Raw genomic sequence first — 70,034 nt, forward strand, 5'->3', positions numbered from 1 at the left:
CCGCCCAAGGCAGCAAAGGCCCACCATTCACTTAGGAGGTAGGGTGGCCACAGAGATGGGCTGATGGTGATGTAACTCAGTCCCAAGACCCCACCACTGCCCCTCTGCCTGGAATCTCACTTAACAGATTGAAGATCCTGTTGTCCCTGAGCAAGGAATTTATATCCCCCCAAACTCATATGTTGAGGTCCTAACCCCCCTTTAGAAAGTGGCCATATTCAGAATCAGGGTCTTTGAAGAAGTAATAAGGTCATTAGGGTGGGCTCTAATCCAGTGTGACTAGTGTCCTCATAAGAAGAGAAATAGCAAACAGACACACGCAGAAGGAAGATCACGTGAAGACCCAAAGAGAAGGTGGCCATCCACACACTAAAGAGAGAGGCCTCAAAACTCTGCCAATACCTTGATCTTGGACTTCCAGCCTCCAGGACCATGAGAAAACAAATTTTTGTTGTTTAACCCACCCGGTACTCTGGTACTTTGTTATGGCTGCCTGAGGCACCAAAACCAGCACCTGCTCCAGGCCTGGTCTCCTTGTTGGCTCTCCATGGCTGCCTCCGCATTCTCTTCCACACCCCCAGCCCCAGGATTCACCCAGGGCTTGGGATCAGGAAGCTGGTCCTGTGAATCCACAGCCAAATCTCCCCATTTCAGGGTCTTTGGAGGCCGCTAGCTTTAGCTTCGAAGTGGACTCAGGAGGGCAAACTGTCCTTGGGGCATCTGAGGGAATGAGGACAAAACACAAAATACAGAAAAAATAATCTTTTGAGCTTCTGCCCCTCTGAAGTCAGCCAGACCATTCACAGTAAGAGTTCAATAGGGTGGTTCCTGGTCCCCAGAGACATGTCACTCTCAGTCAGTTCACACAGGGTTTCTTGGACTCAGCATGGGGTGCCAGAGACCCTGGAAGAAGCTGAGCCTGGAAGGACCCTCTGACAGAGGTTGCATGGACCCCCAGGTTCCCACCCGAGACCCACACTCCTGTTGCAGGAGAGAAGGGACTGAGGGGTGGGGAAGGAATGTCCGCTTACACACACTGTTTACTTTGGGCCTGACTAGTGACTCCAGGCCTTATCATTGGGTCCCCAGACTGGGCTGGGCAGGGCAGGTCCCAACGTCGGGGAGAATAGGTTCCCCTGCCCTGTGTGAGGGAAGAAAAGAGGGAGTGAGGCAGACTGCAGTGGAGTGAGAGAGAAGCTGCTGGTCGGACCACAATGAAAACACTCCTCCTGCTGCTGCTTGTGCTTCTCGACCTGGGACTGGCCCAAGGAGCCCTTCACAGGTGAGCCGGCGTCCCTGGCACTGAGTTCTGCTGGAGCAACCCCTGCTAGCACCCCCACCCAGCCACCCCAACTGGCTCTGGGCTGCCCTGGGAGAGGAAAGCTTGTAGGAAAATGGAGAGAAACTGAGGGCTGTGTGGATCCATGGGAAAGGTTTCCGCTGGCACCTTGTGTATGGCTTCCGCCTCGAGTCCCTGGAAAGTGAACTCCCTGCCTCTAACAGAGGCTCCTGCCCTGGCTCCAGGGAACTCCTCTGCCACCACAGAGCAGGAAACTGCCATTATGGTCTGTTGCTCAAAGCCCTCAAGAGCTCCCCCGAGAGCTGACCACCACTGCCACCCAGTTATTCTGTCCGTTTACATCAGCCTTTCATGAGGTGCATGGAAAACTGCAGAGGGTCCCGCATCTCCCAGTTCCTAGATCTCAGAGAGCCTGTGTCCGGCGGGGAGAGCCTTTTCCTCTCTAAGATTCTGAGTTACAGGGCAGAGACGAGGCTGCCTGGCTGGAGGCAGAGAGGGTGGTGGTTCTGGCCCCAGATCCCCTCTCGTGTCCATCTCTAGTTCACCTCTGAACCGAGGCAAGGGGGACAGAGGAGGGGAGGAGAGGGAGGTAGTGCTGTGTTCCCTCCTCACATGGAGTTTTGTCTCCAGGGTGGCCCTCAAGAGGCACCAGTCCCTCCGGAAGAAGCTGCGGGCCCGAGGCCAGCTCTCTGAGTTCTGGAAATCCCAGAACTTGGACATGATCCAGTTCACCGAGTCCTGCAACAAGGATCAGAGCACCAATGAGCCCCTCATCAACTACTTGGATGTGAGGCGTCTTGGGAAGGGGGCTGGGGAGAGGGGAGGAAGACTCAGCCTCAGGGCACCAGGGTGCCACGCTAGCAGTGTGGAAGGTCATTGTGGACTTTTTGGCTTGGGTAATTCATAAGGACTGGTCCCTTGGGTCTCTGTGGACTTTGTGGAAAGGCCCGAATGAGTAGAGCTGTCTGCAGGAGAGGAAAGGCATAAGATGGCAGTCATCCCAAGTGGGAGGACCCTGCTTCTGCACTCAGCGGGCCAACTTGCTAACTACGCCCTTAGGCAAAGTACTTGACTTCTCCCAGAGGTGCCCTGATCCCTAATATGAAGCTGTTTCTGCCTCTCCTGCCTCCCTATGATGTTAGGAACCAAGACAATACAAGTAAAATCAAAGTTCTTGGGGGCTGGACCCCATTTCCTCATTCATGGCCCTTCCTCTGCTTTTATTCCCCAGTCTTCCCACCTCCTAGGCTCTGTAAGCTCCAATCCATTGCACGCTATGCTCTGGCCCCATACACTCTACCCTAGTCCCGTGGTGGCCCCCACCCCACCACCCACGCCCTCCTTCTCTTTCTCTCTCCCTGCAGGTGGAATACTTCGGCACTATCTCCATCGGTTCCCCACCACAGAACTTCACAGTCATCTTTGACACTGGCTCCTCCAATCTCTGGGTCCCCTCTGTGTACTGCACCAGCCCAGCCTGCAGTAAGTGGGGATGGAGGCCCCAGTGGGAGATGCCTGGGGGCCAGCCCTGGGAGACCAGGTACTCTAGGATTGGGGGACATGGGTTCCAGAAGCTGGCCATCCTTGCCACACTGAGCTTCCCCTCCCCTTCTCTGGGTCTGCCTGGCACTGCTTATAGCCAAAACAGGGCTGGGCCAGGGACAGAACCACATGTGGTTGCTATCCAAGATAACAACTTCCATAGGGTCAGAATTAAAAGGGAGAAACATAGCCACTGAAAAGATAAAACTTCGATTTGATGACTCACTTCCTTTTGGAAGACCAAAAGAACATGGGAGAAAGTTCCATTTGACTGACTCTGGGCAGGCAAGTGGGTTGGGTTCTAGTGCAGATAGTTCACCTGCTTCAAGTAGGCTTGGTGGCCCTTCTCCCCCAGAGGTGGGGCTGTGGGGCACAATGGCATGGGTGTGTCCCTTTGCCCAGAGGTAACTCAGCAGTTTCAGTGAAGACTGGGAAAAGTAGAGGTAAAGAAAAATGACTCAGTTTATGTGGGACAAATTCTAGAGAACTTCTGTCTCTGGAAATCCTGAAGCCAGGTGTCCCCCAAGGTTGGGCAGAGTCGGGAGTACTTTCCTAGAGTGGTAACTGTTTACCCCTGAGTTTCTTTTGAAGTCCAGGCTCTGACCCACACCAGCTAGCTGAGACTGCTGCTGGCGCCTGACAAAAGGTGCTTATCTAGGTGTGCCTCATGAGGTCATCGCGGGCAGTCAGGTTTGCCCAGGGACAACTATTTGCTCCCCAATTAGGCCACATTTCCAATTAGGCTCAGTAGGCAGGGCCACAGTCAGCTTTTCTAGGGGCTCCCATTCCGTGTCGGGAGGGAAGAGACCGCGCATCCCTAGGGCAGGGACGAAGGCAGTGACCGTACCCTTGCTTTCCAGAGTCACACCCTGTGTTCCACCCTTCCCAGTCCAGCACATACAGTGAGCTGGGCACTTCTTTCTCCATCCAGTACGGGACTGGGAGCTTGAGTGGGATCATTGGCTCGGACCAAGTCACAGTGAGTACAATTCCTTCATCTTTTCTGTCTTGGCCAGAAACTTGAGAGGGAAGGTTGTTCAGAGGACTTGGGGTACAGTTTCAGATCTGCTTCAGGAAGAGGTGGAAAGAGGGAGTGAGGCTGGCTTTAGGGAAAGAGGGAAGCCTGGCAGGCAGGGGAGCAGTCCTCTTTACCAGAGATGGTGGCAGTGCGTCTGTTTGCTCAGCACACTGGGCCCTAGAAGGGCAGCTCAGACAGCTCCCAAGGGACACTGTGCCCAGGGCACAAAGTTCCTACCAGATCACCAGTCGGCAGGAGCTCTGAGGAGACAAGACCAGGCCTCCATCCTAAAAGGCAAAGGAGTCCAAGTCAAGGGATGCAGGTGGGGGTCGGAGGACTCAGTGAAATAATCGGGTAAGGTCTGAGATGGGAGTCCAGCCAGATGCCAAAATGAAGACCCCAGGTCTCAAGTTGCTCCTTAAACTTCCTCTGGCCAAAGGTTCTAGGGCTTCCAAAACTGCAGAACTCAGAATGATGTGAGAACAAAGAACCAGCAGAGTCCTGCAGGGGTACTTTATGCAGGTTTATGGGCAGCAATCTAGGCCTTGGCCTTGAAAAATAGTTACTAACTCCTGATGTTTCAGTTCTAAGTAACTGTGTAAGTTCTTACTAGAGATAGTAAGAACGATCTAAGAGCAGCAGGGGCTAACCATCATGAACATCTCTTCTAAAAGCCAGATGCATGCCTATAATCCCAGTGATCTGGGAGGCTGAGGCAGGAGGATCATGAGTTCAAAGCCAGGCTCAGCAACTTAGCAATCCACTAAGCAACTCAGTGAGACCTTGTCTCTAAATAAAATGCAAAAAAGGACTGGGGATGTGGCTCAGTGGTTAAGGACCCCTGGGTTTAATCCCTGAAACAAACAAACAACATCCCTTCTGGGCGGGTGGGGATATATTATTAAGTGAAAAACAGAAGCAGAAAAACACTTTCTATGTATAAATATATACATGTAAAACACAGATAAAATAATACACTGTGTTTTCCATCAAAACCATATATGTGCATAGGTGCATTATATGTATAAAATTATAAATAATGGTTTAGAAGGCTACATTCCAAACTGATCATTGTAATAATCTCTGCAAAATAGGGAAGGGACTGAAATTGGCAAGGAGTGGGGAATTCTAGCCCATAGCTTATCACTCCTGAGCTGGCTCACCTGGTTGGTGTGGGCAGCAGCCACGCCCACAGTAACTCCAGCTTGGGTTGCTTTCTCCTCTAGTACTTCTTGCTCCAAGTCAGGTGCACGTTCACCTCCATGAAAAAGAGTGTCAGCTTTTGTTCACCTCCATGAAAAAGAGTGTCAGCTTTTGCTGCAGGACACCCCCATTATCAAGGGGCTGGGACAGTGAGAGAGCAATGTGGGTCCCAGTCTACCCTCATCCTTGAAGGTTCCAATTGACCATTCTTCCACTTGACATCTGTCTTCCCTTTCTGCTGCCCAAACTGTAGACTTCAAGCTATAGCATTAAGACAGAAACGATATTCTAAGGTACACTGCTAACTGACATCTACAATTGAATATAGTCAAATATCTACATATACTCCATCTTATGTGTGTGTATCTCTGTATGTGTGTATATACACACCGTGCTAAAATTCATGGATATGGCAGGACTTAAAGGGACAACTACAGTCCGAAATGCATGCAGTAGGAAAGCTGAAAATCAATGATTTAAGCTTTTGTTTCAAGTAAAAAATAAACAAGAAAACTGTCAAGAAGCAACAGCAAATCAAACCCAAAGAAAGCAGAAGGGAAGACATAATGACAAAAACCAGACATTAATGAAATAGGAAAGTCAGATTACAGAGAAAATCAACAGAGCCAAGAGTTACCTACTTGCAAGGAGTAATAAAATTGTTAAAACTCTAGCACAATTAATCAAGAAATATGAAAGGGAATATGACTTAGCAATATTAGAAATGAAAAAGAGGACATTAATAAAGATCCTATGGACATTTAAAATAAGAGGCTATTGAGGACAGTTTTATATTGATAAATATTACACTTTCAAAAAATTTGCAAATACCTTGAGAAAAATGGCATATAAAAACTGATAAATCAGTATCTAGTTTTAATATTCATCCTTTTATTCAAACTCTTTCTTTGAAGAAAATTCCAGACTCAATTAGCATCAGTGGTAAACAGTTAAAAAGAAATAACTAGAAAAATCCTCTGGGCATTTAAACATTCTGAAAAACAAACATTGCCAAAGTTAATAAACATTAAGAAATAAGAAAGAAAGAATACCAATCTTACTCAAATTCTTCCAGAGAATTCACAAGGATGGAATACTTCATAACTCATTTTATGAGACCAGAATAACCTAATAGCAAAACTTAAAAAGAATATTATAAGAATTAAAATTACAAACCAATCTCTCTCCTGTGAATATAGATGGCAATGTCCTAAATAAAATACTAGCAAATAAAATCTTTTGATATATAAAGGAATAATACATCCCAAATAAAAGTCCTTTCTTTCTAAGAATTAATCAACTAAGAGAATAAAAAGAGAAAAGTTATACAATTCAATTTTTTAACTGATAAAATTCAATATCTATTCTTGACTTAAAGAAACTCTTAGAAACTAGAATATAAGGTAACTTCCTTAATCTGTTTAAGAACGTCTACAAAGAAGCCCACAGCAAACTTTGCCCTTAATGGTGAATTATTGAGAAACTTCTCCCTGAGATCATGAATGAGGCAAGAATGCTCATTCTTACTATCTCTCTTTTTTTAACTGGTCTTTTCAGTTCATTCTTACTATGTGTATTCAACATTGTGCTAAAGGTTCTAGCTAATGCAATAAGGCAAGGAAAAAAATTGAGGTCATAAAGACAAAAAAGGAAGAAAAGAACTATCATTAACATATGACAAGAGTCTACATATAGAAAATCCAAAAATATCAACAGGTATAATGTTGGAATTAATAACTGAACTTTGTGAAGTATCAATAAATGAGGTCAACATACAAAAATAATTTGAATTTCTATAAAGCAAGAAAAAAGCAATAAAGTATGGTTTGTCAATGACACTATTAATACCATTAAAAAAATCAAGTACCTTGAAGTAAATTTAACAAAGAATGTACTTTAAAACTTTAAAACATTACTGAATGAAGTTAAAAGTTCTACATAAATTGAAAGATAAACTATACCCATGGAGAGAATGACTCAGATTTATAAAAAAGTCTAAATTTTCCAATTTTATCTATTTACCAATATTATCCCAATCAAAACAGCAGCAATTTTTATTAGAGATTAATAAGCTGTTCTAACACGTATATGAATATAATGTAATACACCAAGATAATTTTGGTGAACGAAAACAATGCCAAATATTATTATAAAACCATAGTAATTTAGTGTTGGCACAGGATTAAAAAAATAGACAAATGCAACAGAATTTAAAATTCAGAAACTGCCTACCCAGTCACCTGACTTATGTTGAACATGTTACAGCAGATTGTGGAGGAAATGATGGCATATTTATTAAATAGTGATAGGTCATTTGGAGATTCATGTGTTAATAAACCTCAGGTAGATTATAGATCTAAATGTAAAACATAAAGCAATAAAGTTTTTAGAAGAAAACATAGAAAAGTGTCTTCATGACCTCAGGATGGAAAAATTCTCTGAAACAAGTTACAAAAACCACTAGTACTAATGGAAAAAATTGATAGACTTGACGACATTGAAATTCATGTCTTCTGTTACTCAAAAGATACCATTAAGAGAGTAAAAACAACTCTCCCAATCTGGGAGAAGATTTTTGTAATTATCAAGAAAGGACTTGGTTCTGGAATAGATCAAAGAGAAAATGAAAATGATTCACTTTATAAAAGGGGATATCCAAATGTTCAATTTCACTAATTATCAGAAAATATGAATTAAAACCACAATTAAACCCTCTGCACGTCAACTAGAAAACTAAAATGGAAAAGACAGGAAATAACTAGTGTTGGTGAGGATACAGAACAACTGGAATTCTCAAAATATTAGTAGTAGAAATATCAATAGATACCATGATTATTAAAAACTCTTTAGCCTATTTACTGATGCATAACATTTGTATACTCTATGATCTAGCAATTTTACTCCCAGGTGTAAAAAACAAAAACACGAATGTGTTTGCAACCACATGCATAATCAGCACCACTAATTATAGTTAAATACAGGAAACAATGCAAATATCCATCAGTGGGAGAATGGATAAATCGTGGTGATATGTTTATACCATGGAATACCAATGAGAATGAATAATTCACAACAGCATGCAATGAACACAATACTGAATGACAGAAGCTAGGCATCAGAATTACACTGGATGATTCCATTTATATAAAATTCAAAAATAGACTAAACTTATACATGCTGTTAGAAGTCAGGGGACTGGTTACTCTTGAGAAGGGACACAAAGAATGGCAGGAGTATGAAGGGGCTTCTGGGGTTCTAGAATGGCCTGTTTCTTGTCTTGGAAACTTGGTTACATGGGTGTGTAAAATGCGTGACAAATTATTGAACTATACACTTATTATTTCTGTATTGTATTTACTTCAATTAAATTGGCACAAAAGAAATTAAGTGGATGCAAAAAAAAAAAATCTTAGCCAGGCACAGTGGTGCACATACCTGTAATCCCAGTAGTTTGGGAGGCTGAGGCAGGAGGATCATGAGTTCAAAGCCAGGCTCAGCAACTTAGCAAGCCACTAAGCAACTCAGTGAGACGTTGTCTCTAAATAAAATGCAAAAAAGGGCTGGGGGTGTTGCTTAGTGGTTAAGCATCCCTGGGTTCAATCCCCAGTACAAAAAAAAAAAAAAAAAAAATCTTTGTGCCCATTTAATCAAGGAAAGTTGTGAAAGGAAGAAGTAGCTTCAGGACAGAGGGAGGATGCAGGGGTCCAAGACCTTTGCCAGCCATTCCCTGTGCAACTTCAGGCTCTCTCCCTTCAGGTGGGAGGACTGACTGTGACTGGCCAGCAATTTGGAGAAAGTGTCAAAGAGCCCGGCCAGACCTTCGTGAATGCAGAGTTTGATGGAATTCTGGGTTTGGGATACCCTTCCTTGGCTGCTGGAGGAGTGACTCCAGTATTTGACAACATGATGGCCCAGAACCTAGTGGATCTGCCAATATTTTCTGTCTACATGAGCAGGTAAGGCCCATCAAGCCCACCTGGTTAAGGCCAGTGACGACTATAGGTAGACAGAAGCAATGGTGCCCTGGACTTAGCGGCCACAAGACCCGACTTGGATCCCTTGCTTGTCCTATTGCCAACTGCGTGATCTTGGGCAAAACACTTAACCTCTTTGCATTTGGAAGAAATGAGGTTTGCTTCATAAAGTGGTTGGGTACTCTTGCCTGGGGTCTGTGGAGGGTCAGCTCATCTTCCATCTTTCCTACACGGGATGGAGATTTCTTACCTATCTGTCTCCATCCCAGGCAGGCTTGGCCTGAGTTCTCCCTGTTCCAGCATCAGCCCGTTTTCCCTATTCCTTCATCCCACATGAAGAGTTCTGGGTTCTCTCTCAAGCTGTACATCGTCTCCATCTTGGCTGCCGTCTCCAGCCTGGCTGCTGTCAGGACAGGCCTGGGCAGAACCGTAAGAGAGGCAGGCTGTCTGGCACCTCCACTTCCCGCTGCAGGGCTTCCTGCTCCCTTCTGGCCTGGGAAGCCGTGAGCTGTGAAGGGAAAGGGCCAGGGCTCTGCAGTCAGACCAGGCTGGATATAAATCCCACCACTTGCCTGGCCTCATCTCCCAGAGCACCAGATCCCTCACGTGGCCCTTCCTCAACAATGTGCCTTTCTCTCCATCTAGTGACCCAGAGGGTGGCTCAAGCAGCGAGCTGACATTTGGAGGCTATGACAGCTCTCATTTCTCCGGGAGCCTGAATTGGGTGCCAGTCACCAAGCAAGCCTATTGGCAGATTGCGCTGGATGGGTGAGTATCCTCCAGGAAGAGGCTGCTGCTTGATGGAAGAGCTCAAAGCAGACACAACTCAAATTGAGTGACACTGCCGGTCACTAGAAGCGGAAGCTGTGGTTTGGAGGTATGGAGATGCTGAGCAAAGGTACAGGAAGAGGCATTAGTGACCAGGGACAGGAGCAGCTTCATTCCTTGTGTAGGGTGCACATCTAATTCAACAGACAGCCAATACCAATATGCAGCCTGCTGCCCTGTGTTGGGTCAATGTTAATTGACCCACAAGGCAAGGCTGGAGGGACGTGGGAATGCCCAGTGCTCCAGCCTGTACAGAAGACACACACACAAAAAGCTACCATGTAACGTGGAAATGGTCAGTGCTCCAAGGGAGGAGCCACTGGAGAGGCCCAGTAAACAGCTTCTCCCTGAAGACCCTTCAAGGGTTTTGTGGAGGGGTAGAGTTGAAAGGGAACCTTGAAAACATGTACAATGTGTGGGTGTGGAGTCACAGGGGAAGTGGAACTAGATGCCTGTCGTGTACCTGGAGCTGGGGTGGACGGGAATTCCAAGAAGTATCATTCAAGTTTCAGGTTCTGCGTGGTACCAGGCATTTGGATAAAGAGGGAAAGGCCTCAGTACTCACTGTCTCTGTGGGCCTTTCAGACCATAGGAACGTACCGACTGATGGGCTGTGACATCATTGTCGGGATCCTGACCTACAGTGTTTAATGAAGTGTAATACAATAGGAAATGTCAGAGTGTCCTTCAATTGTGTGTGTGTTGCATCAGGAAGTCAGTATTTCTTACTATGGAACTCAGGGGAGGGAGAGAGAGAGAGAGAGAGAGAAACACCCAAGTGATGAGAGAGATTAAAATGGATATCGTTAAATGCGCTGGTATAGTAGAAAGCCCTACAGGACACGGGATCCAGGAGAGGCAGGGCTGATGACAATCCCTTTGCCCTCAGAATCCAGGTGGGAGACACTGTGACATTCTGCTCTGAGGGCTGCCAGGCCATTGTGGACACAGGGACCTCCCTCATCACTGGCCCTTCCCACAAGATCAAGCAACTGCAAGAGGCCATTGGAGCAGCGCCCATGGATGGGGAGGTGAGTGGGGTGGGGAGGAGAGAGGAGCAGGAGAGTCCAGCCTTCTCCTGGGAGATGGACAGTCTCTGAGTAGGTCCCTGTGCTCTGCCTTAGTACGCTGTGGAGTGTGCCAACCTCAGCGACATGCCAGATATCGCTTTCATCATCAACGGTGTCTCCTACACCCTCAGCCCAACTGCCTACACGCTGCTGGTAAGCTCCATTTCCTTTTTCTGTAAGTCGCAGGGCCTTGCCCACAAGCCTGCCACTTCCCCTTGTCAACAGTCACCTGCACTTAACTACATTTACCTCATCCCACCTCCCACATTGTCCTGCCCTGATGTGCTGCTCCACCAACGAGGACCCAGCTGTCTGTGATGGCAACTCCACTGGACTAGTTCTCATTTCCATTCTGCACTGAAACAGCAACAAACCTTGGGCAAGCCATTTAAAGGGGGTTTTCTGATATTGCCCCTTAGGATTTATCCACTGACAGTTTGAATCCCCTTGACCACTAAATCTGATTAGAGATATTATTATCCCATCATATAAATGAGAATATTGAGACTCTCAGGGTTAGGTAAATGGTTCAGCATATGAGTTGCTTGGGGAAGGGGTACATAATGAGGTTCTTCTAATATTCAAATTCACATTGCTCAGCAAGCAAGAAAATGTCTTTTATTGCAGTAGATTCTCAAGTTTGAAGGGCAAGGTAGAAAGGAAATTCCTGGGTATTTTGAAAACCTGTGGTCACTTCCACCACCATTGGCCTAGATTTTCAACATTGCAATTCCTTGGCAACTGTTTTAGTCAGCTTTTTCACTGCTGTGACGAAAAGACCCAACCAGAACAACTGTAGAGGAGAAAAAGTTTATTTGAGGGCTCACGGTCTCAGAGGTCTCAGTCTACAGCCTGCTCCATTCCTCTGAACTTGAGGTGAGGCCAAACAACATGGCGGAAGAGTGTGGCAGAGGAAAACAGCTTACACGATAATCAGGAAGTGGACATGGATCTCCAAATATCCCCCAAAGTCACACATCCAATGCCCACCTCCTCCAGCCACACCCTAGCCACCCTAAGTTACCACTCAGTTAATCCCTATCAGGAGATTAATTCATGGATTAGGTTAAGACTCCCACAGCCCACTCATTTCTCCTCTGAACCTTCTTGCACTGTCTCACATGTGAGCTTTTGGGGGACACTTCACATCCAAACCATAACAGCAACACACTTGAACACTCTGATTTTCCCGAGTCATTCACAGCATCAGGGAACTGTGCCAGAATAGAGATGCCGAGGTATAGACCAAGGGCACTAGCCTTTCCCTTATCTTTGGTCTCCTTTGACTCCTTCCCAAGGCCACTAAATACACCCAGACAGTCCAAGTAGACTCACGTGTTTTCTTTAAAATAGCTTCATGGCAAATCCCCTAAGCTCCTGCAACACAGGAATTCCAGAGCCGCCTCTGCAGACATCATGCTGGGGACAAACTAGACATCTAGACTGAGCCCTTTTACCAGTCTACATGCCAACCACCACTCTGGCACCCTCATAATCTCCCACCCATATCCTATGAGAGTCCCTGGCCATGGTTATGGATGTAGCATACACCCTTTCCCACACCAGTATGGTGCTGTGGTTCAATTGAGGCCACCTCACTGGGTCAAGGATGCTATCATTAAGTTTTTATCCCCTTCCTCTCAGGAAGGATCCTTGAGCTCTCTTTAATTCCTCTTCACCCCATTCAGCAGCCAAACTTCTAATTCGATTGCTGGAAAGACTGCATCTGTCTCATAGACCTCAAGTCTTTGCCAAACTAAAAAATAAGGTTGGGGGGGTGGGCAGGGTTTGTACTCTTCTCACAGAATCATGGAAGCTTCCCTGCTCTGTATCTAAAAAGGCTCACTCAAATGATTTCTCCCTGAACCCCAATAAGAAAAGAGTAGTGGTTAGCTACTTTTAGAGTAATTGCTCTCCTTTAAAAAAAAAGTGAACTCAAGCTTTACTTGACACTAAAGAAACCAGAATTTAAATCAGGGTCTTCTAGTGCCAAACCTTTTGTTTTTCCAAACATGCAATAAGGTTTCAGTTTTTTCAATTGTAAAATGATGGTAGTGTGAAGGTGTACAGCAGACAGACAGTTCTCGAAGTTATAGAACATAGATGAATGATCTTGTGCAAACAAAGTGGGAGGATGGATCCACCAGCCAAAGTGGTGGGAGCACTGCTTCTTCTTCTCCTGTATGTCATTTACATACTTCATTGTGACCCTAGGACTATGTGGATGGAATGAAGTTGTGCAGCAGCGGCTTTCAAGGACTTGACATCCAGCCTCCTTCTGGGCCCCTCTGGATCCTGGGCGATGTCTTCATTCGGCAGTTTTACTCAGTCTTTGATCGTGGGAATAACCGCGTGGGGCTGGCCCCAGCAGTCCCTTGAGTAGGGCTCCATGTCTTAGTATACCTACCTGACGCCCCTTGAGCCTCTGAGGTCAGGACATTCTCTACATCTGTCAGCAAGTCCTTTTCCACAGAAAACAGTCATTCCCAGAGTTTGAACTTGAATTAGGACAAATGGAGCATGAGAGTGTGCATTCACACACATACAACACACGAAACCTCACACACACACACACCACCTCAACCACCTTTTTGACAGAAGAACTAAGTTGTGAGTCCATGTTCTTTATTGTTTTTCGTTGTTGTTGAATTTTTATCCTGGAAATCTCCAAACACAGAAGCAGAGGTTGTGGTACAATAAGTTCCTGCATATCCCCAGCCAACTTTACCAAAGCATCCACACGTGGCCAGGCCCCCTTCATCAATACCACCACCTACTTTTCTCTCTAGCTCCACAAACCTGGATTATTTTGAAGTAAATTCCAAGTGCCACATCATTTTATTCATAAATATTTCTACCATCCTTACACATACAGTCAGGATTCAGATGTCTCTCATTGCCTCCTAAATGTGTGACCAATATCACAGTTAGCTTGTTTGTATCAGAATTCAAACAAGATCCAAAAATTGCATGCATTTGAAATGTCTCTTAAGTCTTTTATTCTCTAGAATTGGCCATGTTCAGAGTTCTGCTGGTGGAACTCCAGGGGTGTCTTTTAATATGGGTCTCTGAGCCCATATTTTCTACAAAATGCTGCTTAGATATGGAGGTCTGAGTTCATGGCAAAACACTTCATGGTTGGTGCTGGGCACTTCCTATTGTCTCCAGCAGGAGGCAGATACAGTTACAGAACTCTCGATTGGTGGTGGATTGACACGTGGGCTTGGAGTTGTCAGCCTTCACCATCCATCGAAGTTTCCTTTAGCATCTCTCCTAGAGGTTTCAGAGGCACCGATGGTCATCACTGAGACCCACACTATCATTAGGAACTTCTTTACTTCCATGACTCCTTCTGCATTTGTTAGCTGGAATTCTTCTATAATTGCAACCTTCCCTCACTAACCACTAGCTCACCATGAGGTACAGGAAAGAAGATAACTACCTGGGGGGTTTTCCCCCTCTATTTACCAACTGTCAAAATAATGAGCTGGTACTAAAGCAAATGCCAATGGATTTTAAACTCATTTGATGTGTTTCAATTTACTGCAGATATTTTTAGGGTTCAAATCACCCCATATTTAGCCAGCAGGAGACCCTCCAAGTTAAAACCTGTGAACTTTTCTGGTCTATCACACGCGCTTCCAGCTCCACATGTGAATCAGTCCTGGTTCCTTGAAATGTGTCCATATTTTTTGTAAATGAAAATATTTCATAGTATGTAGGGGGTAGAGAGAGGAGTGAGAAAGCAAGTCCTTTTCATATTTGGGACCTCAGGGCTCATCCTGAGGGATCTACCACAGAGATTTCTGATCTGAGGCACATCCTCCTTCTGGTAATTTCTCTTGCCATGAGACACAAGTTATTCTTCTCTTTTTGCTACTTTCAAAATGAAAGTGTCTTCAGTTTTGTTCTTATTATAAAATATGTGCAAGTGCCCCAGGCTCCTACCCCTCAAGCCCCAGTATAAACTTGAAGATTTTTGTTGTTGTTGTTTTGTTTTTGAAGACTAAGTTGCCCAGGCTGACCTTGAACTTGCAATCCTCCTGAACTTACAGGCAACTTGTATCACTGTATCCAGTTTGAAGTTGTTTTGTAAGACTTTTTTTTTTTTTTTTTTTCTTTTGGTACATGTAAACAGAAATGGCTATTGGTAACAAAATTTTCTCTTTCTACAAAAAAAGGAAGCATACTCCACATACCTATTTCTAAACTGCTTTTCATTTAAAAGTAGATTCACTGTCAGTGCAAATTCTCATTTTTCTAACATCTACACTGTGTCCATTTACTTATCCATCCAATCCTTTCTTAATGCCCCTCAGGTCCATTTGGAGTTTAGTTCAATCCAGTACAATAAATATTAATTTTACACCAGGTTCAAAGGTAGGTAACCTGAAACCTGTAATATAACTAGGCAGGCCTGAGCTGTCACTCATGGGCAGTGGGGGTCATGGAAAATACCCCAGGCTGAAGGACTGATAGCCAGTCTGGATGCACATCTGTGCTACATACCCATTGTTTAGGTGATCTCGAGTGAGGACTTCATGACTCTGAGACATTCACCTTGCAGAGCCTTTGGAAAGAGCCACTGAGCCCACCTGGGTGGAAGTACTTGGCTCAGAATATTCACAACAGAGTAGATCCCAGCTACATGTATGTACTTTTTTGTTCTGTTTTACTTTTTTCCTGCTGTATAGATTTTTTCAAACTAATTATTACCTTTAAAGTTAACTAAAATCAGCCTGATCCAAACAAGCTACCAAAGCATTATGGTAGAGCTGCTGACAACACAGGTTCTGCAGTCAGACGGGCCTGGACTTGACTCCTAGCACTAGTTGAGAGAACTCCACACCTCGGTTTGCTCAGCTGTCAGATGGGCATGATAATAGGAAGCACTTTGTGGGGCCATGGAGAAGAGTCATTGCCTCCATCGAACTAGCTTCCGTGCTCATCAGGGACCAGTATTTCACTCTCAGGGCAAATCCTAGAAAAGGCAGAAGGCCCTAGATAAACAGACTTTTTGAGCCTCTTTAAATCCCGAGCCACCAGGAGCCAGTTGTTAGGTAGCATTCCGAAGGCTTTTTCCTCTGGTGTCACTTCTGCACAGGGAGCCTGGAGGACAAAAGCAATGTGTAAGTCACATCATCACATTACTGAGTGTCCAAACCAGGTGGTAACTTCTGTCTTCACAATGACCCCACTGGTTCTGTTCACACACACACACACACACACACACACACACACACAAATGCTTCTATGACCTATTCTTTGTCTCTATCCCCCTAGGCATTGCCTTTCACCAAAAATATTTCAAGAACATTCTAAGGAGTGCTCTGATTCCAGCCTCACTTCCATCTCTACACACAGGGCCTGATTGATCAATATTCCTGAAGCCATCCTTCCCTGCTCCATACTTCCCAGTGGTTCCTTGCTGGCCATCAAATGACATCCAAGCTGACATGACTTGCAGGGCTCTCTAGAGCCTTGCCTCAGTTTGACCTCACTCCCCCACTCACGTCTGGGCCACCTGAGCCGAGCTGAGCCTTGCCCCTCTCTCGCTTGCACTTTGCTCCCAGGAGTCTTCTCTGTTCGCTAGAGAGGCAGTCCATTCCCCAAAGTGGCCCCTTCTCCATGAGCGTTAAGATGACCCTAAGGAGGTGTTAGGCTCAGAGCAGTGAAGAACCAGGATGCACTGTGGAGGGGTCAGCTGGGACTCACAGGTAACCTGTGTACTCTCTTCTGCCAACCACAGGCTCAGCATCCCGCCCACCCTAGATCACTTCCCTTTCTGTTGAACCTGCTGCCTCTCCTGCACATCTCACAGCTGCACGTGGTTAGTGCCTCTGCCTCCTACAGCTGCAGTTCCAATTCCTTCCTCCCATAAAGCCTTCTTTGGCTCCCCTCACTCGGATGAGCTTCTTCCTCCTCAAAATCCCCACGCCCCTCTAGTTGTATTTCTTATCATTGTTTGCTCCATGTCTTATTTCCACTGATAAATAGGCAAGAATTCTTGCTGGGTGTGGTGGTGCATGTCTGTAATCCCAGCAGGCTCAGAAGGCTGAGGCAGGAGGGTCTCAAGTTCAAAGCCAGCCTCAGCAACTTAGCAAGGCCCTAAGCAACTTATGAGACCCTGTCTCTAAATAAAATGTATTTAAAAGAGGGGGACTGGGGATGTGGCTCAGTGGCTAGGTGACCCTAGGCTCCATCCCCAGTACCAAAAAATAAATTAATTAATTAATTTTTAAAAAAGAGCAAGAATTCACTCTCATGTCCCCCAAGAGTCTGAGCTACTCAGATCCCTGAGTGGATGCATGCAGGGGGAGGGAGGACAAGGGTTCTGTGGTGCAACCTCAGGCCTCCAGAGGAAGCAAAGGGAAGCTGTTGACTTTTGATCCACATGGTTGGAGGAAGCAGGAGCTAGAGGCTGTCGTGGCTGGTGACTTGGTTTGCAAAGGTGCTGGGGATAGTTCTGCCAATAGGCCCTGAAAGAGTGAGTTTCGGTCCCATGTTCAGAAACTGTAAAGACCAGGTGAGGACAGTTCACTCCCATACCAAGCACCCTCAGCAGGACCCCACAGCAACTTTGTGTGCTCTCTCTCTCTCTCTCTCCCTCTCCCTCTCTCTATGTATCTCTCGTCCTCTCTCTCTTATCTAAAACTTCTAAAGGGCAACAATGTAAGATCAAATCGGCAATTATAAACCAGTGGTTGTCCCGGTGGGTCCATGCAACCTTTCCTGAGTAACCAAAGTAGAACATTCAGGGTAAACCAGCACTGGAATTCTTTCCAACTCCACAGCGTCCTGCCCAGAAGTACACTTCAGGGAGAATACTGCATCCTCCCTCCAGGCATGTTTGCTAATTGATACAAAGAAATGAGTTTTGACTTTTGTTCCATCCCAGACTCCTTAGCGGGGCCGGCACCCGCACAGTGAATGGCCAAGCAGGGATCCGAGGATACTCGCCCTTGAGGAATGTATAAGCCACAGCCAGATTGGATACAGGGAATCATAATTAAACAGCATCCAGACTTCTGTGGGGCATAAAGAAGAATTTTTTTGACAGTGAGGATATTTTAAAAAGGCACTGATCGACAGGAACATGAAACCCCTTCTCAGAAGGAATTCGGGGAGGGAGGGGGCGTCAAATGTATTAGACATGTCAAGGGGACTCTTGAGATCTGCTGATCCACTTAAACCGGGCATGTCTAAACTCACTTCATGCCCCTTTCATCTGCCAGCCAGTTACCCAAGGCAGTTCCAGGCAGCTCAAAGAGATGCCCAAATTAGCCTCATGCTGGCAGCATTCGAGATGGCTCTATTCTCCTAAGTACTTCAGGTCAGCTCATGCATGCTCACCCCAGAGGCCTGGGGAGCTGCCAGGGCTCGCCTCACTCCTCACAAGCCTGGAGGGGTGTGGTATGTGCATGCGCATGGTGTGGGCTGGGGCATGTGTGCTGTGTGTATATATTGTGTGGGGCAGGTGTGGAGTGTCAGTGTGATATAGGGTGGGTGTGCGTGTGGTGAGGGAGGGGGTGGGAGTGTATGTAGTGTGTGTGAGTGTGAGGGGCATATGGTTTGTGGGTCTAGGGTGGAGGATATATGTGGGGTGTGTGTGTTGAGGGTCCGGTGTACACACGTGCACTGCATTGGGTGAGGACCAATTGGTAGAAGGACTGAATCTATTACACGTGTGTATTAAAAATAAGCCAAGCATGGTGGCGCACATCTGTAATTCCAGCAGCTCGGGAGGCTGAGGCAGGAGGATTGTGAGTCAAAGCCAGTCTCAGCAAAAGTGAGGTGCTAAGCAACTCAGTGAGACCTTGTCTCTAAATAAAATACAAAATAGGACTGGGGGATGTGACTCAGTGGTTAAGTGCCCCTGGATTCAATCCCTGGTACCAAAAAAAAAAAAAAAAAAAACACTTGACAAACGAAAAGTCCCCTTTACTGGGTGGCTTCCAGCAGCAGAGGCAGAAGTTCCTAAAACCAACCTCCACAAACAAGGCATGTTACCCTGCAGACCCTCTGGCCCATGAGCTCCCACCCTCAAGCCTTCCATTCCTCACCCCCCTGGGACAGAGTCCTATAAACTATACACTCCAGGGGCCCCTAATCAGTCAGCCGGGAAGCCTAGCTTTCCCATTCCACCCAACCCCTCCTCCCACGCAGCTGAGGTCACCAGCCCAGCCTCTTTTGCAACTTTCCCAAGTCTGTGCACAGAGGGAGAGGAGGAAAACTCGGAGGGAAGTGGCTGGTCCCACCAAACTCTTTTAGGTTCCCAAAGCCTTTTTCCTCAGGCTCAGCTGAGACTTTTGCTCCAAGAAGATACTTCCAGATTCAGAGAGAACACCCACCTGCCCTCAGAGGCCCAGCGCTACAGCCTCAGCTGTAAGTGCCCTGCAAGCTTGACTCTGACCTTCTATCTGTTCAGCAGCCCCCAGAGTTATTTGGGTTCTTATGGGAGGAGTAGAGGCAGGGGAGGCAAGGAAGAGGCCTGGAATCTGGCAGCCGCAGGTTTAGATTCAGCCCAAAGACCCCAACCTGGGGAAATGACTGGGCGTGGTAGCAAAAAAGGACTTCCCCAACCTCCCGGGGAACTGGGGCCCTGCTCGGGAGATACACAAGGGCCGGCAGTGCCTGACAGCTGCCACAGCCAGCTGAGTCAGTAGAGGGTGGTGCTGCAGCTTCAAGCCTGCGGGGCCTGCGGGGAACTGGAGCCCTTCAGGAGGACTGGGTCCTATCACACCTAGAGTCCCCTTGCCACCTAGACAGGGTTCCTTCTGGCATGGAGCTGAGTGGATCAGAGGATCTCACCAGGGAAAGGTGAGCCCCCAGGAGTAGGAAATTATCTCTTGTGCTGAATCAGATATATGTCTTCTGGCAAAGGACTGAATTGCTAGGCGAGACAGAGACAGATCTTAGTTCTAGGTTCAGCTTGCCACTAACCAGTCCTTGACCCAGGAATCTGCTGGGCTATCACTGTGTTTTGTAGACTGCAAGTGCTCCTTAATTGCTAGGCATTATGTATTTATAGAAATGATTTCTTTGGGCCTACTGATCAATCCCCACCACAAGGTCCTTTTCTGTATACTCAGACCTACATTGTGCTGGTGCATAGTAGGGGACATGTGTTGGCTGGCTAGGTGGATGACTAGGTGGCTGGGTGGCTGAGGGGATGGGTGGGTGGATGGAGGACAGATGAATGGATGGGAGCTTATGGAAGCCTCTATATCCCCAACATCGGCCAATCTCTGTGGGGATACAGAGATCTGGGAGGTCTTCAGCACACCGTCTGTTTGGAGAGAGAGAACCAACGACACATACAGAGAACTTAAAGGACAGAAATGCTGAGCCTCCTGAAACCAGGGCTGTGGGTATACCTCCCAGAGGGAGCAGGTCTGGACCTGCTAGGATCTGGGTGGTTAGGGCTACGTTGTGTTCCTGGGAGGCAGCGAAGCCTTGTGCTCCCTAGATAACCTCTTCACAGATGGACTTGATTCCACGATTGAAGATTCTCTTCCTTTTTAGGTGAATATTTGCCATTTTCCAATGTAAATAGGCTGGAGAGGAGAGGTGCTAAAGAGCAGGCAAAAAGCTGAGAAAGAGCGGGAGCCAGGAGCGGGGATGTCCCCAGCTCCCTGGTGCCTGCCAGCAGCTGTGGCGCCTCACCCAACACATGAGGCAGGAGACCAGGCCTGGGTTCTGGCTGAGACCAGTGGACGAGGGAGAAAAGGGCAGTGGGAAGGTGAGAATGCAGAAGGTCCAAGAGTTCTTGAAGGACCCAAGGGTTCAGCAATGACTCTTTCTTGCTTTGCAGGGACATAGCCACATTGTAGCTTGGGCAAGTGGGCAAGGTCTGGGTTCTGGCTTGGAAGTGCTGCTAGGCAAGAGGGGGAAAGAGTCGGTCACATTCAGTGGGGAGTGAGTTGTGTCCTGTGCGGACCTGGGCTGGTCACAGGCGAGCCCCTCACCCCAAGCCTGCTCCTCGATGTTACTTAACAATGGAGGATGACTCAGCCTGGCCTCCAGGATGATGCCCTGTTTTGGAGCATCTGAGTCAGCCTGTGGGCTGGAAGAAGCTTAAAAGGACAACCACGGCAACAGCCTAGCCAATGACAGGGCAGAGAGGACATGGAAAGGGAGCTCAGCCCTGTCTGAAGCCTGCGCCTCTAGGACAGCCCTGGTGTCTACTCTCCAGCCTCACCCTGAGTCAGCCACAGTCACTCTCTTACACTGAGTAAGTCCCGGTCACTCTCTTGTTGCCGCTGCTGATCCTGGACCACAGAACCAGGCTATTTTTAACTAGCAGCCTCAGCAAACGTCTGCCCTCGTGCAAGTGGGGTGTGAGAACCAGCAGCAGCAGTACCTTTTGAGGGAACGTGGGGGAGGGGCAGGGGCGGAGTGGGAGGGGAGCTCATAAGGCAAAGGATCAGTAGAAGAAAAGATGCAGATAAAACCCAAAGGGAAGACTTCAGCTCTCAGAAGAGCTGGCACGTGGAAGAGAAATTGAGCCTTTTTTGTGTGACCCCCCCAGGAGAAATCCAACCCTAGTGGATTTCTAGAGAAACCATGGGGCGGGGCTGGCTCTGTGTTTCCATGCATGTGGTAGCAATGGCTCAAGCACCAGAGGGAGATTGGGTTAAATGACCTTGGAGGTCCTTCCAGTCGTGCACAGGCTCCACACTGGTAGCTTGAAATCAGCCTTGCTGGACAAATTTACACCATGGCAAGTGGCAAGACTGCAAATCAGGCCTCTGCGAATCCCTCCCCTTCTCCCAGTTGTTAAATGTTTATTTGGATCTTTCCCAACTTGGGGAACCTGTTGTGTTATAAGAATGTATGTGACACATGCCACCCCAGAGGAAACCAGAGCCATGGAATGTCCACTTACCCATGAGGGAACACACTCCCCAAACCTTGGACAACTCAGTCAAGGTCACAGATGTGCAGAGATGGGATGAGAGCTCTGACCTAAACTCATGATCACTCCATGGCACCAGGCAGCCTCCCTCCTGCGCCGGCCGTCAGAGTGATTCATCCTTTTAGAAACTCACACTCAAGACTTTGGGCAGCCATCGGCTCTTTTTTTAAAGAGAGGTTAAGTCTTTACCTGATAGTTTTCATTACAGAAATAATTTAGGCTTGTGGGACAAATTTTAAAACTAGACATATGTAAAATATAAAATAAAATGATGGCTCTCAGCAGCCAATCTACCTTTCCCCAGCCCTCTTATTAATCCTGTGGTGTGTCTTTCCATAATGTTCTGTGTTTACAGGATAAACATATGTGTAATGTTAAATATATAGTCCCACATAAGGTTGTTGTTTTTGTGCCATTGGGATCATATATTATAAAATGTTCAGTTTTTTTTTCCTATTGAAATTATCATGTGTATCTTTCTGATTTATCACTTCATCTTTTTAAAACTGCCTTGTGTTCCAAAGTATGAATGCATTTGAATTTATGTAGAAAGCAGCCTCTTGTTATGGACATTAGATTGCAACCAACATATACTCAGACAGGGGCCCAAGGGCAAGCTGTGTGATTCTCATTCTAGTTTTGCAACTGGGTAGTAGAATCTCCCAGTCAAGGGCAAAGTCTCTGGCCAGTGGCGGTGGTTGTATATCTATAATCCCAGCAACTCAGGAGGCTGAAACTAAGGAGGCTGAAACAGGAGGACCATGAGTTGGAGGCCAGCCTGGGCAACTTAGTGAGACCCCGTACAAAGGAAGGGAAGGGGAAGACAGAAGAGGGCAGGGCAGGGCAGGACAAGGTGTGATATCTGGAACTAGACTTAGATTCAAACCCTAGCTCCAGATCCAGGCTCTGCTCTGTGGGCTTCATGTCTTCAGGCATGAACTGCTGAAGTTCTGCAAACATCTGTTTCTTCGGTAAAGATGAAATAGAGATGGTAAAATAGAGATGATAATAATAATGTTCATCTCACAGACTGTTTTTGCAATCGATAAAATAGCTAACATTTCTTGAGTCCTTAATTTGTGCCAGTAAAGGTACCATAATAATGTATTATGTGTTCAATGTATTCTAATGATGAATTGGTTCATTTCACCCTCACAACAATATGCATATTTCTCATTTGCATATTCTCAAAACTCTCAGCACAGCGCCTGTCAAGTAAATGTTAACCTGTAGTATGAGACAAACTCAGGCCGCGAGCATGGCCCCCACAGCGACCCCTCTGCCTCAGCATGACGAGCCTCCGTCCCAGTTCCCTTCCTGCCCTCTGTGCTTCTTTGTCATTCTGGCTCCCTCTGTCTCTCCAGTCCTCCTGGGGCTTTGTTGAAGTCACCAAAACTGAGGCCAGTGTTCCAGATTCCTGCGCACACAGACTCCACGGACTCGAACTCAGAGGATCCGAAGGCAACAGGGCACAGAAAGTCTCTGGCTTTCGATTGGAACACCAACTCATCTGTTTACTACCTTGGGATCTTGGATAAGTGACAAGGCCTCAGTTCTCATCTCACAGGGCCCTGGTGAGGCTCTCCTGCGCTCCGTGGAACTCTTACAGAGCCCTCTGCAGGTGTCCAGTCACTGCTGCTTCTTCCTCCCTTCTTCCTTCCTCCCTTTCGTCCTGACTCCCCTTCCTAAGCCGTTGCATTGGTTTTTCAAGCTAAGTTGGCACACTCTTCCCTTCCAAAGTGGCCACCGATGCTTAGAGACCCACGCCTTTTAGGCGCTTCTGAGTCACTTTCTCCCTTGGCTGGTTTCCCTTGTGGGCACCATTGCAAAATGCCAGCCAGGGTTCATACCTCGAATTCCCTTCCTCTGCATGTTGGAAGGGTAGGAAATATTTGCTGGATGAATGAATGAGTGAGTGTGGACTATTTGCAGCCCATCTTGCTTCCTCCCTCTCCCTGAAGCAAACCAGCTGCCACCTCCATTCAGCTGTCCCAGGGTTTGGCCTACTTCATCCCTTCCCTAGGAAACGTGGCCCCCCGTCCACCTGCTTCTGGGCCTGGTTCTATTGAGTTCCCATCGTGTGTCCTGGGCACTGTCCACTTTCTCTGGTGTCCCTCAGCCCCTGTTCCTTCTTCCCTGACGTCTCCCAGCAGGGGTGTCCTGTGTGCTTCATCTTGCGCTGCTCCCAGGGTCTAGCGTGGGGCTTTGTTAAATGTTCTTGTCACAAGAAAACAGCACCTATGTGAGGTGATGCCTGTGTTGGTTAGTTGGAGTTAGCCATTTCAAAATGTGTTCAGGCTGGTTTTCAGAACAACACGGTGAGAGGCGGGGGCGTAGCTCAGGGGGAGAGCACTTGCCTAGCATTTGCAAGACCTGGGCTTCAACTCCCAGCACTGCAATAGAAAGGAAGATAAGGATGTTTTACTAATTCCACTTTAACATCAGTTTATACTTGAATATTAGGAGGGATGTTGTATGTAGAGCTTTGTATCTTCTGTTTTCCATTTAGAATCTAGGACACGAGCATTTTCCCAGGTTACTATAATATGCTCAAAAACTCCATTTCCATGACAGCTTACTAGTTCATTGTGTGCTGTGACTTAACTACTTCTTTATTATTGGGTGTGTATAAATGATACGGTGGAAAACGTTCTTGAACTAGGGTCTCTGCTCACATTACTAATTATTTCCTTAGGACAGATTCCTAGAAGTGGAGGTCAGGGATGTTTTTAAGCCTTTCAATGCTTGTTGCCAAGTAGCTTTCCAGTAACATGTACCAGCCTCAGCCCCTGCCAGCTGCAGTAGAGAAGAGCCTTTTGATTCTGCAATTGCAGCCACACCTCAGGCCTGGGAAGAGACGCTCTTCCATTCAAAGCCTCTGAGCAGCGCTGACAATGGACCCCTTGTCCTGCCCACCCCATCTCCTCTTCCCACAGTGTCCTCCATCTCTGGCTCCAGGCTTGACTGCCTGGAGGCCTCTGTTCACCCTGTCCTGCCTTCTTGGCACTCCAGGCTGCCTCTCAGAGCAGCGTTGCCTTCCTCCCTGAAGGGTGAGCAGTTTGTCTCTCCTGCGGGCTCACAGCCCCTCCAGCCTTGTGAGGAAGCCCCCAGGGGAAGTGAGGGGGAGAACGTCTAAAGGTTCCTGACTCTTTCGCCTCTTTCAGAGAACAGCCCTGCCTGAGTCCTGGGCCCAGAGCAGAGGCCTGCACATTGAAAAGGGGAGAGGAAAGCAGAAACCAGCCTCAGTGTCAGTGGTCACAGGAGATGCTGGCCAGCATGTAGATGACCTCTGACCTCTTCCCACAGATTGGAAGCCCCTTCATGAATCCTCTGAAGAAGGTGGACTTGAAACTCATCATCGTCGGAGCGCTTGGGTAAGCCAAGCTGAGCTCAGGGTCTGGGAGTCTGGAAGCAGCTGTGCCAGGGTAGTGGGGTCTCCTTGATGTGTTCCCACCCCATGGGGTCCCTTTCTGATGGGATGGGGGATGACAGAGAAGTGCACCCACCTCAAGGAGGAAGCTCAGTTGGGAGAAAAAGTTAGCAGCAAATGGATGGGTTTGGTTCCAGTGCTGCAGTAACAAGCTTCGTGAATCAGGCAAGACTTTCAGCAACCGCTCTCCTGCCACCTGCCTCACTCTGGAAAGACCTGCCTGTTGCTATGGGGATTTTCAGCTCTCTCCAAACCTCTCCGCTTCCTTTATTTGGTTTCTACTTATAGAAACCATTCCCTAGTCCATTGCTCCTCAAAGTGTGGTCCCTGGACCACAGATGTTAGAAATTCAGAATCTCAGGGAGAGACAGCAACATCAGGGGATGGTAAGTGTCTGAGAATGGTGTGGGTAGATGTGTGTGTGTGTGGGTGGGTGTGCGCTCACATGGCTTGCGCTTTTCCTCAGAGTGGGAAAGACCTCCCTCCTTCACCAATATGTACATAAGACGTTCTATGAGGAATACCAGACCACGCTGGGTGCCAGCATCCTCTCCAAGATCATCATGCTGGATGACACAACTCTGAAGCTACAGGTGAGCAATCAGTTCTCTCCTTCCCTCTTCAATGTGAAAATCGCCAACATTGCCTGGATGGCCACTTACATAGCAAAGTGAGCTCAGAGTTAGAATGACCTGGAGCGGAGATCGGCTAACTTGAACTCAGGGGCCAAATCTGGTCTCTTCACTGAGGCACAGCGGCATGCTTTTGTGTACTTACTGACCTTTCCACTACAATGACAGTGAGCAATCACGACAGAGACAGTGTGGCCTGCAGAGTCTAAAATGTTTACTGTCTGGCTCTTTGCAGAAAAAGAAAAAAAAAAGGGCTGATGCCTAATCTAGAAGGAAGAGGGCTAATTCAGGTCTTAGGAGACTTCAGGCCTATTCTCAATTTCTCTGGAAAAATCGGTGGTGGCCTTGGGCAAGTCACTCCTCAAGCCCAAGTTTCTAAATCTGTCAGATGGGGAATAGCAACGCCTGTCCTGATGACCCAGAGGGAAGACGAGGGGTCAGATGTGAAAGTCCTCTCAGGGTGTTAACTGTTTTTGTAAAAGTGTTGGAGTGTGCAGAAAGGTCAGGGCACCTGTGAATGGAAGACCAACACGCACCCGCACCTGTACGCAGGCTTTCCTCTCTTCCCAGAAAAGGAAGGTCTGTATGATGTAACCTGATGACACCTCCCTCCAGCCACTCACCATAGCCCCATGGGGCGGCTTTCTTCCCCTCCAGATCTGGGACACAGGTGGTCAGGAGCGTTTCCGCTCCATGGTGTCCACATTCTACAAAGGCTCTGATGGCTGTATCCTGGCTTTCGATGTCACCGACCTGGAGTCCTTCGAGGCCCTGGATATCTGGCGGGGTGACGTGCTGGCCAAGATTATCCCCATGGAGCAGTCCTACCCCATGGTGGTGCTGGGGAACAAAATCGACCTAGAAGACAGGAAGGTACTGTTCATACATTCATCCATTCAATGGTCTTTATGTCAGCACCCAACATGTCCCACATACGCAGAGCCGAATCAGGCACAATCCCTGCTTCAAAAATTCCATGGTTTAGTAGTGGATACAGACCTATAAAAAACAGTTATGCATGGTAAATGCAGTGATAGAGATATACCTTGGAGAAAAGGGGAGGCCAAGAAGGGGCATCTGTCCAAGTCCAGAATAGAGGACTGGCTTCCTAGAAGAGGTGGGTTCCAGGCTGAAGGAACAGCATGGTATGAACTGAGAACTGAAGGCAATCCTGTGTCAAGGGCTGACGGCCTCGGATGTAAGGGGAGTCTGGGTGGAATCTGAATTAACCTGTAGAATGAATGGTATTTCTGCCAAGGTCAGGTAGGGGATCTGTAGTTATACATTCTTGGATCTACACATTTTCTGGAAAAGTAATAACTTTTTAATTATCATAGGCATATTCAGCATCATGGGCTTAACCACCTGGCAGCTGGTCTGCTCCATGACCACAATGGCCCCGACTGTGTAGGAGTTGACCTTCATGGGACCATTCAGTGGAGAGCTCTTTTATTCTTTACCTGCTCATGAGAAAAGAATATAAGTAGCTTTAATTTGTTAAAGATGCTCTGTGCCAATCCAAGTCCAAATGACACCCAAAAGAGCTGTTTGAGCTAGGTGCGGTGGCACACACCTGTTAACTCCAGTAGCTCATGAGGCTGAGGCAGGCAGATCTCAAGTTCAAAGCCAGCCTCAGCAATTTAGCAAGGCCCTAACCAACTTAGTGAGACCCTGTCTCTAAATAAAATATAAAAAGGGCTGGGGATATGGCCAGGGGTTAAGTGCCCCTGGGTTCAATCCCCAGTACCCGCCCCCTCTTAAAAAAAAAAGTGAGCTGTTTGAAATAAGTTTCCTTAGTGTTTCAAATAGAGAAAAGTAGTGAGGAAGTGAATCATCGCACTTGAACTGTTTTCACAATGCTTCAGAGAGACGGGTGATAGGAGAACAGAGGCATCACTTGGACGATGAAGTATGTTGATGAAGGGAAGGAGCAGGTGCTTCCAGTGGAGCCGCCCCCTGCACAGGAGAATCTCCTGTTGCTAGAGGAAGGCATGTTTGATTGGATGTGCTGAGTTTGAGGAGCTTGGAGAACAGCTCCAGGCAGCTGGAGAGGACCAGCAGGCTTTGGAGGACATAAGAATGAAAGTTCCAAAGGGAAGTCCATGCTGGAAACAGGTAGCTGGAGGCTTCAGCTCTGTGTCACTTCAGGTTGGAAACCCAACGTCAGTTCTCTCATTACAAATATCCTGTCTCTGATAATGAAGTCCAACGTTCATTCAGAGGCAAGATGGCTCCCTGTGTTTTCCCCACTGGGACAACTGCAGGTGAGCATCTCATTGCCAACCTTATACCCCCACACCCACACCCCCTCAGCTGAGATAATAGGTGTCCCACCCAGTAGGGAGTGAAGTTAGAAGGGGTCGGGAGAGCAGGACAATTCTTATTTGACTGGGGTTGCCATAAGATAGTTTGGTGCTCTTTGGGTCTTGCGGTCACGTCAAGCTTTCTTCTGTGGGTCACTCCTTTGGGTCCTTAAGAAACCTCCTCCAGGAACATTTCACTGTCCCTCCCATGACAAGGTCTTGCTTTCCCTTCCTCAGCTCCTAACTTTTCAGCCATCTCCCAGCCCACTGGGATCCTCCCTGAAGCAGTCCTCTTGGCAGCCCCAGCCTGGCTGTCTCTGTAGAGCCACCCCTCAAGGCACACGGTGACTCTGGTTCCATTGCAGGGAGTCTGTTTTCCCCCTACCCCATCGCCTTCTACCTGGGATCCCTCAAGGGCACATCAGGCACCAGTCCACCGTGTCCACCAAACTCCAGGGTCTTGTGTTGGTGATACTCCGCAACAGCATCTTTTGACTAGAGGTGAAACCTTATCTGTTCCCCCTTTTTAGTCACATGCACAACATAATTTTCTCCAAAAGAAACCTTTCCAATCCTTCCCTTCAGTGTCTTTTCCATGAGTGTTAGTGTCACTTAAGAGACTCTTGGTCACGAGCTTTTGGAAATGTGCGTGGTCCCAGGGTTGTCTGCCTCCCAGCTCACTTTTTGTCTGACGTCTATCAAGCTGTCATGACTCCCTACAAACATCCATTTTAACATTTTGTTTCATATGTCTGTGGGTCATAAGGTTCAAAGTCAATGGAGTTCAATACTGAGAATCTGATATTTTCTCAGTGAAATAAGAAGTACCACTTTTTGGTGAGAGTCAGGGAACCAAGTAAGAGGCTCAGGAATCTTGGAGCTTGGATAGTTGCCCCCAAAATAAATGGGAGGAGGAGTCCATCAAGGACAAGGACAAGAATAGATATGGGTGCACGCCAAGAGCAGCCAAAGGAGGAGATGGTGAACTTGAGGTGGAATCTAGGGGTGTTCTTTCTCAACAGCCTGCATGGGATAAATGCTAGGAATGAGGGACCTGAGACTGAGGCGTTTCCAAGCAAGAGCAGCCAGAGGGTAGAGATGAAAGCGTTCTGAGAAGCCATGAATCAAAGGAGAGGGATGAGGGAAGGGTGAGGTACTGGGGGTTAGAGATTGGATCAGGGCAGCAGCGAGGGCACACTGAGTTGAAAGGAGAAGAGACTGTGGTCATGGAAGAATAGGAAGCCAGATTTAATATTTACAGAGGTCTAGAGTCTGGTTCTGGGAAGAAGAGGATGAAGTGGAGAGAGTACTGAGGAGAAGGAATCCGGAGGCAGCCGTGCACTGGGGCTAGAAGAAACACAGCAGATTCAAGTGTTCCGTGAACAAGGAGGTAACTGGAAGAAGAGGAGGCAAGGTGCAGATCACAGGGGAGAGGGGCCCCATCCAAGCTACGGGTGAGCTTGCAGAAAGAGGAAGAAGAAAGGATTGAAAGAAGCCATGAGGTTCCAGGCAAACCAACACCCTCTTCAGCATCCATGGTCAGGAGGGCTATGGATCTAGCCCCAGTGGAGACATCAAGAGGGGGAATGGCAGCCCCAGAAAAATCCACATCAGCCAAGACTGGGAGGCAAAGTGAGGATACTGGAGTCCAGAGGATGAGGGGAGTTTGTCCACAAAATAGGCCAGGGAAGGGTGTGAAGGGAGGTGGTGTAGCAGACACCAGAGGTGAGGAAATGCTGAGCAATAATGAAGTGAAGACAGGGAAGTAGAAAAGAGGAAGTGGGCGGGGGAGAGCAGAGGGACTTTAACCCAGAGGCCCAGGAGGGGAGGCTGGGAGCCCTGCCCAGGGGCCTGCCAGTCCCTGGCCAAGTGTGAGGAAATGGAGAGGATCAGCTGAGAGGCCGATGCTTGGGAAATACATCCTTGCTTAGAGCTCTGCTAGGCCATACTCCATGCCTATCCTGGGCCCATACTAGCTTCTTCCTCTGTGGAATGGAGGCCAGAACATGAATTTCCTTAGATTATTTGAGAATTTAAGAAAAGTCTATGATTATTATCCTCATTATCTCTAAGGGATAGGTTGGAAACACAGCAGCTTTTCCTACTTAAAAAAAAAAAGAAAATAGAAAATAAAATTTAAAAATACATTGCTATCTTTGAGAAGATGAGAAAGTTCTGGAGCTGAGTGGTGGGGATGGTTGCCCAGCAACAGGAATGTACTCAGTGTCCCCGAACTATATGCATAAAAATGGCTAAAATGTTAAATTACATATTATGTATATTTTACCACAAGAAAAACATTCTAACTATGTCTACATAAGGTAATAGTAAAATAATAGCAATAATAATAATAATAATAATAATAATAATAATTTATCACAATAACTCTTCAAGCATCTACACTACAAGGATTTTATTCTCAGGGATGTGAATCCTTTGCTCTATGCTCAGGGAGGTAATCTCTAATTTACCATCAATCCATACAATCAGGATCATGTATTCTAAAAATATTGTTTGTTACTTTTAGTAGCGGTTTGATGGTTTACTCATTAGTGATTGACCTGCTAATTTTAGCACTTATTGCTATCAGTCACTTTAAGTGCATAAGAGTTGGAAACACATCATAAATAAATTGATGAAAACTGAACTAATTTTGTCCAACATTTGTCCTCCAATGAATGAGCAAAAATATAACAGGGAAAGGAAATTGTGAAGTGTCTCTTGTCCACCATGAGGAAAATTAATGGAAGTTGCTCTTCTAAAATTCCCATGTCCCATGTCCCCAAGTACCACACCTGGAATTTATTTCTAAATTATAAATAATGTAGACTTTATAAATAAAAGATAAGACAATCTTTTAAAATATGAAACTGAGACAGAGAAATTTGAAAAGCGCTGTCTGTGTGGCTTCCTTCCCAGGCCAGCTCTCTGGGGGCAGAGTAGGCCAGGAGATATATAAAAAGAATTACTTGGCAACATAGTTTCTACTGATACATTGAAGCTTGGATACAATCACTCCTTAAAAACAGAAAGAGCAGAGGAAAATGAGATAAAAAGTCTGTCCTGGCTGGGCACTCAGGCTGACCTTGTCACCTTCTGGTGAGGCAAGGGACAGCTGAGACCAGCAGCTGCCACTGCAGGCATGTCTTCCTAGCTGTGTCACTGGGTGACCTTGGGCACCAATCCTGGGTTTCTGCTTTTCATGCCAAGAAAGATAGAGGATTCTACTACCTCCTGGAAAAACAGTCACTTTACTTTCATTTCAAGTTTATAGTACTTCCTGATCTCCAGCCATGTGCCCAGTCAAGTGCTCGGCCCCTAGAAGGAGGGGATTTGGGTAGGGGGCAGGATCCAAGGAAGGAAGGAGCTGTAAGAAGTTGGAAGTCCAGACTTTTCTTCAAATACTTTGAAAGTCCTTTGAGTGCCTAAGATGTAATCTAAGTATAGCGTGTTGATTTCTTTTTTTTAAATTTTTTTATTTTGGGGGGTACTCAGGGGCACTCCACCACCGAGCCACATCCCCAGCCCTATTTTGTACTTTATTTAGAGATCGGCTCTCTCTGGGTTGCCTAGTGCCTCACTGTTTGCTGAGGCTGGCTTTGAACTTAAGATTCTCCTGTCTCAGCCTCACAAGCCACTGGGATTATAGGCATGCGGGCAAGTGTGTTGATTATGATTATTTATATGCATGTCACTAGTGAGGATGATTCTAACCAGCAGCTCAGTAGACCTTGATTCTCCCTCCAAATAGTGCAGGGTTTCCCCTGAGCTGGGAGGGGTCTTGATCCTCACGTGGTTACTTGATCCTTGAGCATCTGTGCTCCATAGGAGACAACATTCCTCCTCCCAAAGGCTTAGAGATCAGAGGCCAAGCCCAAGGCATAAAGATTCTCCCTGCTTTGTTCAAGTTCGACAGTACCTGGGAGACTGGGCAGAGCCCAACATACTGCTTAACTGGCCTCAGTCTTCACCCTTCAGTCTTAGGTCCCAAGCCTCACAGTGCCAAAGCCATGCTGGGGGACAACATGAGGCATTGTGAAAGGAAGACATGAGCCACTAGCCCTCCTTCCACTCCTGAGGTCAGGGGAGCAAGAACCAAGGAGACAGTGGACATGATGGTCCTTTTTTTTTTTTTTTTTTTTTTTTTTTTTTTTTTTTGCGGTGCTGGGGATTGAACCCAGGGCTTTGTGCTTGCAAGGTGAGCGCTCTACCAACCGAGCTATCTCCCCAGCCCATGATGGTACTTTTTAAACCCATAAGGTAGGTGCTCTCAGAACCTGCAGGAGTGAGGGAGGTAATTGGATCTCTTCCTGCCTTCACTGAGTTTGAGGAGAATGGCCCTTTCTCCCCAAGAAAGAGATCCTGGTTCCTTTAAATAAATTGAAATAGTGATTATATGGTAGTAGGCACAGCAAATGCTCCATAAGTGTTCATCTACCTCCCCCAAATATCTCATTAGTCATCAAACTCAGTGGTACCGTTTGTCTCTGTAAGTAATCCAAAGTGCTACCAGAACATTTTCCCATCCAACACCCCCAGACTCTAATCAGCCATTGCATTTGGGAGAGATGTCTCTCCTATGTGCCAGGAAGAGCACTAAAAAGGACCGAACCCTGACTCAAGGAATCTACAGTCCAGTGGGAGCAACAGAAAAAGAGAAGCAAGGTTCTTACACAGTGTCCTGCAGGAGCCAGCTCAGGGGCCAGGAGAGTGCTTTGCTGGGACTACATCCAAGCTCTGTCTTCTCTCAGCAGTGTGATGTGGAGCATGTCTCTGAACCTCTCTGGGCCTCATTGTACTTTCCTATAAAGTAGCGTTAATAAAAACCATTCCATAGGGTAAGTGAGTGGATCAGATGAGTTAAAATATGATAAAGTACCTAACACAGTGCCTGGCTCACAGCTTATTAACTGTTCTCAAACTCTACCCTGGGGGAAAAGGGCCAGGAAGGAGCTGAGTTCCTGCCCAGCAACAGGTCTCCTGAGCAGGGGTCTGTTCAGCAGCTCAGGGGTTGGGGAGAGGAAGTCCTCCCTCCCTGCCCTTCCTGGCTAGTGTCTTTTATGGCCATCTCCCTTCGTAGGACTAAAGAAAGAGTCAATGACAGGAAGAAGCTCCTGGTTTAGGCCTTAGGAAGCAGTACATGCAGTGAGCTCCAATTCTTGCAGGCCTGGGTTTAAGTTCTGCTCAGATACATAAACTCCGAGCAAAGCTTTTAATTCCCAGGGTCTGTTTCCTCATCTATAAAATGAAACTGCAAGAACTACCTGTTGATCTATGGTTGAGAATTGAAGAGAAAATGCGTAGGTACAGACATGTGGAAGGTTCTCAACAAACAAGAGTGATCATGGTGTTGTGGTATGACAAGATGGGGGTTGTAACCATGGTGGGAATAGGGGTGATGAATGAAGATGGGGATGTGACTTTCTCAGTCCTTCTTCTGAGACTAAGTAATTTATGAAGAAGAGGTTTATATTAGCTCATGGTGGTGGTGGTGGTGGCAGCAAGGATGATAAAGGAATGGTGACCATTTCTCCCCCTCGCCAGGTGCCCCAGGAGGTGGTCCAAGGTTGGTGTAAAGAGAAGGACATTCCCTACTTTGAAGTCAGTGCCAAGAACGACATCAACGTGGTGCAAGCCTTTGAGGTGCTGGCCAGCCGGGCTCTCTCAAGGGTGAGTGGCATGGTGGTGGCACTGGCTAGAATTGCCCCTGGGAGCAGTTCTGGATCCCAGGAGCTTCCAGAAAAGAGTATATTGGCACAGGTGGGGATGTGTGTGTGACAGAGAGCTCATCGTCTTGGTGAATTATTTGCTAAATGGGCTCAACATTTCAGGAACCACAAATTATAGAGGCATAAAATGCAATAGAGTGTGTCATCGGTGGCTCCACAGCCTGGTTATCAAGATTCTTTGTGGTGAATCTGAAAATTCCAGTCCTGTGCCTCGCCCCTGAAGATTCTAATTTTAGTAAGTGTTTAAGAAGTGTTTATCCAGTCCGATCCTCACGGCGCACAAGCTCCATGGAGACAGGCATTTATCCAAGCAGCATACCCAGCCTGCAGTGCTGCTGACAATCCAAAGATGACCAGACCCAGCCCCCCTGGTGTGATTGCATTCATTGAAAGTGGCATACCTGGTAGGCGCCATGCAGGGGTCAGGGAACCCTAGGTCTCTGGAGGGAGACCGGCACCTGAGCTATAGCACAGTGGGGAAGGACTTCGGGAAGGGGAGGACACGCCTCAACCCCCGCTTGAGGGAGGGAGTGGGAGAAGGGAGGGAGTCTTGAAAGCCTGCCTAGGAGCGGTTGCAGGGTTTTAATGCTGTTCTGATGTGGCTTTTGGAAGCCCAGGGCGGGTCTTATCTTTTTTTGATGCCGCCTTTAATCAGGTGGGCTTCTAGAAGGGAGAGAGAATCCCAGCAATGATGAGGAATGGAGGATGAGGGAATGCGGGTGGGAGATTGGAGGCTTCCCCTAAGTGGAAGCATCTGCTATCACCCTGCCATTGTGGGTGACCCCACTGGCTTGCCTGCCGGAGCTACCAGCTGTCCTGGAGCGAAGCGTTCGGGGCGGGTGGCGGGGGCTGTCCGCGCGGAGGGAGGCCGCAGCGACCTCTAGCGGCTGCCCAGGGAGAGGGCGCGAGCTCGCCACCCTCACCGCACAGTGCTGATCCCAGTTTGTCCCCTGGGCTGGGCTTGCGCTTCCCCTCCCCACCCTGCCCTCTCCTGTTAGAGGGAAGCAGCGAGTGTCCATCTCTTCGCGCGCCGTCAAGCGATGTGGCTTAGGACACAGGAAAGTTGGTCCCTAACATGCAGATGTGCCTGTCCCCACCATTCCCAGGAACACTAATTGTTCCCTTCTACTGTGACCGGTGATAAATACTCCAGGAACACTGAAGTTATTGCCAAATGCTTAGTCACGGGGAAGCTTCCATCAGCACGCTGCTGTTGCCTGTGTGTGGTTAGCATCTGTCCTTTTAGAGGAGAGAGTGTCCTTTATTCTTGAAATTATGTCCTTCCTATTGAATCAGGGTTAAATTATGTCATGTCCTTCCTACTGTGCCACGGTCAAAACGTGGTGCCATTAGTAGATAGGAGCTTGTCTGCTTGTTCCTTTTAACATCCTGTCTGGGCAAAAGAATAAGTCAGCAATTCCATGTTAGTCCCCCATAATTATGCAGGAAATTGACTGAGCAGAAGTCTGGGAGTGACAAGCGTGGTGTCTGTCAGACTGGCCTGGATTTGAGTCCTTCCCGAGCACCTAGATGACTTGTCTGACCCTTAGTTTCTTCATCTATAAAATAAAATTAATTCCATTCCATAAACATTTCTTGGGCTGTCAGGTCGGGGCTGCAGATACAAACCTCAGTGCCCTTGGGGTCACTAGTAGAGCAAGACATTCACGAAGTGAATGCAGTCAGTGCTGCAGGGGATGATGATCAAGGACAGAGGTGACTCAGGCAGCTGGTGGGGAGGGTGAAGGAGGATGCCTGCTCCAGGAGGTGGCATGTGAGCAGGGTTTTGAAAGGCAGCTCACAGTTTGCAGGTGGACATGATAAGCCATAGGGGGTGAGGAGCCTGCAGAGAGAGGGTAGGATCCTTGGCCAGACCTGAACATGGGACTTGTCGTTGACCCTGATGATGAGTGGAGTTTGCAAGGGAAGGAAATATGTCATTGAGGGATGCAGGTGTAGGGCCACATGCTGAGTGACGAAGCTGGCAAGCTCAGCAGCACCAGATCACAGAGGCCTCATGAGCCCACCTGGAGCCCAGACTTCATGCCGAAGATGACGATTTCTAGACCTTGCTGCTGGACTGTTTGGGGCACTTAGGGGCCACCCAGAACCTTAAAGCCCAACAGGGCATATTTTTTTGCAATGTCTTTATTACTCAGAAATTTGCAAGAGAAACATGTTCACATTAAGACAGACAGATCAGGGCATGGAAGGTAAATTTTGCATGGATATTTAAGGTGGAATCGAAGTTTGCGAACATATATTGAGATCAGAGGGTTTTTTTTGGGGGGGCAGGGGAATACTTGGGGATTGGACCCAGAAAAGCTTAACCTCTAAGTCATTTTTATTTTTTATTTTAGGACAGGGTCTCACTAAGTTGTTTAGGGCCTCTCTAAGTCGCTGAGGCTAGCCTCAACTTGTGATCCTGCCACCGCTTTAGCGTCCAGAGGCGTGGGGATTATAGGTGTGCACAACTGAGCCCAACAAAGAGTTTTCAAGGTCATGTTCTACAAGCTCTTTGCCCTCCTTCCCAGAGAGATCGAGGGCTCCTTCACACCAGCTGGGGAAGGGATTGGAGAGGAAGAGGGAGAGGGGCTGATTCAATAAGGGGGGGCCCCCCTAGAGTAGGGTGGGAAGAACCAGGCTCTGAAGTTGGACAGCGGGCTGTCAGTCCTGCCTCTAGATCTTACTCACTGAGTGTCCTTGAGCAAGTCACACAGTTTCTCTAAACCTCCACTCCCCTATCTTTAAAGTACTAATATATCTTTCTCATGGGCTGTCGTGAGGGTTAAATAAAATAATATCGTGGCACAGAGAAGGCATTAAATGAAAAGCAGCTATTTTTAAATAGGAGCTATGTGTGCGGGTTTTCAGCAGGGGAACTTTAAGCTGTGGAGAAGGTGGGCTCTAGAGGTGACAAAGAGGCTACTGCAATAGTCCAGGCAGGAGAGGATGGAGAGGGCAAGGAGGGAGTGGACTGGAGAGACTTTGGAGGTAGAACCTTCAGGGGCTAATGATGGGCAGATACAGACGAGAAGGAAGCAGCAACAGTTTAGAATGACAACCAGGTTTCTAACTTGGCAAGTGAAGGCATAATGGACCAGTGGTACCCAGACAGGAAGCAGAGGAGAAAGCAGGGCTTCTTGAGAGCAAGAGGGAAGAGGCACATTTGGGCACATTGCTCTGGAGGGTCCTTGAGACACAAGGTGGAAACATGAGTTCTGCAGTGCACTCTAGACTAGAAAAAGCAATGTACAAGCCATCTACAGAGAGCTCAAAGTAGGTGCTCAGTTAACATTTTGCCAAGGAAAAAGGTAGGTAGGCTACTTTATTATTCCAATTTGACAATATTCCAGGATTAGGGTATTTGTTATTCCAAAATATGATTAAGAGTGTCTTTGAGCAAGTCACACAGTTTCTCTAAGGCACCACTCCCCTATCTTTAAAGTGTTTAAATATCTTTCTCATGGGTTGTTGTGAGGGTTAAATAAAATAATATCTTGGCATAGAGAAGGCATTAAATGAAAAGCAACTATTTGGGTATCTCATAATTAGAGACAGCCATCTGCTTACTGGATTTGGGATGGTGGGGTCCCGCACTTAGAAATTTAGCAATACTGTCCTACTGGGGCTGGTCAGGTCCAGTTCCAAGGGTTGGAAGATAAAGCACACAGACCCAGTTCTTTCTGAAGAAAGTAGCAGTCACCAGATCCAGAGGGGAAAGCCTGGCTACAGTTGCTCAGTGAAACCATGACATCTTTATGAGGTGCTTGGGATGCAGGACCTAAAGTCAATGCCACTGAGGTGACCAGGCTGAGGGGATGAGGACACTCCCCTCGGAAGTGACGTGCACAGCAGAATACTCCTGTATCCTAATGTAGTTCATGCTCAGATGGACAAGTTGCCAGAGACCCTGGCCCTGGAGAAAAGAATTACACAGAAACCTGCTCATGGCTGCAGGTACTTGGGAAGTTCTGCAGGAATCCAAGGAACCACTTGATGCCATTATCAAATGCAAGGCAGACCAGGGCCTTTTCTGGGTCCTTGTAGGGACAGGGGAGTCTGCGGAGCAGGCAGGGAAGCAAAGAACTGAACAGAGACACCAAGTCTGGTTGGGGGACTCCCTGGACTTGGGAAGGACAGCCAGTGGGAAGAGGGTGGGAGGTGGCCCTGGGGCCAATGGAGTCAGGATGTTGGGATGTTTGCAGGGAGAGGGCGCCAGAGGAAAGAGGAGTGGGCTGTCATCATCTCTGCTTGAGCCCAAACATCACCTCAGTTGTCCCTTCTGGAGAATGGGAGTTACAGGACTTGGTTGGGCTCCTAACCCAGCCACCGAACTACTCTGGACTTGGGAAGAGGCAGAAGAGCAGGCAGGACGGGGGTTGGTGAGAAGGCAGTGGCCTGTCCTCTCAACCTCAGGTTCCCAACAGCTACACGGAGAGGAGAGAACATGCCCAACCTCCGTGAGCCATTCTGAAGCAGGGGGCAGAGGCACTCTGGGCTCTTCAGGCCACCAATGCTAACTCCTCTCTTCTTCCCCAGTATCGAGATATCCTAGAGAATCACCTCACGGACTCCATCAAGCTCGTGCCAGGCCAGGCAAAGAGCAGATGCTGCTGAGGTCCAGAGCCCGCTCTGGACAGCCAGAGACAGAGCCTGCCTTGGGCCTGCTCATCCCAGCTGGATCCCCGCCATCTCAACCCACGCCCAGCCCAAGAGGCCGAGGCTCTGCCCTCAGAGCCCTTGACCAGGCCGGGTCCAGAATCCTCGCAGCCATTGCCTGGGCGGACTGTAGTGCGGACAGGGCTGCTCCCTCAGGGGCCTGGACGATTGTCGCAAGCCACTCCTGGCCCTGGAGAAGGCACAGTTCCCTCGATGGCTCCAGCTTTCTCTCTGCCTGCCTTTTCCACAGTCCTGCTCCAGAACACATCTCTGCAAAAAGGCCACTGTTTCTAGAATCCAGTGGACTGGTCTCCTCACTCCTTCCTGCCTCAACCCCCAAAGCCACAAGACCATGATGCATCTCAGCCTCCCTTAGCAACCAGGCCAAAGAGAGAGGGTGTGGAGCCCACGTGCAGGACCTGCCTCCATTCCTGGAAGATGCTCGGCAGCCTGAGGCTCCCCTCAGAGTAGAGGACTGAGGGAGCACAGAAAAGCTGCCAGGGACTCTCCTCATTCCCCTCTGCTGGGTGCTCACGTAGTTCACATAAATCCCCCAGCCTCAGTTTATTCATCTGTCAAATGGGGGTGATAGGTAGGCGTCAGCCCACATAAAGGTGTGAGTTTTAAGGACCAGAAGCTACATGTACATCTCAGTTGCTATTGTTGATATGCGTTTACTAACTCCTTCAATGAGTATTTTTTAGCACCTCCTATGTTAGCAGCCCTGAGGGCCAAGCAAGAGCCCCGATCCCCAGAGCTTACAGGTGGTGGAGAGGGAGGCAATGATGAAGAACTTATATAGGTGTTTCCAAAGAGCAGGGAGGTGCCAAGAACAAAGGGGAACAAGGAACAGGGCAGGGACAGGGACAGGGGCTGTGATGAGGTGCGATTTTAGACAAAGTTGTCCAGAAGGACTTCCCTGAGGAGGTGACATTTGTCCTGGGAGCTAGAGAAGGAGAGGCAGCTGCCACTGGAGAGCTGGAGGAAGTGCATTCCAGGGGGAGGGAACAGCAAGGGCAAGACCCTGAGGCGAGGACCAGCTTGCTGCATTTCAGAAACAGTGAAGGACATTCATTTACCTGAGGATTCAAAACTGTTGTCCCAAAGACCAACCTGATTGCTCATAGAGGGTGCCTTGCTTCTCTGCAGCCTGACCACCAGAGGGCAGCAGTGCCCCTTCTTTTCCAGGCTCTGCGGAAGGTGGAAGCTCCTGGAACCCTTGAGGAACTGGAGTTCTTGTCCTGTGGATGTTCGAAGTTTGCTCCGAGTTCTAGACATTATCATCCAGATTTGTGGGGCCAGAGAATTCAAACTTCTTAAGCATAGTGAGAAATGGGCAAAAACTGCAAAAACTTGATTCAGGCAGGAAAGCAGAATCAGAGACAAATACTCCAAAGAGGTGCCTGGGGTGCTCGTGGATCCTCCGTCCCAGCACAAGCTACTGTGCCTCAGACAGCACAGATAAGGCAGCCAGCCTGAAGCAGGTGGACAAGATGACCTCTCAGGGTCTCCGATGGCCAAGTTCATGCCCACCACAGACATCTCCTTGTCTCTATAGAAGTCTCCTGAGTACTAAGCAGAGCTGGGGATATTAGCCTATGGCTGCAGGTGTTATCCTCCTCTAAAGATTTGCCTACAGGGAGAGGAGTTTGGGGATGATGAAAAAGGGTTTGGGGAGCCCCTTCTCTCCCACGTAGCCCTGGAACATGACCTGGCTTATCCCAGACTGAAATATTGAGTCAACATGGGAGCAACAGGCCCACAAAACGCCTCTGTCCGTCCTTCAGCAGTCCAGGGGGGAACAACGTGCCCTCAGGGGTGGCCTTTTGCACACACTGACTCTCCTAGGAGTCAGTCACACTGTGGATTGGATGTGTCACTTGTGAGTGTGTACGCAGCCCCTTACTACCACAGTGGACGTACAGAACATTTCTAAATGTACACAACGACTAATAGGGGTGTCCTTTGTTTTTAATCCTGTGTGGGACAGTAGTCCCCCTTTGTCCATGGTTTCACTTTCCACAGTTTCAGTTACCCACGGTTAACTGCAGACCAAAAATGTTAAACAGAGAATTCTGAAAATAAACTATTTATAACTTTTAAATCCTGTGCCATTCTGAGTAGTGTGATGAAATCTCATGCTGTCTTGCCCAGATGTGGGTCATCTCTTTGTAGAGCGTATCCACGCTGTATGCACTACACACCTGCTTATCACTTGGTAGTCATCTTTATTATCAGATTGACTATCGTAGTATCAAGTGCTAGTGTTCACATAACCCTTATGTGGTCCTAACACTCATGTCAAAATGCCCAAGTCACTAACCTCACTTCATCTTGACAAGAAGAAAAGGGTGGGGTCCGCATAACGAGATATTTTGAAATAAACATTTATACAACTTTTATTATAATATGTCATTATAATTGTTTTATTTTAGTATCAGTTGTTAGAAATCCCCTACTGTGATTTATGAATTAAATTTTATCCTAGGTACATACGCACAGGAAGCACATAGTATATGGAGTTTGATGCTATCCATGGTTTCAGGCACCTACCGAAGGCTTGGACTGTCTCCCTCTACACATAAGGAGAGACACTTGTATTTACTTTTTAAATTTCAATTTTAAAAAACCACATCTACACTAGGCATGGTGGTGCATACCTGTAATCCCAGTGAATAGGGAGGCTGAAACAGGAGGATTGCAAGTTCGAGGCCAGCCTTAGCAACTTAGTGAGATCCTGTCTCAAGATAAAAACGTAAAATAAAAAGGGCTGGAGATGTGGCTCAGAGCACCCCAGTACCCTTTCTCTCTCTCTCTCTCTCTCTCTCTCTCTCTCTTTCTCTCTGTCTCTCTCTGTCTCTCTCTCTCACACACACACACACACACACAAACCCACATCTGCATATTCAAAATGCCAAGGATACCTAAAGGGCCGACAACAGAAATAAACTCAGATAGACAACACAATTTGCAGGGCCCAGTGCAAAATGAAAATGTCAGGTCCCTTATTTGAAAATTATTCAGAATTTCAAGATGGCAACAACAGAGGCTTACATCAAGGATGGGCCTCCTGAGGGCTGGTTATGTCCATGAAGTGAGTCCTGAACAAACAATGACTTCTCAGTGCCCTCCAGAATGACAGCAGACTGGCCAGGCCTCCTGGCCTGCCGCTTGGAGGGAAAGCCAACACCTTGGCGGGTGCTTGGCGGGAGCCAACACCTGAGACTGAGCCCGAGGCCACCCCACACACCTGGCCCTTCTGCAGAGTCAGAAGCCTGGACAGCATGTGGGAATTGGGGAGTCTGAGGACCCACAGCACTCATCTACCACAGCTAGGGGACATGCCGTTGGATCTCCAGGCAGGGTGAACTGAGCTGACGAGCGAGTCCACTAAGAGGCCATCCCTGGGGACCACTCAGCCCCTCATGGCACAGGGGTGGGGGGCGACAGAGAGTGGCAACATCTGGGAGGTTGTGGCTTTGGTCTGGGGTCTGGGTGGGGGTTGTGGCAACAGGTCCCAGGGACCCTTCATCACCACCCTTTCAAAAGAAGAGGACCTGGATCAGCGAGGTCCTTCTGGGCCAGGCTCCTGATGCCCACGGCAGCCCTGCCCCTGGGAGCAGCTCCAGGCTGCTGCTGAAGAAGAGAGGACAGGGCTCTGGGTGGCACATGCCCTTGGGGCTCGGGAAAGACAGCTACACCTTATCAACAAATAAACCTGCGCTTGGCACAGCTGGATGCCAAACTGCCGGCGGCGGGGCGGGTGGGGGGTGTTGGAGAAATGCCCACTCCGCATGCTGCTGTGCCCGGGCGGCCGCCACCAGCGACTCCTTGAGCTGCTCCCTTAGGAATGGGGCACGTGGCAGGCACCTACAGGGTGGCCTTATTCCCAGAGCCCACAGTCCAGGGGCGGACCCAGACTAAGCTGAGAGTAACTCCCCAAACTAACTGAAGCCGGCACAGGACAGGCCTGGCCGTGACAGAGGGCGGCGAACACTGCAGCCTCCTTGGGACATGTGCTGAGGTGGGGGACCAGGTTGGCAGAGCATTAGCTCATGTGGAGGGCAAAGGCCTGCGCCAGGATTTGTGTGTGTGAGAGTGTGTGTGTGTGTCACAGTGTGTGTGTCACAGTGTGTGTCACAGTGTGTGTGTGGTATAGTGTGTGTGAGTGCATGTGTGTGTGTGAGTGTGTGTGTATGTATCACAGTGTGTGTGTGGCACAGTGTGTGGCACAGTGTGTGTGTGTGTGATCATGTGGGGGGGCACAGTGTGTGTGTGTATGGTATAGTGTGTGTGTGTGTCTAGTGGGTGTGGGTGACAGGGACTAGCAGAGGCTTAGCAGGTCAGGAAGTAGCCTCCCCTTGTTGAAGCAAAATGATAAATAGGCCATCAGGCTGGAGGGGACACGGGAACAAAGAGATGCGGGTGTCAGGGATGGGCAGGTGGGGCAGTTACAGTCCTGAGAGCCTGGCTGGTATCAGCGAGTCCCACAGAGGGGCCATTAGGTCATTAGGATCATCTTTCAGACAAGAAGATGCGGTTTCCTCTCCCTCCACCTCATGTCCAACCAGGTTCTGTCCACACAACCCATCTGTCACCATCTGTTGGATCCAGAGCCTCCTCCCGGTCCCCTCTGCTCTACCTGGTCCAGGTGGCCAGTGCGTCTTGCCTAGGCCACACTCTGGCCTCCTGCTTGCCCATCCATCTCTTTCCTGGCTACTCCACAGCAGCTACCCCTGTGGTGTCCATGAAGACAAAATCCTTCTTGTGGTCCACAGGGTGCCCCCCATCGGCCACTGCCTGCTCCTCAGGCCTCTGTCCCTCGATGCTCCAAGCAAACTTCTCTCTGTTCCCCAGGGCCGCTGGCTGCCTCTTACCTCCCAGCCCTGGCCCGCAGGACACCTCTGTCTGAGACACGGCCTGTCTCTGGTCCTTAACCTGGCAGATTCCTCCTGGACTACTAATCATCAGGGGAAACCATTTCCTCCAGTTAGCCCTCCCTGGCCCCCAGACCAGGTCAGGGCCCTCCAGGTCCCCCATTCCTGCTGATCCTAGTGCCAGATCGTCCACACCACTAGGACAGAATACCATGGGGCAGGGATTTTCGTGGGCTTTATTTACTATCATCTCCTGATGCCTGACAAGCGGCTGGTACTCCATAAATCTTGTTTGAATAAATGGCACCTGCAATTCTTTTTTGTAATTGTCTGTTGCTTTTAGACTGTAGTCTCCTTGAAGACAGGACTGTGTTGATTCATCAGTTTAATCTCAGCACTCAGTATAGCAAGGGTGCTATACTGGTGCATGGTAAGTGATAAATATCAGTGGAGTACATTCAAATATTTTTAAAAAAAATTAAAGCTAAATTTTTTAAAGAATGATGAAGTGGTCAACAGATGAATGAATAAAGAAAATGTGGTATATATACACAGGGGAACATTATTCAGCCTTAAAGAGAAATGAAATTACAGCATTTGCTGGTAAATGAATGGAAATGGAGACTATCATACAAAGTGAAATAAGCCACTCCCAGAAAACCAAAGACCGAATGTTCTCTCTGATATGCAGTTGCTACCTCACAATAAGGTGGGGAGGAGGAATAGAAATACTTTGGATGAGACAAAGGGGAATGAAGGGAAGGAAGAGGGAATGGGGATAAGAAAGACAGTGGAATGAATCGGACTTCACTACCCTGTGTTCATATACGAATACGTGACCAACGTAATTCCACAACATGTATAACCAGAATGGGAAGTTGTACTCCATGTATGCAAAATATGTCAAAATACATTCTACTGTCACATATAACTAAAAAGAACAATTTAAAAAAAAAAAGAATGAAGTTGTCTGTGGAATAGATCGTGAAGATGCATTGCTATGTGAAAAAGCAGAGTTGGGTGTATGATATATTGTCCATTCTGTAATAAGAGACTGAAATAAGACTTCATATTCGTTTTTGCACAGACATAAAGAACACTCTAGAAGGATGTACAAAAAATCAATAAAAAGTAGTTACCTTTCATAGGAGGGATTGGGCAAGTGGGGTTAGCAGAGAGATCAAGTCCTAGTATAATTTTACATTTTGAATTTCCAATTATTTGAATCTATTACTCAACCAAAAATGAAAAAGAAGAAAAATAAATATTGAATCCAAGGTTGACAAATTCTGATTCACCTACAAGAGAAGGACACAGACATAAAAATTCTCCCAAGCCCCCGTGCCCATGTCTCCCAGTGGGGTGGGTCTGGACTGTCTGCATGACTGAGGGAACTTGGGGGTGTCACTTCACACCTCAGAGTGTCCACTGCTCAGCTGGATAGTAGGGATGACAATGCTTAGCTCAAAGAGTTCCAGTTATGTATGTAATGGACCTACCTCTCAGGAGATGCTCAATAAATGGTGGTTATGATTAGGTCAGGATCAGTCATGGGGACATTTGTTTTAAATCTATTTGTGAATTCAAGCACAAGACTCTGGGATTCCCCATTGGAAGTTAAGAGTACAGTGAATGAGAGCTGAGCTGGTAAGCTTACTAAAAACAATTTTAAAAAAAAGAGCTGAATGAATGAATGAACAAATGAAAAGATTGATCAATTCTTTTCCTATCTCCCCATATGAATGACCTCCGGGATTCAAATTCTCTGTTGACCATTGTAGTAACTTAAAACAAACAAGATTTTTTTACCTGCCTAGAGTCTTTAAAAGCAGATAGTTAGCTGGATGCCATGATACGTGCCTATAGTCCCAGCTACTCAGGAGGTTGAGGCAGGAGGATCACAAGTTCAAGGTCAGTCTCAGCAACTTAAACCCTGTTTCAAAATAAAAAAATAAAAAGAGTTGGGGATATACCTTAGTGGTAGAGCACGCCTGGGTTCAATCCCCAGTTCCAAAAGAATAAAAATAAAAGGAGGTAACTGACATACTCAGCCCCAGGAAGATTCTGCCTCCTGCTCCAAACTGGACCAAAGACCCTGCAGGAGGACCGCACCTTGTCTTCACTGCCCGACGATGACTGCCACAGCTCTGGGTCACGACAGTTCCTTGTGAATATGAATGCACATTGGGAGGAGAGGGCATTGGCGCTCCCAGGCATTTATTTACCCTTGGGTCTGTCTCTCTGGATCCATAGTTTCCCTTGACCTTAAAGCCCCAGGAACATTTGTCTTACATACAACAGCCCATGCTTAAATGAAATTAAATGGTTTCCAAACCCTGAAAGTGAAAGGGACTGATATAAATGCCTTTTCTGTTTCAGGCTAGCTCTGGTGGAGGGAATTTCCTGTGGAGTCGTGGGGCAGTGTACTTGAAATCAGGTCATTTTTTTCAAGCATTTCTGTGACCTTGAGCCAAACTCATTTCTGGCCTCAGTTTTCTCCTCTGTAAAATTGGGGGTGGGGGTAATAACTATTTTTTGCTTCCTTCACAAAGATGATATAAAGATAAAATAAAATCATGGACATTTGGGTGACTGGGAAGTTATAAAGCTCTACACATACTATGACTTAGAGAAAGAATATTAGATTGGTAGTCCAAATGTTCATTTTTTTTTAAGTTACCAAATATGGGCTGAAGTCTCTTATGCACCAGGTACCACTCTGATCTCCCTATGAACGTTAATGCAGTCCTCACAACAACCCTGTGAACTGTGTGTTATATTATCATCCCCATTAGGCAGATGGGGAGACCAGGGCACTGATGTTTCTTACCCAAGTTACACAGCTCAGGTGTGGCAACCCCAGGCAGTGGGGCCCCACAGGCTGAGCCCCTTACCTGGCTACTCTGCCTTGAGTTTGAGAGATTCCAAGCTTCCCCTGCCATCCCCTGCTCTTTTGTCCTTCATTTACTCTTCCCCATATATTTACCATCCAGTTATTATTATGTGTCAGCTGCTATTTGGGGGATGGAACAGTGAACAAAACGAACTGTCATGGACCTGCCATTCCAGTAGCCACATAAGGGTCCAGAGCGTCAGGCACCATGGAAGAGGAGGAAAGCAGAACAAGCACCCAGGCCTGACCTTGGGGAATGGCGTCATCTCTTTGGACCTCTGCTCTCCTGTTATAAAAGAAGATACTGAGGCCCATCTTTCCTACCTTAAAGGTTGAGGAAGCAATCAAATGAACTAGGTGTGCTGCTAAATAAACTGTAAAATGCAGGTCCAGCGGAGGGTTGTAGAACGCATGGTTCTTGCCTCTTTGTTCCCATGGGACTTGGTTCACACCAGGGTTTCGTCATTGGCTCTGGGTCTCTGTGGCGTTCAATAAACGGAGTCCTTAGGAGCAGGAACAGGATCCTAGTACAGTGTAAGAATGAAACAAAATTATTAATATTACTGATCACTATGTATCGAATTCCCTATTAATGCCAGACACTTGCAGACTTGTTGCTGGATTTAACTTTCAGGATAGACATTATTACCCCTGTTCTCAGCGAAGGAATGGAGGCTCAGAAAGGTGAATAACTTGCTCATGGCTTTCCATCAATGAGTGACAGACCCACCATCAGAAATTGCACCTCTCCAACTCCAAAATCCATGATCTGCCACTGACCCCGACTCATCCATACGTATTCATGCAACAAATATTTCCTGAGCACTCACTATGTTTTAGATGCCTTGCCAGATGCTGGAGACACGGAGTGACAAATTAGGTGATATCTCTGTCCATAGGGAAGACAGAACAAACTAGTCACCACATAAATAAAATAGGTGCAGGTTTGATATGCTGGGATCCCACCTAGATTGGGAGGTGAAGGAGGCCTCTCTGAGGAGGGGACCTCAGAGCTGAACCCTGAGATGAGAGGGTGCTGTCCTCAGAAGATGCTGGAGGAACAGCCAACCAAGCCAAAGACCGGAGATTGGGAACAAGCTGGGAAGAAGGGGGCTGGACCTGAAAAACCCAGAGGAAGAGGGACAGGAAAGTGGAGAGATGAGAAAAGAAGGCTGGAACCACACCATGCAGGACCTGATCCCTGTCAAAGGTTTCCAGATAGTAAGTCATGTGGCCTAAAGAATGTTCTAGAAGGATATTATTAAATGTTTAAATAGCACTGGAGTTTGCTAATAACAATGTGGGTATTTAAAACTTGCTCAGAAGATAAGAGAGAAGGATGGAGAAGATGGAGCCTCAGAGAGGTGGGGTGGGCTGGGAGCCGAGAGAGGTCCAACACCTTCCCAGGTGTTTCCCTTCAGCATGGCTTCAGCTAAACCAGGTCTCATTTATCTTCCATATGACAATCATTGGTTGTAAATGGAAATAACTAGATTGATCTCCAGGCCTCTGCTGTGAGAGGGATCAGATTTATTCCCTCTTCTCTACCCGTCCCATAACTGCCAGGGGAGAGGGGCCTTTTGCACTGTTAGTGGCAGGGGATGGTTGAGCGGTTTGGAAGGTGCTTCCTAAGGCCAAACTGGCTCTCAGTCCAGATGCAGGTCAGTTTCTGCTGAAGCCTGCCCCAGAGTCAGGCTGGGTGGATTCTTATCTATCCCCGGGCAGACACGCCCAGCCTCATCCTGCTCTACTCCATGAGTTTGTAACTGGAAATAAGATGCCACCAAGCTCTGGCAAAAGGAAGGCTTTGTGAGAGCATCATACACACCTCAGACCCCTGGGTGTCCTGGGGTTGGGATGGTACTGCCGGGACCTGGCAGAGACCGCGGACGTCTGTACCATCCCTCTTCTCCTTCTGTCTTCCTCACCAAGCTCCTGTCCAGAACTCTCTTCCCTCCTGCAGAGGAGACACACCTGCATTTTAAGAAGCTAATGAGAGTGCTCGCTTCGGCAGCACACATACTAAAATTGGAACGATACAGAGAAGATTAGCATGGCCCCTGTGCAAGGATGACATGCAAATTCGTGAAGCGTTCCATATTTAAAAAAAAAAAAGAAGCTAATGAGAAGCAAACGAAAGGCCAGGCATAGTGGCCCATGCCTGTAATTCCAGTGACTTCGGAGACTGAGGCAGGAGGATCACAAGTTCAAGGCCAGGCTCAGCAACTTAGCAAGACCCTGTCACAAAATAAAAAACAAAAAAAGGACTGCTGATGTAGCTCAGTGATTAGAGAACTTGCCTAGCATGAGGCCCTGGGTTCAAACCCTAGTACCGCAAAAAAGAAAAAAAAAAAAAAAAAAAAAAGTAAAAGTTAATTACAAGAGGAACTTTAAGAAAGCAAACTTATGGAACTTGAAAACTTCTGGGAAAGTGAATAATCCCACCCATGCAAATACATAAAAATATGTAGAATTATGCTAAATTTATGTAAACCAGTCATATTTCTTCCTCTTTATTTCTAATACAACCATTCTGTGCCCCTGGAGGGATCTGGAAGTGAGGGGATTCTGGCAGAGCCCCCTGCGTTAATGCAAAGCTTGAAGATTCAAGTTTTACAGACTTCTCTTTCCTGGAATTGTAGATTTCTTCCTTGGACTCCACTGCTGTGACCATAGCCCATCCTTGGAAGGACCTCGGGGAAACACTTTACTAACCAGCTCTGCCAGACTTTCTTTAAGTTGTAGAGAACAAAATAGCTTTATTTATTTATTTATTTATTTATGTGGTGCTGAGGATCAAACCCAGTGCCTCACACATGCTAGGCAAGCGTCTACCACTGAGCCACAACCCAGCCCGCCAGACTTTGTTTCTCTTTCCTTTTTTGTGCGGGCAGGGATACTGGGGATTGAATCCAAGGGTGCTTTATCACTGACACTTGCCTTGAACTTGTGATCCTCCTGCCTTAGGCTTCCAAGTCACTGGCATGACAGACGTGTACCCCCATGCCCCAAAACCCACCAGACTTTGTCCTAGTGACGGGACAGAACATTGACATACCATACTCAGAGATGACTAGGAGGGAGGAGCTAAAGAGACTTGCAATACCATCTTTTTATGCTAATGACATGCAAATACAGTTGGTTTTCCTTTCCTTGGCCCTATGAAGCCAAGAAATGACTTGTCTGTGTGCAGTGGACCAAAAAGAGGCTGGAGAGAGCTGAAGGGAGAGAGAGCAGAGAAAGAGAAGTCCAACAGCCCCAGCTGACCCTCATTTCCATTCCCACCCCCAGACACAGTGACCCCAGAAAAGGACAGCTGGCCAGGCAATCCAGCCAACTTGGAGAGAGCTGCTGTTCCAGGCATGGAGCTGGGCACACGGGGTACGGGGAGACTACCTGTGTTTCTGAGCGGTAAGACAGGTGCTGTCTCCTTTCACCCCACCCTGGGGAGTGCCTCTGGCCACTTCCCTCCACCTGAATAGAGATTATCTCCCTGCGGTCCATTATCTCCTACAATTGCTCCTAAATGGCAATATCCCCAGTGCCCGCCCAGCACTTGAACCCATTCTGGCCAGGAGGATTAGTTCCACAATAGCCCTCCACAGCCTTTGTGCCTGTGTTTGCAGCAAATATTGAAGCTCTCTCCTGAAACCTATTATAGGCCACCAGGACAAAGGCTTTCCTCAGGTCTTCAGGACAGAGCCAGTGCCAGGATGTTCCTTGCCGCCTCACCTGCCACTCCTTCTCCAGTTACCTCCAGCGGGAAATGATCCACATTTAGATGCGGCATCTCTGCCAAGGCAGTGGGCAGAGTGGCGCCATGGTGCCCACATCCAGGTGTTCCCACTCAAGGGGAAGCAGGGAGCTGGACATGCTGAGGTGGGCAGGTGTCACAAGAAGTTGGGACATGGAAGTATGGAGGGGGTTAGCGCAGCTGGCGCCGAAGACAAACGCAGGCGCACTGTGCTCCTCTGCCAGCAGGCGCTTCACCAGTGCCGTCTTCCTGGGACAGTCCTGCCTCCCACCTCCAGCCTAGTTTCCAGAGGCCACTTTTTACTCATCCTCCGGGTCTCAATTTAGACTTCACTTCATCACCTCCTCCAGAAAGCCATTCTTGCCCCCCAAGTTTAGTTGTCCCTTTTTGGTGCTCACATTTGCATCTGCAAGTGTGACTGACCACCTGCTCGCCCCTGCTTCCCTTGCTCCTCCAAAACCCCAGTCTCTGAGCAACCAAGGACAGTTCACTATCACGTCCACACATCTGGCACAACTCCACCGCAGGACAGACAGACGCAACGGACTGGATGAGTGAATGGCTTCAGCAAGTGCATCCTGGGGCCTCAGAATTCTGGTCCAAGTGGGGTTGGGGTCATGAAGGGCCCTGAGGGATGGACAGAGAATCTTCCATAACCTTCTATAGACATCTCAGTTGGTGAAGTGAGTGCCCAGAGAGTCTTCAACCATGGGACCCTGGATCTCTGAACCAACCCAAACCTGGCATCCTCATCTGACAAGTGAGAAGAACAACATCAGAAAGATGGATAAGAGAAATGCAAATCAAAACTACCCTAAGATTCCATCTCACCCCAAGCAGAATAGCAATTATCAAGAATACAAGCAACAATAGGTGTTGGCAAGGATGTGGGGAAAAGGGTACACTCATACATTGCTGGTGGGGCTGCAAATTGGTATAGCCACTCTGGAAAGCAGTGTGGAGATTTCATAGAAAACTTGAAATGGAACCAGCATTTGACCCAGCTATCCCAGTCCTTGGTCTATACCCAAAGGACTTAAAATCAGCATACTACAGTGAGGTAGCCACATTAATGTTTATAGCAGCTCACTTCACAATAGTCAAACTATAGAACCAACTTAGGTGCCCTTCAACAAATGAATGAATCAAGAAAATGTGGCATGTATACACAGTGGAATACTATTCAGTCTTAAAGAAGAATGAAATTATGGCATTTTCAGGTAAATGGATGGAGTTGGAGAATATCATGCTAAGTGAGATAAGCCAATGCCCCCAAACCAAAGGCCAAATGATTTCTCTGACAATTGCATGAAGATACATAATGGGGTGGGGAGGCAAGAATGAAGAAAGGATGGATTGTGTAGAGGGAAATGAAGGGTAGGGAGGGGGCAGGGGTAAGAAAAGGTAATAAAATGAGACAAACATCATCACCCTACGTACATGTATGATTACACAAACGGTGTGACTCTACTTCATGTACAACCAGAGAAATGAAAGTTGTACCCCCTTTTGTGTACAATGAATCAAAATCTAAAAACTTTTTAAAAAGAAAATTTAAAAACAGATGGGGTAGGTGATGCTCTGGAACACGAGGGAGCTGTGTGCTGATGCAGGAATGCTAAGCGGAGGGATTTACAGAGCCCTGCTCAGGGGAGGGACCACCTCCTGAGAAGAAACAGGAGTTCTTGGGGTAGTCACCCTGCTGCCATCCTGTCACAGGTTCTGTGTAGGACAGGACGTGGGGGAACCTGCTTCTGGGACAGAGAGCCGGGAACTTGAGGAGGAACCCTAGGGCCTGAGAGTCCCTGGCCACACTTCCTGGTCCCATTTCACTCCCCTGTCTACTGAAAGAAAGGCACCTGGCCAGACAGGATGGAGGCTCCTTCCAGCCACTTACTGGGCAAGTTACTCATTCCTCTTCCCTCAGTTTCCTCTTTTTTAAAGCAGAGATAGTAGCCGTGCTGCTTCATAGGATTGCTAGGAAGCTTAAATGAAATAAACTACATAAGATATCTACTATAGCTCCCAGCACATACATCCTCGTTAAACACCATCTAGTCCTCCTTCTGCCCTTCCCCCACCCGTCTTGGTTCAGGGAACCTCAGAGGTCAGCCTCCCATTTTGCAGAGGGAGAACCCAGAGAGGCTCAGAAACTTACCAGAAGTAACCGGTGACTCAGGACCTTTTGGACACAGACCCGGGGTGCGCAGGTTTCTACTCCCACTTCCTGTGGCTTGGGGTTTGAATCATCCGCTCATTGCTTCATGTGTACAAGTCCAGGCCACCTTCTGAGGTGGTGACAAGTGCTTTTCCTCTGTTCCTTTCAGCCCCTTGGCAGTGCTGGGCTTACACACCCTCTGGTGGCACAGATGGTGTCCTGAGAGAGGGATGGAGAGGCAGGCTCCCCGGGAGGAGCCTGAGCCGAGTGCTGGGCAGGGGTATCTGAGAGGCCAGATGTCCAGCTGGGGGTGGGGAACGAGGCTGAGGTGATTCTGGCAGCCAGGGGCTCAGGGAGGGCACCCTGCAGACCTGGCCAGCCAGGCTGGGGCCTCAGTTCTGAGGCAGAAGTTTCCCAGCAGTCATGTGGAAAGGGGCTCCTGTGGAAACGTGGCTTCATACTTCAAAACCGGCAGCCAGTCAGCTTTCTAGATGCATCCCTGCGTGTGCCATGGAGGCGGCTGGCAGGGGAAAGGGCACTCACAGAGGACCTATATCTCACACAGTGGAAGGTAACTCCACAGAAGGGCACTGCCACCTGCCACACAACCCCCTCACTCCCACCAAAGTCCCTGGCACATTCTCTCTCTTGGGGATCCAAGTCATGCCTGGCTGTTCAGGTAAGAACCACACCTGTGCTTGCCACTAGGTATCTGTCCCCGACTGGGAACAAGGAGATTTCCAGCCAGACAGAGCTCCCCACCTGACCTTCAGCTCACAAGGGAGGGATCGAGTGTCTCTTGTTCAAGGCTCTCTTCCCTATACTGACCAAGTGCCAGGCACACAGACACTAAAGCTTACTTGAAGAATAAAGGAATGAACTGTCCTCAAAAAATCTGAGGCTACAAGTCTCCGCAGCCTTCTTCCAGGACCCCGTCAGTAGCTCGCAAGCCTGGTCCTCTCACTGAGCCTGTCATCTAATCTGGGATTGTTTGGTCAAGAGTCTAGTAAATAAGCCTCTTCAAGTTCTGGGTGGTGAGAAGGTGCCCCCTCAGCCTTTTCTGGAATAAGTAAATCCTAAAAATATCTTTCCTCACTTCCTTGGCGCTCCTCTTGGCCCATCTCCAAGCCCTTCCTCAGATTTCCTCTTTGGACCCAAACCTGAACATTCCTGGCTGGCTCCTCTGGCGGGAGAGGGCTCTTGTGTGAGGTGGGGGGTGGGGAGTGGCCGGGAGGTGAGAAAACAATTTTCTGCCTCAAAGGCATCCAGCCAGGGGAGAGCCTTTCTGCCTGGGTTTCTGCTCATTCAACTGGTCTTATCTCACCGCCACCAACACAGACTCCTTCCTGGCATCCTGGGAGATCAGCTCCTCCCCAGCAGGGGACAGTGTGATGACCTCATGTGGTGGCTCTAGACTATTCCTGAGAACTAAGTATTCCTAAGAACTCCTGGAAACTTGGTGAGAATTCAGATTCCTGAGCCCCGTGACCCCAAATTCTTATTTCAAGGTCCTGGGGTGAAGTCCCACCAGCTCATTCTTAACAAGCCCCCCCCACTCCACACTAGGAGGAGGCTGGCTCTTCAGGAACTCTGCTCCTAGACTGCCTTTGCAGGAGACCAAAGGGTCTGATCAGAGGGGGGCTGACCAGCAAGGAAGCAGAGGGGAGGAAGAGGTGGAAGCCGTGTAAAGCCAGGATCTTGGCTCTGGCCACCTCAGGAAAGGAAAACCCTCTCCCACCAGTCCCCAACCCAGGGCCCAGAGCAGAGGCAGCCAGTGGAAGGAGGGTCAGTAATTCCTGGAGAAGAGAAGAAATAACAGAGCACTAGCTGTGGCTTCTGCAGTGACAGGGGTTTCAGTCAGTCCCAAGGCACCTAACAGACAGAGATGGATGTCTAGTGGGTGAAGGAGTCTGATTGCTGGACAACAGAGGGAGAAGACCAAGGAGTGGCTGACCCCGCCCCGAGAGAGTGGCCCCTCATTGACCAGTAAGGCTGCCCAGTGTCTGTCCAGTCTCTGCTCCCTCAGCAGGGTGGTGTGGGAAGCTATCAGCCAAAGGCATGCTTCGTCGAGTAGACACTGTTCAGCCTCTGCTGCCCTGGCCTCATCACACCACTGGACACCCAACCCTCTACCCCCACTGGAGGACCTTCCCTCTACATCCCCAAACTCTTCGAAGCTCAGCACAAGTCCTCCAGAGCCTCCCACCACCTCTCGGGCTCAGCGAGTTCTCCCAATACTCCCCAAATCAGAGTCACCCCTCAGCCTTCTCTCTACCACTGACTTCTACACTCCCCAAGAGCAAACCTAGGACTGCATGACCCACCTCCTTAAATGGTCAGGTCCCAAAGAAGTTCAAGGTAACCAAAGATGTGTGTTATGACCTGGACGAGCATCCCCAAATGTTCATCTGTGCCTGGTACCCAGGGTGGTGGTATAGGGAGGTGCTGTGATGTTTAAGAGGTGGGGTCTTACGGGAGGTCCTTAGGTCGCTGAGAGTTCGCCAAGGCAGGAGGGAGGAGGGAAACTCACTTCCTAAATTCTTACCCTCCTGGTATCCCCAGGGAAGTTTCCGCAAGGTTCTAAAGCCAGTGTAACTTAGCAGCAGCTTACAGACCCATGCAACCCGGAGCTCTTCTGCTCTTGGGTGATCGCCTCTCTCTACCCCTCCGCCTGTGCCAAAGTCCTATGGTGGGGGGACACACTGTGACCCAGAACTTTCCCACACACTCACTTGTTCATTCAATAATCACCTGTTGGTAATTGATGCTTTCCACATCACTCTTTAAATCAAATATTGTCTGAATGTGTCCTTGCGATTTCCACCTATGACTATGGGTCAGGCAGTTGCTAGACATTGAGGATGCAAAAGCGAAAAGCACAGTCTAGCAGAGCCAGAGAGGCCAAGGCTGGCTCCCTTCTCGGTCCCTTCTATTGGGAAAAAAGACACAAAAGTGAAGAATCGTTCATTGTGCTAGGTGCTATAAGGCTGTGCAGGGGCTCAGGGAGGGGACCCAGGAGCAGCAGGAAAAGGTAGTCTGAGTTAGAAGATCATGTAGAAGCAAGCCTGGCAAAGGAAAACAAAGGACATCCCAGGCAGCAGGGTAGCTAGCAAGAGCAAAGCTACAGGGAAGTAAATGGCATGGCTGGGATAAGTGGTTTGTGCATGCTTAGAGAAAGATCCAGAAGGGTTGTGCCCAACTGCTAAGACTGGTTATCTCAGGAAAATTAGATTGTGCAGACTTTTGCCTTCTTATATGTACACTACCATTTTGTTCGAATTTTTATAATGAGCAAGAATTACTTTCAGGAACAGAAAAAAATATATATATAACTAAGGGTGATGGTCAAATTGTAGTTAGATTGTGTGCATGTATGAATATGTAACAACAAAACCCATCATTATGTACAACTATAATGTACTAATAAAGAATGTGGAAAAATATATTAAAAATACATATAGCTAATCAAGAGTGTTCTGTGTATGATGGAATTTTAAGAAGCATGGTGTCTGGGAGAATAAAATTGGAAGGAGGGTACTGCTAGTAATGGAGAAGAAAGGGCAGGGAGCTGTCACCTGTCGCCCGACCTGGAGAAGCAGCAGGCTTGACACTAGCCTCCAGGCACTGGCCTGAGTGCTCATTAACTGGGCAATTATTTTCCTGGAAAGCTGCAGGGCAGTCGAGGAACAAAGTCCATCAGCTCAGGCTGATGTATTCCAGCTGAAGCTCCTGGAAGGAAGCAGATTCTTGGGGTTCTGGTACCCCCACTCCCCAGTTAAGCTCCCACCTTCCTTTGGGTGGAATCATGCTACGGTGAGGCTAAGAGGTGGTTCTCACCCACACCATTAGGGGGTTCCAGGCTCCTGACTCTGTTCTACCATCTCATTCCCAGCCCAGATCTGGGCTAGACAGGTAAAGAGTAAACTGCTCTTGGAATAAGGTCATTTCCAACACGCGCACACACATACACACACACACACACCACACCATACCACACACACACACACACACACACCACACCATACCACACACACACACACACACACACACACACCACACCATACCACACACACACACACACACACACCACACCATACCACACACACACACACACACACACCACACCATACCACACACACACACACACACACACCACACCATACCACACACACACACACACACACACACACACACACACACACACGATGGCCTATCAAATGATTTTTCTACAGACTTCAGTCACTTTTCTGTAGAAAACCCTCTATTTTTCCTTTGTCAGAGAAAGAAGTAACTAGCAAGTTTAATTCAGGGGTGTCACTCAAACACATACATTTACAGTTTCTTCTCCTTTCCATATAATCCACAGCAAGTGGCAGCTGTTTGAGAAGTTACAACAATGTCCCCAATCCAGAATTACTTCTCTTTCACCCTTCACAGGTGCTCCGAATTTTATTTTGGGGTTAGTTCCTGCCCACCCTCTTCCTATAGCTGATTTGTTTGCTCTTCTTTTTCTTTCTCTTTCCTTCCTTTCATTTTTTCTTTCCTTTTTTGTCTTTATAAAGATGCCATAGAGAGGTAAGAGGGGTTATGTCCCCAAAATTTAATGCACGTTTGTTGATGATGTATATTTCCCTCTGTGCAGGTCACAGACCAACACAGTATTATTGGTGCTACCACTTCGCATGCACTTAGTAAGCAGATGGAGGCTGGGGACAGGCTAGGGTGCTGACTGATGTAAATTATTAATGCTCCCTCCTCACCTTGGGGACTATTGAGAGTCAAAAAGAAGAAAAAAAAGGAAGGAAAGAAGGAAGAAAGGAAGGAAGGAAGGAAGGAAGGAAGGAAGGAAGGAAGGGAGGGAGGGAGGGAGGGAGGGAGGGAGGGAGGGAGGGAGGGAGAAAGGGAGGAAAGGAAAAGAAAGGAAAAGGAAGGAAGGAAGGAAGGAAGGAAGGAAGGAAGGAAGGAAGGAAGGAAGGAAAGAAAGAAAGAAAGAAAGAAAGAAAGAAAGTAAGTTGGGGATATAGCTCAGTTGGAAGAGTGCTTGCCTGATATGTACAAGAACCTGGGTTAATCCCCAGCACCATCAAAAAAAGAAAAAGAAAAAGAAAAAGAAGAAGAAGGAAGAAGGAAGGGAAGCAGGAGGAAAAATTAGATAAGGAAAAAAAGAGAAAAATTAGAGAAGTGAGTTGTTCAGAGGAAGAACTTGATTTAGGGGCTGAACTCTAGTCCAATAAGGAGCTGGTCCCCAACTTGACCATTTCCTTCGTGGCTGGAAAAATCTAGAGTCTCTCTCTCTCTCTCTCTCTCTCTCCTCTCTCTCTCTCTCTCTCTCTCTCTCTCTCTCTCTCTCTCTCTCTCTCTCTCTCCTCTCTCTCTCTCTCTCCTCTGAGAGCCACTCTGCCTAGAGCTTCAGTGGATGGCGCAGATGCAGGACACAAGGATGTGTCTTCTACAGCACCACCATTGCTAAGATGCTGGGTGTCAGTCACAGGGTGGAAACAGCAAGGAGACACTCAGAGTGTTCGATTTAAAAAGTAAGGTGAAAATCATCAATTACCAATCAAAATTATGTCATTTGTGCAAGAGGTCATAGGTGCATTTGGGAGACTAGGGGAGAAAGAAGGCAGGACAGAGCATAAGTCCAGGATTCCCTTGCCTAACTGTGTGCTAGAGTTATCCCAGGAGCTTTAACAAAACATCTGTGACAGGTCCCATTGAGACCCAGTGACTCTGGATGTCTAGGGACAAGGCCTAAGAATTTGCATACTTCTTTTTTAAATCCTCTGGGTGGCTCTAAAGTAGAACCAAGTTGGAGAAACCTAACCACAGTTAAAATGGGGGTGTGGACAGGGCAAAGAGCCACAGGGTGAGGATAGAGGGGAAGGGGATGGGGCCTGGGAAGAGAAGGACTGGAGAGGGTCCACAGCAGGCAGCTCGGTGCCCATCAGGGTGTCCTCCTGATGCTGATGGAGCTAGTCAAGAGCGAACCTGGACTGGTCCCCTCTGAGTTGTTACAGAAGCAAATCTCCAGCCCAGTCGGTCCCCCAGGAGTAGAGCCATATGGGGATGGGGACCCACCCACCTCAAAGCTCTGGTAGAATGACCAACCTGGTTTCCCTTCAGAACCAGCAGGGATTTTCTGGGTCCCAATACCCCACATACCATTTCTCATTTCCCACCAGCGCCCAAAATGCTCACGAAGAGCTACGCCCCTCGACCTGAGGCAGGCTCTGGAGGACGGGAAACCAAGCCAAGGGATCCGCCTCCTGGAGCCTCCATCGGCTCCCAGATTCGGGGAGGTTGCTTTCGTGTGACAGATAAACCAGGTAAGTGTGAAGTGGGCGCCCTTGTGCATGCTCTCCTAGTGTTACACGGTCCTTCAGTGACCCAGCCCCTGAAACCGTTCCCACCTCCCCTGTCTGCTTCCCTAATTCCTGTTATTTTGGATCTTCAGAACTTCCAATTTGTTTACTCCTGCATTTACTTATTTGGTTACTTATTTACTTTATTATGATGACGTGTAAGCTCTAGACAGTGACTATCAGCTCCCCTTGGGGAGGGACAGAGGACCTGGGATGGTCTCCATCAGCCATGGCATTACTTTTAATGCATCGTGGTTTTAAGCTTTCTGCACTTGATCTATGGTTTGCATCTAAGGTTGAATAAAAGCATTCTCTTTAAAGAAGCACTATACCCCCTGAGCGAGGTGTGCCTTCCGGCTCCTGTGGGGACATGTTCACTTTCTCTGTCCTTGGGGCCTCAGTGCGAGTCTGAGAGGCACAGGGCTGCAGCCTATCAGGCCCCATGGAAGATAAAAGCTGAACAAGTCACTACCCCATGGAGGCAACAGCACGGTAGAAGGTGAAAGGCGGTCCAGTTACAGTGTAACCGGACTATCAGTTATCTAGTGTAAATGGCTCCTTATCCGATTCTTCTGGTCTTGTCTGGGCCTGGGGGGAGGGTGTGAAGAAGTCGGAGCCCTAAGAACCTGGAGCTGGAAGAATCCATGAACGGACTGGAGAGGGGACAGAAGGGACATTAGTAACAGAAAGAGGAAGTGGAGGTCTGAAAACCTGCACACCTCACAGGCGTCTCTGCCCCAGCCCCGTTGATCTCCTCTTGAGCTGATCAAGGACAAATGCAATGGGCACACCAAGGTGTTGCCCATGCCCTCTCAACCCTGCTCCCTAGACTTAGTGAAGATTAGATTTGGGGACAATAGTTTGGTGCTTAAAACAGGTCTGACTTTATATAAAGCAGATTCCTTCCCCCAAAATGCAGAAGTTATTATGCTAAGAGGGGGAAAAAAAAAAACTTTTGGCTGATGGCCCACCTGTAATCCCAGTGATGTGGGAGGCTGAGGAGGGAGCTTAGCAAGTTAGAGGTCAGCCTCAGAAACTTAGTGAGACCCTGTCTCAAAATAAAACATGAAAAGTGCTGTGGATGTGGCTCATTGGTTATGTGCCCCTGGGTTCCATCCCAAGTACTCGCCCCAAAAAACTTCATAAGAGTAGATTTTGTATGATTCCATTTACATTTATATGCATTTATTAATCAAAACTGAATCTGTGGTAAAATATATACACATGTATGTAGGCAGGTATATGTGTGTGTGTGTGTGTATATATATATATATCAGAACAGTAGTTGCACGGACCTGGAATGGGGATTTATTGGGGCTGGGTACTAAGGAACTTTCTGGAGTCATTCCCATGTTCTATGTACCTTGACAGTGCCTCCAATTGCACAGGGGCAGCTGTTCGTCAGAACTGGTCCTTGGCACTGGTATGCAATGGATTTATGTACTTCCTTATGTGTAAAACTTACCCCCAAAGCAGTAAAAATAACTTAAAAATACTGAACTCCAGTTAAAGATATGAGGCTGAAGAATTGGACTACGCGGGTACTAATGTCTGCACCTCGCTTTGAAATGCACCGAAGAACATGAGGGATGGAGAGAGGGGTGGGCGGAGGATCAGCACGTGCTAAAGCGCACGCGATGAGATGTTTACAGCGGAAGCTGGTGGTGTGTACGTGGTGCTCACCATAGAAGTCTCTCCACTTTTTTGTTTGTTTGTTTGTTTTGGTATGTCTGACATTTTTCAGAATAATAGGTAGAAAACAACATGTATCCCATTTGTATACAATAATAAAAAAAAAAAAGAAAAGTGTTATAAAAAAAAAAAGAATAATAGGTAGAAATGAAAAGAATAAAGTGTCAGGGACTCATTCTCCCTCCTAAGTTCCCTCTCGGCCACCTCATGGGGTGAGATTCTTGAGGAATCCAGTGCAGTGAGCAGAGACCAGCAAACCCCTTCCGGTTCTCCTCGCTGACTGTCCCTCTTGCTGTCATTCCTGCTGTCCTCGTCCAAGCAGATTGGTAATCATTGAAGTTGTCACTGAGCCCTGCACACAGGGAAATCTACACCTCACAGTTCCAAGAGCCAGAGTCCTGCTTCCTGGTAACTGCTCGCCCAGCAGGCAAGCGGCTCTCTCCACCGTGTGCAGAGCCCAGGGCCCCTGTCTCTCCTCCCTCCAGGGGTCCAGTTCCTGTGGCTGTTGTGCTTTGTTCTTTTATTGCCTTTCTTTCTAACTGAGCTTCAAGGCCTTCACTTGCGGGGATTTCACACCTCATTCATCCACTTAGCAAGTCCCGTAACTCCACACCTGCCTGGAAGGAGAAGTATTTCTTTCACTTTTATGGAAACTGTCACACAGGCTTAGAAGATTCCACACTGTCCAGTCTCTGAGCTCATATCCTAATCCTGGAAAGTACTCCTTTGTGTCTAACCTAAATTCCGCATTCTGCTTTTCCGCAGAAGACAAAGGAGCCTGGGGCCTGGGTCTATTGTTCTCAAAATACAGTACATAGGACTGTGTATGTGCAATTGGTGGAGCAGCTAAATCAGGGGCACAGGGCTCAGACCGTTCTTTCTCCCCCACTGACCCTTTACACTCCACTCCACCCAGGTGGCTGGCCTCTGGTGGGGAAAGAGCAAGTCCCCACTGCCTGTCTGCCTGGGTTGAGGACTTCTCCCAGAAGATGCATCCCCACCCAGAGGCCAGTCTGTCGTGGTCACCCCGCGTGAGTCCATCTGGGAGCAGCAGACCCAGGAACCTCTTTCCCCTAGATTCCTTGGCTAGGTCTAAGCCTATAGACCACTTTACCTCTCAGTCTTGGAGTGAGGCAGGAACTGGACTGGGGATGGGAAGGGAGCCAAACACTGAGGCTCCACTTGATCTGGGCCCATCAGGGATAGTCCTCCCATGAACAGAAGAAATGGAGATCCAGGCTGTGAAGTGAGAGGCTTGCCCAAGGTCGACACCATGTCCTTGTCCACGTCCGACACTTTATGAACCTAATCAAAACACCGCATTTTCCAATCTCACAGTATACAGAAACAAGAGCACAAGATAGAAGGCAGGACCCCTGAGGTCTTCCCAAGGTCACACATTCCCTAGGTGTGGCTAACAGATTCTCAGTGACCACTGAAAACAGGGAGGAACAGTCCCAGTCTGGGTCACAGGCCACGCTCACAACGAGGTGAGATAATGCACATAAACACACTCTAGAAACTCCAAGTGCTCTGCAACTGCAAGGGATTGTTAAAGCAATTTTTCTTAGCCTTAGTAACACAACTTCAGCTATCATCTGCTTGCTCTTCCCAGGGAGACAGTAAGAGGGACCTCAAAGTCACCACACCACAGGAATTTTTCCTGATCCTAAAGACCCACAGTGCTGGCTCTCTCCTTATCCTCAGCAGGAGACAGGTGAGCCAAGCAGGAGCCCTGAGCCTCATCCACCACGCCTGTCCTACATCCGGGCAGCAATGATGACCACTCTTCTGGGAGCTACGCAGTGCTATGTCCCAGCTGACTCCAAACTGAGCTCCAGAATCTATGGAGCAGGCAAATCAGAGGCCCTGCAGACCTCTACTTACAGGACCCGTCCTACAGCAAGGGTCCCTATGGTCAAGTCCCTGGAGCAGAGGAGAACCCAGGGGATGGGACTCCATGGCCTTTCTCCCCAGCTAGGCCTTGGAGTTCCAAATAGCCCTTAGAGAAGGGGTGTAGGACTCCAGGCAGAAACGGAAGGAGCTGTTCTCACTAGGTAATGACACTCAGGTCCAAATGCGTGTTAATGACCAAGCTCCTGTTAGGAGGAGAACATCACTACAGTATAGAATGTAAGAGTTTTCTGTCCTCAAAAGAGCCAAATCCAGGCTGGCAGCACCCCAGCTTCGTGAGGTCAGCCATGGGTCCATGTATTGCTGTCTTGTTTGCCAGGCCATTGTTATTGTGCATGATGGAAGCTGGGTCACCATCATATCTAGCCTCCAGCCACCAGGAAGTGGCTCACCTCATTCTCCATTCCATGGTGAGGACCCTGTCAGTGGGGTCTGCAGGTCCTACCATAACACCACCTTTGATGGTGGTAGCTGTCAGTCTGTACCACAGCACAGGTCAGGGTTGGGTTAACACAGAGACACAGATTGGAGGGATGTCACCACCCACACCTCTGTGACACACGGCGTGGCTGCTGGTCACAGTGTGATCAGAGATAAGAGCTAAGAGACAGAGCAGGAGGGCAGAATCCTCAGAAGGGGCCCTCCCTCCATGACACTTAGCAATCATAGGAAGGAATTTGGAACAGATAAACCTACTCAGAGACACCTGGAGACTCCCACGCCCACCGTGGCAAACTGCAGCCCTGAGTTGGAGGAGGGGCACACACTGGCAAAATGTGGTGATGTCACAAGAACACAAGCCCACCCGCTAGGGAGGGCCCAGCATCTGAAGCTCCTCTCTACACCCCATTGAGTATCCCTGGAACCACAGTGCATCATGGCTCCTCTTGCCCCGGGACAGACCCCAGGTTGGGCACAGTCAGCCCATAGGGAAACACCCATGCTCATTTGCTTAGCACCTTTGGGTCCATGAAGGAGACAAGCAAACTCTCCAGCTCCAGTGCTCTAGGAATAGGGCTCTTGGGAGTGGTTAGAGTCAAATCCCTGGCAGCGCAAGGGCAAGCGTGGACTGCAGTCAGCCCTGCGGGTACTAGGAGAGGGTGAGCGAGCAGGCAGGCCTCATGGACATGTGACTTGGGCTGAAGGACTTGGAAAACCGAGAGAAGAAAGGAGAACATCCCAAGCTGAATGGCAAGAGAGCATAAAACAAAGGACAGTGTCCGTATGCAGGGTCCTCTAGGGTGGAAGAAGTGTCAGACTTCGTGCCAAGTGTTTAGTTTTTCAAATACCCCTCTGATGTAGGTACTGTTATCACCCACCTTTTGCAGACGAGGAAACTGAGAGTTCAGAGAAGTTCAGTAACCTACCCAGAATCACACAGCTTGTTCCTGGGGGAGCCAGAGCCAATCTCGGGATGCTCTGATTGTACACTCTGATCTCAGTCTCCTTGCCAGCACCAGTGTTAGAACTTCCAAGGAGGACTTGCTTGTGACCTTGGCAAACAGCCCCTAACAGTCACATCCCAGGCTGGCACGAGCTCTTGCTGCTTCTGCGCTCCCTGCTCTGCGGCTCAGTCCAGGTCTGCCCACTAGCTTGGCGTCCTGCCTGCCCCCTGAAGATGTCTTCAGCAGAATCACAGCCAACAAATGTACCAGCAGGACGAGACAGGCTAAATGCTTAAGAGGCTTCTGGGAACAATGCGGCTCTGTGAGCAGCCCAGGCCAGAGCACAGCCCTGTGGGGTTGACAGGAACTAGCCCCAGCTGACCGAGGCCTCCCAGAGGACTTGAGACCCACTCACACTGTGGCCAGTTCCCTGCACTCAGTGGGTGAAGACGCTTCTTGAGCCCTGGACACCCCAGTGCAGCTCAACCAGCCTTTGCCTCGCCCACCCAGGGCCTGCCTGCTGTGCCAGGGTTCCTCCTGCACACTTACTCTGGTGTCACCTTGTTCAGCACATTCCATACCCATCCGCTCCCAGAGGGAGAATGGAATTTAGATTGGCCAGGACTGACCAGGCTGAGGGACCCTGCGTGTGTCCCAGGTGAATGTCCTGGTTTGCTCCCAATCTCCTACCCAGAATGGACCTGCCTCTTCTCTAGGGCTAAAAACCTATCCTTGCTAATGCTTGGTTCTGGGGAGGTCACTGAAAGGAGAGGAAGCAATCAGGGTGCTAAGGACCCTGGCCTCACAAGTGGAAAAACACAAAACAAAACAAATATGATGTTCATTTACTGAGTGTGGATACACTTCCAGGTTTGTCCTCCATACACAGTCCCCAAGGGAAACTCAGAATAGGGTCTTCCCCTGCCTGCAGAACTCTTCTCACCAAGGCTGCCCCTCCTAGTGTGCATCTGGCCCTAAAGAGTCTGGTTTATTCCAGGCAGTGAAACTCCAGGGATCTAGAGGCAAGGGAGGGATGTCACCCCAGTCCTTCAGATGGCTAGTTGCACCCCGAGTGAGGCAAATGACCAACGGTCATGAGGGAACGTGTGGAGGTCAGGAAGGAGTAAGAAGAAAGGTGTGCTATGTGCCCAGACTCCCCTTCCTCTTGGGAAAGCATCCTGTTCTTGGCCAGTACCCTCACCATGGACACACGCATGCTCGCACGCTCACACACACCCGACTTCTTGGCACCTCCCAAAAGGAGAAAAGGCAGAGGGGCTGGGGCTGAGGGCCCAGGTGCACATAATGTCCAAGGGTTCCTGTGCTAGAGCAGCTCAGGACGAGCGCCTACCCCAACCCATTCTGCCACTCGGCTGCATCTCTAGGAGAGTGAGGGAAGGTCTCAGTGGAGGCTGACACTCCTGGCACCCTGGGACAAGGGAGTGAGGCTGTTCACTGTGCAGGGGGAAAGAGTTGCACCTAGCTGGGGTGTGGCTAAAGGACCAAGGGCAGAGGTGTCAGAGAAATGCTGGAGACAGGCAGATAGCCATGCAGTGTGTGGTCATCCACGGGCCACGTGCATGTGTCCCAAGGAAAGAAGTTCTCCTCATAAGAGCATCTCCTTTTTACATATGGCCCCTTTCACAGATGAACAAACTGAGCTTCAAAGGAGCTCATACCTTGCCTGAGGTCATATGATTAGCAAACCCCAGGGTCAGGGTGTGAACCTGAATTCCCCACTCTTTCCACTACATCCTGAGGACCCTGGGAGCCTGTGGCACAATCCCTGGCCTTGAGGAGCTGCTGGGGAGACAAAACTAACATGGAAGACCTGGCAGGCCTCAGCTTTGGCTGGTGAGTTCAGCAGTGCCACTCAGAGGACAGAGATGTGTGGGCCTGGGGTCACGGAGGAGGGCAATTCCATGGACTTGACTGGTGATGAGTGATAAGTACCTTCTAGTTATGGACTTTTTCCTAGTGAACATAGACTAGGAAGGGAGCAACAAGAAAGCTTCATTTTCCTGTTACAACCCCAAAGTCACAAAACACTACTTTTTGACTTAATTCCTTTGCTGCATAAGCCAGACCCTGGAGAAAGGACAAGGCCTTGGAACCCCAGAGTACCAATCTCATGCTTCTCTATCATCTAGCTACTTCAGCTCTCCCTGGTTTGCAGCCTCTGTATGCAGTTAAGATGTGCTTGGCTTAAGGCCCCAAAGTCAGAATTCCAGCCAGGAGGGCCATCAGTCAATATCAACAGCCTGAAACACCCCACTCCCCAACCGTCCTCAGCCCTGCTCCCAGCATTCCCAGCGCTGTGCAAACTGCCTTGAACACCCTCACCCAGGCCACCAATTTCTGGTTCTGAGTAGAATCTAACTCTTCTTTCTAGAAGCTGCAGGACTAGCCACCTAGAAGCTGCATCACCCTGGGTTCCCAGGCCAATGCTGCAGTCCGGCTACCCTTCCCCCACCTTCCTCCAGCAAAGCCAGGTAGAGCCCAGCAGTTGGTCTGCAGCCACGGCCACACATGCCCACCTCAGCAGAGAGACACTGACTGAGCTGGGAGTGGCGGAGCACCCAGGACCTCTTGTCTCTTTGTGGAGGGAGAGCCTGGTTTGTGCTCCAGGGGAGGCTGGGATTGGGGGATGAGGGACACCAACCACCTGACTTGTCTTCACAGCTCTGCCCTTGCTTCTCTCGATGACCCTGGGCAGATCCCTGGCCCTGTCTGTGGCATTGGATTTGTGATTCATAAAATGAGAGAGGTGGACCAGATGGGCCTTAGGGTCATGCATGTCCCTGTTGCATGACTCTGTGATACTTGCTTTCCTCTGGCCACAGATGTGTAGGGACCAAGACCAACCCTGACTTGACTCTCCAGACAGGTCCTGGCCAGATCCTCCGCACCTCAGGCCACACTAAGCTTCCTTTCAGACTACTGTCTCCAGCTCTGCTGTGTTCATTTTAGAAGCCTCCATCTGCCAGTTCTTAGCAAGGTCTTGACCTCCTAGGACTGATTCTCACTGGTTTGTGTCTACCAGATGCCTAGTACAGATCAGGCATACAGTAGGAGCTCAGGTTTGCTGTGTGGAAACACCGAGTCCTAATTAGCCTCTCCCTGCTCACCTAACCCCCCCGCAACTATCTCCTGACCAGACTGAGATGTCCACAGCTAGGGCGCTGACTCCCCGAGATTCCCGGGAGTTCTGCAATCCACCAGTTCCATATGCTCATGAAGCTGGCTGGTAGCCTCAGGGCCAGGTCAGATCCTGCCACCGCGGGGCAGGAGGTGAAGAGTTTCTGTCTTTGGCCTTAAGGTGTTTGCTTAAGTCACCAGGCCACTCTGCTCAAAACATGATCCTGCCCACACCCTTGGCACAGGCCCCACACGGGACACTCATGCAAGAAGCCAGCAGGTGCAGATAAGGCCAGAGGCCCAAGAATGGACTGCAGTAGCAAAATTAATATCCTTCTTTCAGATCTAGATTCAGTTTGCTCACCTGAAAAATAACTGCTGTACAAACTCAAAGGTACAGCAGATACATGCAAACACGTGGATTTAAATCAGAGAGGGCTGGGGACATGCTGGAAAGTCCTTCTAGAAATAGTGCTTCCAGAGGCAGCCCCCATCCTACATCTTCCAGGAAGTGGCCCCCCTGTGGCGTATAGCTCAGGTGTCTAAGCTTCAGTTGTGGCAGACCCTTTGTGTCCCCTCCCTGGCCTCCCAACCCCTCTCCTCAATGGCTAAGCTAGGTGCCTCTCCTGTCTCCCATTGCATCCTATGTTTCCATATTACAATGGTCTTTCCCACTAGAATGAGATCTTTTCAGGACAGGAATTTTGTCTTATTTATCTCCGTCTCCCAAGGACGGGATCCCGGCACTTGAGGAGGGGTTTTGAATGAATGGTTGAATGGATGAATGAGTGAATGAATGAATGAATGAATGGGCAAATGAATACAACTATCCACCCTGGGGTGTAAAGTCAGCTGCTTCTAAAGCAGAATGGACACTGCTCCAGAGAGAGGTACACAGCTACTGTTCACCTGCTTAACAAATAATTTAACAAAACCCAAGACTGAGCTGCTTTGAATGTTAAATGTCTTCTTTACTCTTTTCTCATTGTCTCTGAGCCTTTGTTGCTCTTTTTCTCTACCATTTACATGTCTGTCTCTCCATATCCTTTTGTTCTCCACACCAGCACTAACTCTGTACCTCAATTTAACCCTATCCATGATATCCCTAAGATGCCCTTTTTAGTCACCACCGTTACCTCTACTCTTGTTTCCTCAACCTCTGGTCTGGTTCCTTTTTCTGAACTGCTCACTTGTGACACATGCCCATATTCTGTGCCCCTGTCCATCCTGTTGGTGACTTTGAAGGAACTTCTGGTACCATCCCTCCTGTCCATATCGCATAAGGCCAGTCTACCCAGGATTTTGCTGAGACAGTAGAATAGTTGAGGAGAAAAGTTAACTAGTCCCCAACTCCAGCACATGTTTTCAAAGTTCTAGCCATCTATGTCCAGGTGACCTGGGAAGTTATTTGAAAGGCAGGCTGAAAGTGTCCAAAAGGTGGAGTGTTGGATGGGATCTCATCCTTAGTTTTGTGAATTCAAAGTTTAAGGTGATATAATGGACAAAGCAGAAGATTGGAAGCCATAATATCTGACATCAATTCCTCTCTCTTCCATCCAGATCTTTGTGACCTTGGGCAAGTTATTTCACTTCAGTCAAACTCAATTAACTCACCCCCCAAAAATGAGAGTAGCATGCCTACATCACATGGTTGGTATGAGAACCAACTGGAAAACCTGAAGGAAAGTCAAGCATTATATGAAGTAGGTCAAACTGAGGGGAGACTCTCACACGTTAACAAAATTTACACTAGACTAACTGGTAGCCCAAAATATCCATGGGTCACTTAAAAGAGAAGAAGAACATCTTCAGACAGTTCTGGATGCTCCAGTCAGCTAGGCTGTGGCTTCTCTGCCCAGAATGATGTACAGCCAGAAGATTCCCTGGTGGGCATGGTATCTCAGCAAAGGGACTCAGTCATTTGATCTGGATGGCCATTGTCCCCAAGGTAGAGTAGGAGCCTGATGACTCATCTGCTTTCTAGGAATTTCCTGGCCAAAGTTTAGAGAAAGGCAGGCTCTCCACAACACTGGACAAAGCTGGAGATCCATGGACAAAGTTCTGCCGTTCCCCATTCTCTGTCACACAATTCTTCCCCCATCCCATAAACCTATAGTGTGTTCCTAGTAAGTCCCAGGCACTGGGCTAGGTGGTAGGGACACAAAAGTGAACAAGCCATGCACCACCAGCCCATCCTCCCCAGGCATCTTTGGAGAAAGACTGACAATTGAGCATATAACTGCCATTGGTGGTATTGAGCGACACATGTCCATATTCTGTTGATGCAGAAAAGACCACAAGAATAAACCAGCAATGTAAGTCCTTGCAGGGGCCAGAAAGGGCTTCGGGAGGCAGGGTCCATGCACACGTCCTTCTCCTGGCTGGGTGGCAGGGCATGCTTGGGTTGCTTGTATTCTGGTTTTCTTCAGGCCCTTATCTGGCTACACCCTGACAACTCTGAATGACCTTGGGTGTTTCCCCAGCCCACACAAGCAATGATGGACAAACTACCCCTTGGGTTGGGCTTGCAGACAATCCATTGTCTCATTCATTAACAAATATTTGTTGAATTCCTATTATGTGCTGAAGCTAATCCATTTCATCTTTCATTTCACCCCAACTTCTAGGGGTGCCTTACGGAAGCACCCCTGTACTAATTCTATAATACTCCAGAGCCCCTGTTTTATCCAGAGAGATGGAAAGAAAATTTAGCACAAGAACAGAGCAGGTCCAAATGTACTGAAGAAAGGACAACTGGCATCAATTGGGGACTCTTTCCAGGAATGTCAAGAAACTCTCCTGACCCCCCCACCCCCGACCGTGCTGTACAGAACTGCTTTCTGAGGTCCTTCCATGGCACTCATGGGCTTACAGCAGGAGGCAGCTTGAAAAAACCAGGGCCCAGGCAGGCAGTCATTCCCGGAAGAGGCCAGGAGGTCCGCTGGCCTTGAGGGCACCTTTAATGTATTTGTTATAGGTCTAGTTTCTTGGGGTCCTTTACCAGATCCCAGATCCCCACATTCTCTCTGCTTGATACCTTGAGAAATCAGAAGGCCAGGGATGCTTTCCCCATTGCACTGATGGATAGACCAAGGCATAGAACTCACTAGGTGACTTAAGATCAGGGACCGAACTGGGAACCAGGTCTCTGCTACAGCCCCCAAACCTTCAAGGGCTCTCAGGGCCTCCCGGTTATGGCTCATCCCCTTCCACAGGGGTGTTCAGAGGTCTGCTGTCCCCCACCCCCAGATC

At 48.3% G+C, this 70,034-nt stretch overlaps 2 protein-coding genes and 1 non-coding gene across 9 annotated transcripts; all 3 read left to right on the forward strand.

The window, feature by feature from the left end:
- Positions 1-1,153: 1,153 nt before the first annotated feature.
- On the forward strand, positions 1,154-14,331 carry Ctse (cathepsin E). Its single transcript, XM_047521054.1, has 9 exons — positions 1,154-1,282; positions 1,931-2,087; positions 2,665-2,782; positions 3,703-3,821; positions 8,820-9,019; positions 9,683-9,805; positions 10,755-10,896; positions 10,990-11,088; positions 13,150-14,331. The coding sequence occupies exons 1-9, from the start codon at positions 1,215-1,217 to the stop codon at positions 13,312-13,314; spliced, it is 1,191 nt and encodes a 396-aa protein (XP_047377010.1). The 5' UTR covers positions 1,154-1,214; the 3' UTR covers positions 13,315-14,331.
- A 4,818-nt stretch (positions 14,332-19,149) lies between these two features.
- Rab7b (RAB7B, member RAS oncogene family) lies at positions 19,150-40,713 on the forward strand. Of its 7 annotated transcripts, none has more exons than XM_047521675.1 (7): positions 19,150-19,320; positions 23,218-23,474; positions 25,160-25,227; positions 25,750-25,876; positions 26,573-26,788; positions 33,763-33,888; positions 38,490-40,713. In XM_047521675.1, exons 3-7 carry the CDS (start codon positions 25,175-25,177, stop codon positions 38,565-38,567), a joined length of 600 nt encoding a protein of 199 aa, XP_047377631.1. In that variant the 5' UTR covers positions 19,150-19,320; positions 23,218-23,474; positions 25,160-25,174; the 3' UTR covers positions 38,568-40,713. The 7 variants fall into 7 exon arrangements, with proteins under 7 accessions (XP_047377631.1, XP_047377628.1, XP_047377627.1 ...); XM_047521672.1 differs by having other exon boundaries at positions 23,218-23,427; XM_047521674.1 differs by lacking the exon at positions 19,150-19,320 and adding an exon at positions 19,584-19,755 and having other exon boundaries at positions 23,218-23,427.
- Positions 40,714-48,377: 7,664 nt separating this feature from the next.
- On the forward strand, positions 48,378-48,484 carry LOC124962521 (U6 spliceosomal RNA). The gene has a single exon (XR_007104528.1). It is a non-coding gene; the product is annotated as a U6 spliceosomal RNA (small nuclear RNA).
- Positions 48,485-70,034: the final 21,550 nt, after the last annotated feature.

The sequence above is a fragment of the Sciurus carolinensis genome, chromosome 12 (genome assembly GCF_902686445.1).
Source record: "Sciurus carolinensis chromosome 12, mSciCar1.2, whole genome shotgun sequence".
NCBI classification, from domain to species: Eukaryota; Metazoa; Chordata; class Mammalia; order Rodentia; family Sciuridae; genus Sciurus; species Sciurus carolinensis.

Bases quoted from the DNA above. Each gene is read 5' to 3' on its own strand.
- Rab7b (XM_047521675.1), top strand. From the start codon at position 25,175: ATGAATCCTCTGAAGAAGGTGGACTTGAAACTCATCATCGTCGGAGCG. The intron at 25,877-26,572 runs GTGAGCAATCAG...CTTCCCCTCCAG, and splicing joins ACACAACTCTGAAGCTACAG to ATCTGGGACACAGGTGGTCA. The intron at 26,789-33,762 runs GTACTGTTCATA...CCCCCTCGCCAG, and splicing joins TCGACCTAGAAGACAGGAAG to GTGCCCCAGGAGGTGGTCCA.
- Ctse (XM_047521054.1), top strand. From the start codon at position 1,215: ATGAAAACACTCCTCCTGCTGCTGCTTGTGCTTCTCGACCTGGGACTG. The intron at 9,806-10,754 runs GTGAGTATCCTC...CTTTGCCCTCAG, and splicing joins TGGCAGATTGCGCTGGATGG to AATCCAGGTGGGAGACACTG. The intron at 10,897-10,989 runs GTGAGTGGGGTG...GCTCTGCCTTAG, and splicing joins CAGCGCCCATGGATGGGGAG to TACGCTGTGGAGTGTGCCAA.